General features: G+C 38.9%; 5 protein-coding genes across 7 annotated transcripts in view; 1 reads left to right on the top strand and 4 right to left on the bottom strand.

Moving 5' to 3' along the window:
- The window catches only part of LOC107768621 (pentatricopeptide repeat-containing protein At2g15690, mitochondrial), a 1,798-nt gene extending 1,282 nt beyond the window's left edge, over positions 1-516 (top strand). Inside the window, exon 1 of the mRNA XM_016587740.2 lies at positions 1-516. This exon is cut by the window's left edge and continues 1,282 nt beyond it. Within this exon, the coding sequence (XP_016443226.1) occupies positions 1-350 (350 nt within the window). The 3' untranslated portion in view covers positions 351-516.
- Positions 517-855: 339 nt separating this feature from the next.
- LOC107768622 (mitochondrial carrier protein CoAc2) lies at positions 856-3,529 on the bottom strand. Of its 2 annotated transcripts, none has more exons than XM_016587741.2 (7): positions 3,080-3,529; positions 2,564-2,649; positions 2,266-2,473; positions 1,965-2,091; positions 1,696-1,880; positions 1,485-1,622; positions 856-1,231 (listed from the first exon to the last, which is right to left on the bottom strand). In XM_016587741.2, exons 1-7 carry the CDS (start codon positions 3,245-3,247, stop codon positions 1,094-1,096), a joined length of 1,050 nt encoding a protein of 349 aa, XP_016443227.1. In that variant the 5' UTR covers positions 3,248-3,529; the 3' UTR covers positions 856-1,093. The 2 variants fall into 2 exon arrangements, with proteins under 2 accessions (XP_016443227.1, XP_016443228.1); XM_016587742.2 differs by having other exon boundaries at positions 1,485-1,610; positions 3,080-3,521.
- An 8,551-nt stretch (positions 3,530-12,080) lies between these two features.
- Positions 12,081-14,451, bottom strand: LOC107795066 (thiamine phosphate phosphatase-like protein). The gene is made up of 4 exons (XM_016617632.2): positions 14,172-14,451; positions 13,677-13,798; positions 13,387-13,585; positions 12,081-12,609 (listed from the first exon to the last, which is right to left on the bottom strand). The coding sequence occupies exons 1-4, from the start codon at positions 14,427-14,429 to the stop codon at positions 12,346-12,348; spliced, it is 843 nt and encodes a 280-aa protein (XP_016473118.1). The 5' UTR covers positions 14,430-14,451; the 3' UTR covers positions 12,081-12,345.
- An 18,985-nt stretch (positions 14,452-33,436) lies between these two features.
- On the bottom strand, positions 33,437-37,852 carry LOC107795065 (protein NDL1). Of its 2 annotated transcripts, none has more exons than XM_016617630.2 (11): positions 37,524-37,852; positions 36,024-36,123; positions 35,777-35,874; positions 35,565-35,653; positions 35,291-35,351; positions 35,118-35,204; positions 34,954-35,031; positions 34,805-34,861; positions 34,610-34,665; positions 34,370-34,505; positions 33,437-34,011 (listed from the first exon to the last, which is right to left on the bottom strand). In XM_016617630.2, the coding sequence occupies exons 1-11, from the start codon at positions 37,590-37,592 to the stop codon at positions 33,775-33,777; spliced, it is 1,068 nt and encodes a 355-aa protein (XP_016473116.1). In that variant the 5' UTR covers positions 37,593-37,852; the 3' UTR covers positions 33,437-33,774. The 2 variants fall into 2 exon arrangements, with proteins under 2 accessions (XP_016473116.1, XP_016473117.1); XM_016617631.2 differs by having other exon boundaries at positions 36,020-36,123; positions 37,524-37,830.
- A 26,932-nt stretch (positions 37,853-64,784) lies between these two features.
- On the bottom strand, positions 64,785-70,977 carry LOC107795064 (uncharacterized). The gene is made up of 7 exons (XM_016617628.2): positions 70,582-70,977; positions 70,362-70,494; positions 69,623-69,726; positions 68,464-68,635; positions 68,193-68,333; positions 67,881-68,112; positions 64,785-67,788 (listed from the first exon to the last, which is right to left on the bottom strand). Exons 1-7 carry the CDS (start codon positions 70,647-70,649, stop codon positions 65,168-65,170), a joined length of 3,471 nt encoding a protein of 1,156 aa, XP_016473114.1. The 5' UTR covers positions 70,650-70,977; the 3' UTR covers positions 64,785-65,167.
- Between the last annotated feature and the right edge of the window lie 1,112 nt (positions 70,978-72,089).

Genomic DNA, 72,089 nt, shown 5'->3' on the forward strand with positions numbered 1-72,089 from the left:
GCACAATTCAACACAGGGCAGATGTATATCAGAAATTGAAAGGCTTGAGCGGGCAAATGAGGGATGCAGGTTATGTACCAGACACAAGGTATGTGCTTCATGATATTGATGAGGCGGCTAAGGAGCAAGCGCTGATGTATCATAGTGAGAGATTGGCTATTGCATATGGTTTAATTAGTACTCCGGCAAGAACAACTCTTAGGATCATCAAAAACCTACGGATATGTGGTGACTGTCACAATGCAATTAAGATCATGTCAAAGATTGTTGGGAGAGAGTTGATTGTCAGAGATAACAAGCGGTTTCATCATTTCAGAGACGGTAAATGCTCCTGCAATGACTATTGGTGAAGTCTATTAGTCTAGATTGAAGCTATTACTGCATTTTTACTCTAGAATTTACATGTAAATTTACTTGGTGCAATGCATCTTTGCAATCATGTTTATAGGATGATATCACATTGTACATTAGTTATATGAATATTTTGCAATAGAAAACAATTAAAATTTCCCTGAATTTTCCAGTTCTTGTTATTGGCTACATCTAGAACCATCTTATCAGTTTCTACTATTAACAAGGTCTAATAGACCTCCTTGATGAACAATGGCACATGCAACAAAAGTTGAATATTGAACAATGGCATCTATTAATATTTTATGGACTCAGATTTGCTACAGAAAGAATTTGAGGATTATCGAAGTTTGATATTCGCACTTAGCCGGTCCAGCACATAGAGCTATGCTACTGTTGACTAGTTCATGTCATACTGATGTAGAACTAAAGGAACTGCAAATCACTCCATGATGACACTGAGCAATGGAAAGGAGCAGTCCAAGAAAAGAGTTACCAGTTGTATAACATGATGGGATGAGAGCTTTCATTTACAAGAAATCAAACTTCATCCACACATTTGCAATGTAATTGTGTTTATATACAGAAAGGATCCTACCTAGTTATAGATGCAATGAGCAGCAGTCTCATCTAATTGCTTGATGAGTCAACTACTTATTCAAAGAAAATGTATGCTTGTGTTTTTCTTAAAAGAATGGATGTACAAACTTAGAAGTCCAATTCTGAGCCTGAGAAAATTTTGTTAAGAGTGCAGGGATGATGGTTTACTATTTCTGCGGCTGGTAACAACTTCTACAACAGCTTCATCTCTTGATGGTACTCTCAGGTATGATTTCATCAAATCATAAACAGTAAATCCAATTGCCACGGATGGTACAACCTTAATTTCAGAAAGCACATTGATCAGAGCCAGTAATAGATATTAAAATATAGGAAACGAACAAATTACCCACTTTTGGTTCTAGCAACTGGCATTTTGCCTGGAAAAATAGGCTGAGACCCTTATACTTTCTGTTGAACCTTAACCAATCATAAGTTTCATATGTTTTCACTTCTATACCTTAAAATGTCCAGCATACCCTCCATTCTTACATGTAGAAATTCTGTACTTTAAGGAGTAGATATCGCATTACCTTCACATAATTGAGGCTCAACCCAGAAAATAGTTGCTTCCATCCATGTCTTTGTACAATCATAACAAGAGTATCAAGTGTTCCTTTCATTTCATGGCTGCTGCTAGGTGCGGAGAGTCGTTGTACCTGAAATATTGTCTTCTCTTTGTCATTCCAACAGCAAGTTGATGACAAAAAACACTTGTTTGCCTTTGCAGTCTCAGTATAATACCTGCATCTGCCGTCTCACGACATCTAGGGGATAAGTGAAAGTCTGACCTAGTAGTCCTGCAACAGATCCACATGCTAGTTTTACTGCGATAGACTTCCTGCGCTCCTGAGGGACATGGCTTTTCATTTTCTCATAGAAGTAAAATTTTAGCCCCGCATATGGGAAGATTCCATAGAGTGATGGTGCTGCAAACACAACATGGTTATTAGACTGACAAAACTTGACAAAAAAGGCCTAATCAGAAGTATTGTAAGGCAACGACTTCATACCAACACCACGGTACAGCCCTCTTATTCCAGCTTCCTTATATGTCTTTGAGAAGCAGTCCTGTATCCCTTTGTAAAACTGTTCACCTGTAGCAAGCCCTTGTACATTCAACTTCTGGGATCCAACAACCTAGACGATCATAAGCAAAAAATTGCTCATGGAACAGTAGTACGAATTCAACTCATATCCCTAGGACGAACATAATCCAGCTCAGGAAAAGCTCAATTTGATCAAGTTGCGGATCTCTGGTCAATTGATTTCAGATGAAAGGAAACGAAAGAACATGTCCCCGTATTCTCTTACCTGGTAAGCCAATTTAGTTCGAACTAAATCAAGTGGATAGGTAAAAAGTACAGCAGTCCCACCAGCAAACGATCCTGCTACAAGATCTAGAACTGGACCTCTCCCAACTCCAGGAATACTCTGTATAATCCAGCGGCGGTACTCCTCATAGGCCATGAAATGCAAAGCAGCATAAGGCACAATGCGAACAACACTAGCTCCATTTCCCCTGGAGAAGAGCTCCACCAGCAAAACATGTGAAGCTTAAGATGAAATATATATCTCTCAATTGAGAAAGCAGTAATTGTGGATTCTTCACCTGAAAAAACCGAGAGCTCCTTCTGTCTTAGCAATCTTTGTAAAGGATCCGGACAGCCCCAAACTCCGAAATTCAGCTTGTCTGGTCTACGAAGAAGAAAATTTAAGGATAAGACTTTGATCTTCCGGGATTCATTATATTTTCCACTTTGTAACTGAGTAGCAAGATAAGATTCCTCAAATAGATGTCCACCGTCACTTGAGTAATGTTCAACAAATTCCCGTGAAAGAGAAATTTTGAGCTCTTCCAAGAGCATAACAAAGATCAATTTTTTCTAGTAACACACTTTAGCACTTGTGTCAATAGCACTCAGTGTAATTCGTTCTCTTAAGTTTGTTAATCATTCTCCATGGTCAGTACATCAACCCAAGATTAGCATCATTATCTTGACAAGCCCAATTCAGTAATGCTCCATTAAGCCATTAACGAGAAAGGCCATTTTTTTTTTTTTTTAACTTCCCGCAGGGATAATGAATTTAAGCAGAAAAAGAGAAGAATAAAGAAAGAAGGGAGCACCTGAAATAAGATCTTGATAAGCTCAAGAGGGGCAACAGCAGTCTTAGCAAATCCACCAGCCACACCCCCAGCTATTAATTCTTTTGCAAAGAGGGGCATCCCCTCTAAAACCCCATCCATTAACACAACCCTCTCCTCCTTTTCAGTTTCATCCCTCTGCTTTGCCATTCGAAGAAACTGACTGAAATGGGAGAGAGGACACAAATAATGTGTCTCTCCCCCTCTCTATCAGCACTCTAATTTACAGATCGAAAACGTAAATGGATTCTTTCTAGCTTTCGTAGTAGCTACGAAAACTAGCGGCGACAGTTTCTGGGTCGTTTGGAAAACTAACCAATGACGGAATCTTTGGGGAATTTAGGACGGGTGATGAGAGTTGGGGTCTGTTTATAATATGTACATTGATGTTTCCAGTTATATTAATTTTTGGCCAAACATGGTTGACTATACTTGAATTCAAGGAGCAACCACCCGTGCATTTTTATATTATTGAATTGATGAGAATATACGTCGCGTCGAGGGGGAAAAAAGATGATGTTCGGTTTTGGATTAAATATATATGTATAACTAATTGGAACTTGGTCCAACTTTAGTTTAGTAGTAAGATTTTTTAATATCTAGAAAAAAGAAAAGAAGCATCAAAATTATTGTAGCTCAAGACATGAATAAGTTGCCTGCTGATTTAACTTTAATACCACACAAGTGGATGATTTGTGTGACGTTCAATTTTTCGCGTGCACAGATTATAGAAGATCTGGTTCTTCTATGTGTTCCTTATACTACTGTTGCGGAATAATGAATACAGAAATTAAAGAACACAAGGATTTTTACGTGAAAAATACCTGGCTCAAAAGGTGAAAAAATCACGATCTACTTCACAGTAGGATTTTTCCAAAACTCTTCACTAAATCACTAAGCCAAAAAACTGCATTTACAAAATACTTTTGTAAACCTAGGATTAACTCTAATCACGTTGTGGCACACAGCCTCTAACTGTTGCGACAACTTCAAGTTAACTCTAACTTGAATACTCTAAGTACCTATTACAATTGCCTCTAGATAAAGCTGAAAGGTACAATATGAAAACACCTACTACAATTGAACTAGAATAAGAGACAGACACTTGGAACTGGTTCTTATATCTGGTTCATGTAGCTTCAGGTTCGCACACTTGAATCACACACGAACTGCTTGCAAAATGCCTTGTTATTTTGCTCTCAATTCACGTTTAACTTCTGCTTTTGTGCGTTGCCTGTAGAGTAAGAACATCCTGCAATATATAGAGTTAGTAGATGAAGAAATAACTAGAGTTCTAATGCTACTCTTCCTTGGTGGAAGAGTTCTAGTTAATCTCAACTCCTAACTCCTTCCTTATCTTGGATAATGTTCTCGTTGAGTAAGGAGTTCTTCTCCTTATCAATTATGCAATCTTTTCGATCAGGAGATATCTATTATTATGCCTATCTCCTACATGTGCGTCTCATGTGCTTTGAATCTGCCCGTGTCTATGCCTATCAGTGATGGACCTGGTTCATCCCTGAGTTCCTTTGTCAATCTTCAAAACTATCCTTTACTTGGGCCAACAAATTCCCCTTTTTTTATAATGACAAACTCTGTACTTCCATAAGCTTAGGGCATGTTTCAACTTAGCCCAACATCAACACAATGTTAGAACAATTTTCACTTATCATCAAGGACCAGGTTCATTAGGTTATAAATATCACTGTTCAGAATACACAACACATTTTTCCCCCTTTTGGCATCATCGAAAAGTTGCATAAAAAATGTGTGAAACCCAGATTTTAAAATTTACTCATGGCCACTGGGCTACTTCAAATGCATTCATGGATTAATTATCAATAATCAGGCTAAGAATTTAAACTATCAGAGAAATATAAACATACAGTTAGAGCAAAAACCAGCAGATTTCATTGATAGTTGATATGATTCTTCCACAAAACACAAAAAGAAATAAAAATACTGAAAGCATGAGCAAAACAAGAGATATCTCGAATCCGGGTCACTGAAATTTCGAGACTGGACTAGGAAGTTAAGGCTTGGAAGAACTGGAGGCTTGATTTTTAGCTTGGAGAAGGTGCAACATGTTTTGAAGAATTCCATCATTCTTCTCCTTTTCCTTTGCAAGTTCTGTTCGGAAAGCATCTCTCTCAGATTCTACCTCAGCCAATCGTGTCTTTAGCCTTGTTATCTTAGCATCATTTGCCCCACTCTCATGCACCAAAGCTCTGACCTTGCTATTTATTGGTATCCTTTTAGATGAACCAGGTTCATTGGGATTGACATGGACTTCATAATCACATATGAGCAGGGTGTTAACCCCAAAATAGTCTTTGCTTGTAGCCATCTCCCACTTCTTCAGTGGCACCTTAAAATGAGCAAAAACAACAGTGAGAATGAAGCCATAGGGAATTGCATGGGCTTTGGAGCCATTGATAACCCTATCAAGAAGTTGAATAATAAATTCAGGCCAATTGATCTGCCTCCCACTATCCAGACATTCCATCAAAACCAAGTCCATGAAGTTGGCAATATGCCTCATTTCCTGCCTAGGCAGAACACACTTGTTGATGAATTCAAACAATACCTTGTGGGGGGATTCATTTCACTTTTGTAGACAGCCTTGGGCTCACTTTCTTCTTCATTATCACAGAATTTCCTGGTGATGGTTAGGGCAGTAGGAAGGGTGTCTAGGCTTGGCCATTTCTGCCTTGTGTAATCACTGTACCCTTCAGAAGGTACACGTAGCATGTCACCCAGCTCCTTTGCATTAAAAGAAATATGTACCCCTTTCACCAGGCTGGTGATTCTTCCATCCTTTACCTCAGCATTGGCCATGAATTCAATAATTTCATTCCTTGCTAGTCTTCCATCTATCTGAAGGACCATGTCCTTCCACCTTTGCACCTCTAATTTTTCCAGCAGCATGACCATCTCTTCTTCCTCCAAATCCTTCAGGAGCCTACCCTTCAAGATAGTTTGTTTTCCAAACTTGGCCAGCTTGTACTTGTCACTGTTTGACTCATCCTTCTCTTCTTCACTACATTCTTTTTCTTCAGAAATTTTAACTTGTTTGTTTTTCACTGCAGACCTGGTTCTTTTGGCCAAGGTAGATGGTTCAGCAGACTTGGGTACAGATGTAGACTTCTTAGAAGAAGTCTTGGCTTTCTTGGGCTTAGGGGTCTGAACCTCTACCTCAATAGTCACTTGTTCACCTTGATGGACCAGGTCCATCTCATCCACATAAACAGCCTCAACAAGCTCTACCACTTTTTTTCCCCTTTGTCCATCATTTTCTTCATGCTTTCATCTAAAGCTTTCTGCAACTCCTCCTCACTCTGCTTTAGTTGACTTCTGGTAGCTCTTCCTCGTGAGGGAGGACTCTCCACAGTATCGGAAGGGGCAGCCTTCCTTTTCTTGTTAGCCCTAGTAGTGCCAGAGGTCTTAGCCTTGGAAGTTCTCTTATTCTTGGGATTGTAACTGTCTCCTACTTTCTTCAATAGTTCTGTGAGGGTTTCTTCAATTGATGAACCAGGTTCATCTACATTTTGCCCAAGTTAAACCAGCCCTTCAGCGGCTTCTCCAAACACACTTCCCCATATTTTCTTGATACTTTCCTCCACTTTATCTACTCCACAAATAGTCACTCTACCTGTATCAGGAGTGGGTGAAAAATCAACCACTCTTTTACCCATTCCCATTTCTTCACTACAAGCACCCTCACTCTCTTTCTCTTTTTCCTTTTTATTTTTACCACCTCTCCTTCTGGACTTAGAAGTTTCTACATCCACCACAGATCCAACCAAAATAAACCTATTCTCTAAATTTTCAGCCAACTCAGAAATGACCTCCGTAGTAGTATTTGGGCTAGATATTACCCGTTCAGTATCAGAAGACCCAGTTTCTTCCCCCGTAGTCGCAGACTTGAAGGAGTCGTCAGAGTTCTGGGGTTCTTGGTCTTGGCTAGCTTTCAGTTGTGCGTTTAATTTCTTGGATAACTCAATGCCAACCACGGTCTTACGAGCAAGCATTTTTACTCTTCTTTTCTTAGGCTGAGGAGCGGTTGAAGATGAGGAGCATGGTGGGGGTGTACCAGGGTTATCAGGAGGGTTAGTCATTTGGTGCTTGATTCTAGAAGAAATAAGAGAGATAGATTGAAAATTGAAAGAAAATGGAAAGTTTTTCAGTGGTTTGAGAATTATGAAGAGAGGGCGGAGAAGATGATGATCAACTTAAAGAAATGGGGTACTTAATGGGTAATGGCAGGCTCATCAGAACCAAGGGGGTAATTAGAAGTCTAATCAAACTGAAATGTCAGTTTTGAATAAACGGTGGAGTCTTCCCTAGAATCTAGGTGTTTTAATTTGGTTAGGATTCTCTTGAACGGAACTGGTTCAATTTAATTGGATAAGTTTAAGAGACATTTGGACTAAAGTAGAACTCTTCTCATGATTCAAATATTATTATTTCAAATTGTGTAAAGTGTAGAAAACATACTGTGTATTCTTGATGAACCAGGTTCTTCAGTGAGAATACTTTTGTGTAAGTCTAAATTTGCCAAAATAGAGAAAATATCATTAGAGATTAATGATTCATTTTAATACATGGCACAAGAGTATACTATTGAAAGTATGAGACTAAACAAAAATTAATCTAATTATGTCCACAATTTTCAGATTTTCTAACCAAAAATATATTTTTTTTCAATTTTTTTTGTACTCTGAACTGGTCCTTTTAGGTGATCTTAATCATCCCTAATTCTAACATGTTCCTTTCAAAGTGATCTTTACTTAGGGCTTTTGTGAAGACGTCAGCTATTTGCTTGTCAGTAGCACAAAATTCCATAGTGATCAACCCTTTTCATAGTTATCCCTCAAAAAGTGATGTCTAACATCTATGTGCTTAGTTATCTTGTGATGAACCGGGTTCTTAGTCATACTAATTGCACTAGTGTTATCAAAAAAAAATGGGGATACAACCAACATCAATTTCAAAGTCCATTAATTGTTGTTTGATCTATAACAATTGAGCACAACATGAGGCAACAGCAGCATACTCAGCTTCAGCAGTAGATAATGCCACTGAATTTTACAAGCCTTTTCTTTTGCAGTAAAATTTTTATTCTTTTGACTAGCCTTTTCTTTTGCAGTGCATTCACTTTTATAGTGACCAGTCTTACCACAGTGTGTGCAAATTTTGTTCTCAGAAAGTGTGAGATACTTGCTTTTGGGATCCCATTTAGGTGGCAGATTCCCAAAGCCAATTCCTCTTATATTTCTACTATGATGTTCATGTAGCCATGACAGTACATCAGAGGACCTGTTCCATTTACAAGTTCTGTCTAGTTCATGCTTGACCTTGCCTAGATTCTCTGTCAGAATTCTTACTTACTTATTCTTCGTATACAACTCATCTTTTAGTTTATCTACATTTTCTTCTAGAGTGAGTTGTGTGCAATCAACTGTCTTCTTACTTGTTCCTAATTTTATTTTTAGGTTTTCAGATCTAAGTTCTAGGACATTTGATTCAAGTGCATGAACCTGGTTCTTTAGAGCAGTATTTTTACTTATAGTCTTACTAATCCTAAGTTCCAGGTTTTTACACTTTGCTTTCAAAATCACACATTCCTTAGACAGTTGTTTCTTTTCATTGTTTATATCCTCAGATTCATCAATGAAATCTAGAAGTAACTCAGATAGCCTTTCTTTAGACAAAAACTTAATCTTGTCTTTTAGATGGATTATACTTACTTCAGATTCCTCATCGGATTCTCCAATTGCCATAAGTGCTTGTTCATCTCCATCTTTATCATCTGAGTTCTCATCTGAGCTTTCTCCCCAAGCTGCAACTATAGCCTTTGTTGATCCTTTGTTCTTCTTGGGATGAACATGTTCCTTCTTTCTGTTTCTTCTTTCAGCTTTTTCCTTCTTCCATTCAATTTTTCATTGAGGGCAGTTTTTGATGTGGTGATCAATTTTCCCATACTTGTAGCAGCCCTCATTGGTCTGTTTTTCAGTAACCCTTGGTTTGATGTAGCTTTCATTTCTTGAAGAACTCTTTCCTCTCATTAGGTACTTCTTGAAATCCTTTGTGATCATAGCCATTTCATTTTTCTCTAGATCAGAACCTTCAGTGATTCTGAGTGCCAGGCTCCTTTCCTTCTTGGGTACATCCATCTTCATGGTTTGCCTTCTAAGTTCATAAGCAGTGAGATTTTCAATTAGCTCATCCAACCTAAGAGTGGCAATGTTCTTTGATTCCTGAATGACAGTGATTTTGCTCTCCCAAGTAACTGGCAGAACCCTTGTCAAAATCTTCTCAACTTTGTCTTCTTCAGAAATAATCCTTTCAAGAGACTTAAGTTCATTTGTCAGTGTGGTGAACCTTGTATACATCTCTTGGATGGTTTTCCCTTCCTTCATGGTGAAATTATCATATTGAGAATATAGTAGTTTTCCTCTGGACCTCTTCACTTGAGGTGTTCCTTCATGGGCCACTTGCAAAGTGTCCCAGATTTCCTTAGCAGTGGTACAACTTTGGATTCTACTGTACTCATCTGGACCGAGTCCACAAACAAGCCATTTCTTGGCTTTAGCATTCTTCTCCCATTTTCTCAAGTCGTCAGCAGTGCAGCCAGCTCTTGTTTTTGGCACCTCTTCTCATTCGACATTTATCTTCATGGTAGCCAGTGGACCATCTGTGACAATGTCCCATAGCTCATAGTGCTCTCCTATGATGTGATCTCTCATCCTGTTTTTCCACCAAGAGTAATACTGGCCGTTGAAGAGTGGTGGCCTAGCAGTGGATTGCCATTCCCAGTTTCCAGGTGGTGCACTCATCTTGATCTTCTCCTAAGGTGTTAGCCTCTTCAAGGATAACCTGCTCTGATACCAATTGATGTTTTAACTTCAATACCACACAAGAGGGGATGATTTGTGTGACGTCCAATTTTTCGCGTGCACAGATTATAGAAGGACCTGGTTCTTCTATGTGTTCCTTATACTACTGTTGCGGAATAATAAATACATAAATTAAAGAACACAAGGATTTTTATGTGAAAAATACCTGGCTCAAAAGGTGAAAAAACCACGATCTACTTCACAGTAGGATTTTCCCAAAACTCTTCACTAAATCACTAAGCCAAAAAACTGCATTTACAAAATACTTTTGTAAACCTAGGATTAACTCTAATCCGTTGTGGAAACCAGCCTCTAACTATTGCGACAACTTCAAGTTAACTCTAACTTGAATACTCTGAGTACCTATTACAATTGTCTCTAGATAAAGCTGAAAGGTACAATATGAAAACACCTACTACAATTGAACTAGAATAAAAGACAGACACTTGGAACTGGTTCTTATATCTGGTTCATGTAGCTTCAGGTTCGCACACTTGAATCATACACGAACTGCTTGCAAAATGCCTTGCTGTTTTGCTCTCAATTCACGTTTAACTTCTGCTTTTGTGCGTTGCCTGTAGAGTAAGAACATCCTGCAATATATAGAGTTAGTAGATGAAGAAATAACTAGAGTTCTAATGCTACTCTTCCTTGGTGGAAGAGTTCTAGTTAATCTCAACTCCTAACTCCTTCCTTATCTTGGATAATGTTCTTGTTGAGTAAGGAGTCCTTCTCCTTATCAATTATGCAATCTTTTCGATTAGGAGATATCTATTATTATGCCTATCTCCTACATGTGTGTCTCACATGCTTTGAATCTGCCCGTGTCTATGCCTATCAGTGATGGACCTTGTTCATCCCTGAGTTCCTTTGTCAATCTTCAAAACTATCCTTTACCTCAACCTCACTCAAGAAAACACATAGAGTGAGATGTAGGGATCAGTTTGTCTTGTGCAGGAGATGGAATTTTAACAAAGCACGTGCTTAATATGAAGCAAAGAAGAATCAGGTGCCTCTCCCTGACATCATTCCAGTCAAGTATAGTTGATAATCACATTTTATCCCAAGTAAAGGATAGCTTCGAATATGCCCGTGTCTATGCCTATGAGTGATGGACCTGGTTCATCCCTGAGTTCCTTTGTCAATCTTCAAAACTATCCTTTACTTGGGGCAACATTGCCGATCGCGAATTTTAACGTGACAACACTAATTTGATGCAAGAGTGTTATTATAAATTTAAAGGTGAAACTTGTAGTTTGTAGTAGATAATATTCTCATTGTTTCCCTGAGCAAAAAATGTCGTTTGTCTTCGTACATCGTCCAATAACAAAGGTTACATTAGTTAGAATGTTGAGCAAATAGTGTCTCTTACACAATAGGCGTGAGTTCAAATCTCATTGTTATTATTTCTCCATTCTTTTTTCGTGATCCTTAATGTAATAATAATTTTTTTTTTAAAGAAAGATACTTTTTTAAAAGAAAAAGGATTAGAGCCGGACCCTCGGATAGTCATAGAGCATTCTGGTCTATTTTGGTTTTAATGAATTTTAATTTAAGTTTGCGTTTCTGGAATTTGACTAGATTATTTCCGGAAAAATGTCTAACCAAGTTTCGATTAAATGGATCATGGTTTTAAGTCAAATTCAATGGTTTTTATCTTTTGTGCATTCCTCTCACTCCTTTTTCTTCTCCGACACTTTAACATTCCATTTTCTACCAAACTAAAGCTGTTACAGCGTTTGGTTGGAAAAATAGACTTGAATATTTTTAAATCGAGAGTCGAACTAAAGGTAGGTCAAACATATAGTATGAGTTTTTAATGTTTGACGGCGGGCAGCCAAGTGTTCACATTAATAGGAAAGCGGCTAGAATGGGCTGCAGCTGCTCAACGCTGACCACGAGAAGCAAATAATGCATCTTCCTTGGTACCGAAAACTATGTATATGATGTTGATAATTTAATAAAATTCGGTAAACCGTTATATGCTAGTCAGTAGCAGATGAAGTAAATGAAAGGTAGCTAAATGGTTATCTTCCAGTCTGAAGCGCCAACACCAACTTGAGCCTTTAAGCACAGTGCTTATAGACGAAAACCACCTATTTTATTATAGGTTTTGTTACATTGTGTGCGAAAAGCAGTCGCCTAACCGATCTAAAGCTGGAATATTTGCTACGATTAAGCACAGTATGGCATTTAACCGATAGAGACAAATCTATGAACATGATCGGTAAGTCCTTAGTGCACAATCAGACCGGCTGGCCTCAATAATAGAATTCATTTGGAAATTGGTGCAGGAGAGAGATATACCTTGACAGTTTCAATTGACTGCTTATCAAGAATTTCTATGTTCTATTCCTTGCAGACTTTTTCAACAAGCTTGAGTAGGATGCTTGCTAGTTCTTCCCCATTGCTCCATTCATGACAATCTGCTTTCAAAAGACTTGGATTACTTAGCAAGCGATCCCACAACGGAAAGCCCTTCCTTGGCATAACATGGTCTCCTCTATCAAGCTTCAAGGTTGGGCAGTAATCACCTCTCCCGTCTCCAAGATATATGAATCTTGATTTCCCTTTCTCAGACATGGAAGCTTGGATTTGCTCAATAACAAGACCCTACACAACAGTAATACTGACATTTTAAATAACTGCTACGTGTAGCCAATGCATTACTGGGTCAAAATGGTAAGAGTTACATCAAAACATCGTGGGAAGCCACACAAGTAACGATCAAGATGTGTCATTAGAGAGCAGGGAAACAAAAGACAGAACCAAAAACGCCTGAAAGCTTTGTAGTCATGAACTTGCATTCAAACCTATAAGGTATTATTAAGCAGCCACTTTCACAATTAATTTCACCTTCAAGACAGCTAGTCAAAGTGCACATCATGTCTGCAGCATCAAGGCTGATACAAATTTAATCACTCATAGAGATACAGCCAAGCAGAAAACAATTATGCATTGTATAATCTTTATCAGAATTTGAAGCATAAGTGTTCTTCAATAGCAAGACACATGAAGACCTAAGGTTAAAATGTCTCTGTTCACAGGATCACATGCTAATCGCCGGACACAAAACTATTGATTACACATACACGAATAAACAAATTTGAAGTGAAAACACCATGTACCAATGACAAGAACCAAATAGCAAATCGTGATCACAACATCTACAAGTGCTTAACTGCTATGAAGGTAAAACTCAAAAAAGCAAAAAGTGAAACAAATGCATTCTGCTTGGCACTTGCAAGGTTTTGATGATTGATCTAGATGACTAGATGCTGTTAAAATACATCCAGTATGAATTTACAGGAACCACAACATTACAAACTGAGAATTTGGATCACTAATTGCCTTAAGTTGCGCAGCATGACAGAATTAATGTCAGGATACCTTGCACAAGTTGGGAGGGCATAGATTACAACCATGAAATGAGGCCAAATCATGGTAAGGAAAGATCCTCAGTCTACCTTCTCCATCTACTGTAGTTGGGTTTGTAATGATCTCCGAGAAACATCTGTATAATCCGTGATGTTTCAATATAGTCTCGATGTAAAACTGATTGGCATCGCTAAGTACTTTTAAGTCACATCTGAAATAACCACAACCGCAAATTAGCAAAAGCAACAAGTTTATCGAAGTTTCGATACAATAATCAAAAACGATAATTTAGAAATACATACCCAAGAGCATGAGCTGACTCTATTGCTGAAATTGTCTGAGGATGCAACGGCACATGCTTCAAACATTCAGCTATTTGTTCAACTGTTTTACCTTGAGAATGTAGCTCCTCCATCATCCTATCCTACAAACCAGTCACACTACACAGTTTAAAATACTAATACTTATAATAGAAAATAGTAGTTCCAACCTAGCCAAATGAAAATCTCATTAATCTACCTTAACTATTTACAGCTTGCTTAACCCAAATAGAAAAACAAAATCCTGCTTTCTTCCACATATAGCCTGTTTGGCCAAGCTTAAAAAAAAATGCTTCTTTTTCAAAGTTTAGGTTGATTGTATCGTATCATTTGGTCAGCATATTTTCAAAATACAAGAGAAAAAAATAAAATTAACCATGAAAAGGGGAGCAAAACATAAACAAAGGAAGGAGAAATGACCGATCAAAATAAAATGCAAAGTAATATTGAGATTAAGAGTGAGGGAAAAGCAGTGACCATGAGAGCATTCCAAGGTAAAGCTGGACGGAGCTGGTTGAACAAATGGGTCAGACCCATATTCTCTACGACCCATCTATCGCTATCATCATCAATTAGTGTCCGATCAAAATCGAATATGATCACCATCTTTGCCTCCGCCATGTTCAGTGATTTCCCGGCGATCAAACAAGCGGTTGTAAGCTGCCGGGAACCACTGAATTGTTCTGAAACAGCAACAACTCGGACTCTATGCATCGAGCCGATAGGATGGCCCATAAACAGTTTGGAGTTTTTTACACACTTTTTTTTAACTATTATTTTAAAAAATAACATCATTTATTGTTTATTCCATAAAGAACACTTTTTATTATTATTAATATATTAAAAAATTAAACCCAACATTCATCTTCTTCGCTCCGTTTTTTAAAATGCGATGCATATGTGAATGCCACATAAATTCAAGATGTATTGATTTATACGTCTTTTATACTTTGTATATCAAGTATCACTTTAATTCAAAATATATTTTTATGTATATAATTTTTATATATTTATTTGTGAAGTGTTATCTTATTTTAAGATGTATTTTTAATGTATATTTCAAATATATTTTATATGTAAAGTACCATTTTAATTCAGGATGTATTTTTTTTATATATATTTTTTGTATATTTATATGCCATCTTAATTAAATTTAAGCTATATTATTTTTATGTATATTTTACATGTCTAAGTGTCATCTTAATTGAAGATGTATTTTTTATGTATATTTTATATTTGTTAATTCAATATATATTTTTTATATACATTTTGTATATATTAACGTATATTATTATCGAAGTATGATCTTTATGTTAATAAAGGAAGAAAGAAGGAAGAGAAAAACTTAAGAAAGATAATTAAAAAGAAAACGAATAGAACAAATTTAGAAAATATATTGGTTTCGGCAGAAAATAAAATTAAGAAGATGAAGAAAAAGAAGGAAAGCTAATAGATAAAGAGAAAAAAAAGTATAATTTTTGTACAAAGAATTATTGACTTTTCATTCAAATTGCTTATGTTTAGAGATTAATAATTAATATTCCTATTTTAATGGAACTGTATGCTACAAATATAAATATTTTTCTGTCATAACTGTAATATTGGATTTTATGCTACGAATTTGTTATATTTTTTTTAAATTGTGAAAATGATGTAAAGTTCCCTTAAGTATGTGATAATCCCAGATCTGCCAATTGGATTCCGTGCCGACCCGGAAGTTCTCAAAACAAAATTCCTAGACATCTAGTTGGCTTAAAAAGAGTGGATAGCCATGCACATTTGTTATTCTAGGAACTTCTTTATTTAACACAAATATGTTCCAACTTTCTTTTTAGTTCTGATTATCTAAGTTCAGACAATTCATATCTTTTTCTTTGTTGGTAAATTGAAATTGTTCTTCTTAAGTTCTTTTTAATAACGACATTAGTAAGTTATCTCCTATTGGACTCTTTGTTATTCTATTTTTTAATATCTCTTTTGTTGCTTATTAGATTCCTTTTGTTTAGGATTGTTATTCACATAGATTTCTTTGTATCCTATATTCTCTTTAATTTGTTATATTATTCACAACTTTTATGTACTACACTTGGCTATATAAAGTCAACCTTATAATTTATACAATATAAATTCTTATTCTGCCTTTATCACTCTTTATGGTATCAAGAGCTCTATTGCTCCAACGAGCTTGATCCTAAAAATTTTCTAACCCATCCACTGCGCACACAAATGGCTCTAAGTTCTCCAATTGTTGTCAATGCCGATAACACCTCCGGGTCAAAGACTATTGTCCAGTTCAATCCCGTTGCTCAACTTCCCGTCAAACTTACTGGTAGCCATAACTTTTCACTATGGAAGGCTCAGGTGTCCATGCTTATGCGTGGGCACAAACTCTTTGGTCACCTTGATGGATCGAAATCAACCCCCTCTTACACTATCTCTGCAAATAACCAAGAAGTACCCAATCCTGATTTTCTTGCTAGGTTTCAACAAGATCAGCTCATACAAAATGTTGTCTTGGTATCTGTAGACTCAACAATTGCTAATATAGTTGCTTTTGCTGCAAATGCTAAAATGCCTTGGGATGCACTGCATATTGCTTATGCAAACAAGTCCCAAACGTGTATCTTTAGTCTTCGAAACCGTCTAGCCCGTCTTTCCAAGGACTCTCGCTATATTGTAGATTATCTTCATCAAGTTCGCTCACTATGTGATGAACTTGCCTCTGCTGGATCCCCCGTTTCCAATGAAGAATTGGTTGTCAAGATTCTTACTGGACTTGGATCTGAATTTTGAGACCTTTCTGCTACAATCCGAGCTCGAGATTCAACAATCTCATACGAAGAACTATAAGAAAAGCTCCTTGATCATGAGCTTTTTATTCATCATGAGGAAGCCAAAAGGACTCCTTCTGCTCCAATAACTGCTAATATTGCTCAGGGTACAGCTTCAACTCCTACACATCAGGGATCCAACAACAATCGGCGATCAAATGCACCCAATAACAACAATCTCAATCAATAAAGTCGCAATCAATCATGGCGCAATAATCAGTAGCCCGGGCGCAACAATCAGAAACAACAGCCTCCCAACAACAATATTTACTTCCAACTTTGTGATGGTAGAGGATATGCTACTCGTGTATGTCAGACAAGGTATCATAATCATTTTCAAGCTCGCGCTAATTACGATGTACGCTTCCAAAATCAACCAGCTCCATGGATCGTTGACAGTAGTGCAACATATCATGTTGCCTCGGACACTCAAAGTCTAGCAATTATGCAAGACTACCACGGTTCGGAAGATATAGTCATGGGCAATGGTAATACCATTCCAATCTCTCATACTGGTAATGTGAACATTAATGCATCAAATCACAAATTCCATCTCCAAAATGTTCTCTGCTCTCCAGCCATTAAAAATAATCTACTCTCTGTCTCTAAGTTTTGTCAAGACAATAACACCTCTATTGAATTCTTTTCTCGTTTTTATTTTGTGAAGGATCTGACTACGGGGGCGCCGTTGGTTCGCGGATGGACTAGAAATGGATTGTATGAGTGGCCACCGAGCGATGTTGAAGGTTCTCCCAAATATAATGTTATTGTCCCATACCATATGTGGCATTGACGACTAGTCCACCCTAATCATCGTGCTCTAGATAAAGTTCTACTTGATTTTTCCATTCCAGTTTCTAATTCAAAAATTGGTACTATCTGTAATTCATGTTATTCCAATAAAAGCCACAGGATGCCTTTCTCAAAAACTTCTTTGCACAGTGATAAGAAATTATATTTAATTTATAGTGATTTGTGGGGACCGTCTACGGTATTATCGATTGACAAAAAATGATACTACATTTTATTTGTTGATCAATTTTCAAAATATATGTGGTTGTTCATGCTCAAAGATAAAACAAAATTTTTAAAAATCTTCCAAACCTTACATCCCCTGCTTGAAAGACATTTTCACATAAAAATATTATCTTTGTACCCTGATGGTGGTGGTGAATTTCAAAAATTAGATTCCTATTTAAAAACACATGGAATTGAACACTTAGTGTCGTCCCCATACACACCCCTAACGGGTAGCCTTAGTTGAACGCCGACATCGGTATGTCATTGAGACAGCCCGCACTTTGTTACACCAAGCATCCTTACCTTCAACTTTTTGGAGTTATGCATGTCATCAAGTAGTTTATTTGATCAATAGGATGACTACACCAAATTTACAAAATAAATCACATTTTGAAATCCTATTCTAGAAAGTGCCTAATTATAATTCCATCAAAGTTTTTGGATGCTTATGCTACCCATGGCTTAAACCTTATTTCAGTAATAAACTAGAACCTCGATCTACACCGTGTGTTTATTTAGGATTTTCTAATAATTTTATAGCCATCAGTGTTTGATCCAGTTAATTCTAAAATTTATGTATCTAGGGATGTAGTTTTTCTAGAAGAAAATTTTCCTTTTCAAAATATTTTTTCAGATTTTAGAAGTAAGAATAATGTAGCTTGGGATAATATTTCTATTGAACAACCAACCAAAGAGGATAATAATTCAACTTTAAATTCCTCTTATCAACTTCCACCACCGATGACTACATTGTCCACGCCTCAATGCCCACAAGCAATCTCACCTGCTTCTTATGGTGTCTCTCATCAATCAGGTAATATTCCTTCTCCTTATACTTCGACTCCTACTTCTCCAACTTCCAAACAAGCTCCGCAATAAAAGAGAACTATTTCTCTTCCTTCAATCTTGGCACCTCAAGTTTTGCCCTCACGACCACTTATCACATATCAAATATGAGAAAGACCATCCACTCCTAGCCAAAATCCAGGTCCCACTCTACATCTGTTTCGCCAGCCGCAAATAGCTTCTTCCCCACCTCGACCAGAATCATCGCCGCCTATTTAGTCTGACCCATTAACCCAACCCCAATCAAACCAGCCAGCCACCAAAGTGCACTCAATGATCACTCGATCACAAACTAATAGTCTTAAACCTCGTCAATTTCTCACAACCACTACAACATCTCAAAAAATTTCCACAACCCATAAGCAAGCCAAGTTAATTCCCACTGGAATTCAGCAATGCAAGCCGAATTTGATGCTCTTGTTCGCAACCAGACTTGGGATTTGGTTCCATGTGACTCTTCCAAAAACATAGTGGTAAGTGGCTATTCTGTATTAAGTATAAACCTGACAGTTCTGTTGATAGGTATAAGGCTCGTTTGATTACTGATCTCGTCCAAGTCACATCTCTATTCGAGGTTGTGAAATGGTCGATTGCAATAATAATACCCAACAAGGAGTCGGGATCGAATCCACAGGGAGCTGAGAGGGATTAGTGGTATATATTTGGATAAAGCACGTGAAGTATCTTGGTTGCACTTTCACAAATATGGTTTTATTTTTACTTCTAAAATTACGTTAATGATTAGAATTCTAAAGATATAAAACTAGAGAATATTATTTTTGGATGGTTTTCAAATATATAAAATCCTAGGGGTATGACCTTCACCTAGGTGTTTGCCCAACGTGTTGTAAACTTTAAAGCTTGTTTTGTTGGTAGGGGTGTATTATAGCAATCAACAATCAAATACTCACTCAATACCTCTCAGTAAGAGAATGATTTTGCCCAATTTGGCTTTCTCAAGTCCAAATGGGTATTGAACAAAATAGTTGATAAAATGCTCAAGTCGGGTTTTACTATCTCTAGGTTCAACCCTTTAATTGGGACTATCAATCTCTTGATTTTATCCTAAATTCTTGTTAGCCAAGTTTTTTTCCTAGACTAAGTCTCTCTCAAGTAGAGACCAAGTCAAATAGGCATAAACTAATATTTGCAACCATTAATTATACAATTAAAGGCAAGAACAAGGCTAAATAATAAATACTCAATCATAAACAAGCCATAAATTAAACATCCATTAGGTTCACACACTAGGGTTGGGTCACAACCCTAGCCAAAACTCTAGCTACTCATAATGGGTATAGAGGAAAATAGAGAAGAAAAGATGATAAAACTCATATTGCAAGATTAAAAGATAAAAATCCAATGTTAAATCACCAAAGTAAGTTAAAGTTGCCTAAAGGGGTAAAAACAAATGGCTACAGGACTTTCAATATCCAAAACTTGACCTAATTTCGTAAAAGTAGTCTATTTATACAAAGTTAAAATTTTCGGATAAAATAGCCCTTTCGGAGGTTCTGCGGCCGCACAATTATATGTGCGATCTGCACTTCTCTTCAGATCTTGATAGTAGTTGACTCTGCGGCCGCACAATTCTGGATTGCGGCCGCATCTCTCATGTTCTGCAGTTCGCACAATTCTAGGTGTGGCCGCACTGGCATTTCCTGAGTGCGGTCGCATAGCTATTTCTGCGGCCGCACAATTATTGTGCGGTCCATATTTCTTCTTGATCTTGAAATGAAACTCTCTGAACTTTGGCTCTAACGTAGCTTTTGCGGCCGCACAATAATTGTGCGATCCGCACTTTGCACTGGGGCTTTGTTGATTTTCCTTCACATTCTGCGGCCGCAGATAGAAATCTACGGTCCGCACTTGAGCTTTTGTGACTAATTTTTGTCCTTGTTCAGATCACTCCTCCTTGAGTTGGATTTCATCGTAGTAGCTCATTTTCTAATACTCCTGCAGGTAATCATATTTCATCAGTTTTCGGGAATACAATTAGACACTTTTGGACTAAAACAAAAGCTAAAAGGCGCTAATAAGTAGTCAAAATTTCCACTTGTCAACTCCCCAAACTTAAGCTTTTTCTTATCCTCAAGCAAATAAGGTAATTTCCACCTCCACAAGATAAAAGTTATTCCAGCTAATCTAAGGTGAATCAAACACACATCAATTGGGACCAAAAATTACCCACAACACTTATGAATTATCAACAAAGCAATGATTTGAAGTTTTAAGCACAAATAGTTCTAATGTGACACTAGAGCATCAAGAGCTGACTTTACTTATCAAGGAAGTTCGCTCTTTCATATAGGTCGTTGTGGATTCCAAACTCCTCCTACTTCACTCTCTGTTAGCATATCTCACTTAAGAATGTAGCACTCACTTCAAGAATTTGTGAAAAGTTCGCTCACATCTCTCAAAAGAATATCACAAGTACGGCTCTAAGTACCATATGCTTGCCCCTTGTGTAAATCACCACTAATGTAAGTTCACTCGGCTTGAAATCACGTAGGGCTTTTTCGAAATGTAATGAAGGCTTTTGGACTAAGGTAGGAAATGTTGGAATAGAACGAGTTTATCTTTCCTTAAGCACTCCATTTTTCTTTTTGGCCCATGCTTTGCCGACTCTTTGAGTCATTTTCTTTTTCCTTAGGGGAACTAGAATGACTTAACATCACTCTTTCTTGGTCAAGATATTCGTTTTCTCCTTCTTTATTTTCTCCATGCTTTGTATTTTTGCTTTTCTTTGAATCCCTTCAACTCTTCAACTTATTCACTTTCTTTTTGTATTTTTTTTGTTCTTTCTTTCTTTTTATTTGCCTTTCCTTTTCTTCATTTCTTTTCTCTTTTTGTACCTTGATACCACTTTTAAATTTTTCGTCTCTCCCCCAAACTTATGTTTTAGCCAATTGTTTCTCAAGAGTGTTAAGGAAAGCTCGGGTGCCAAGAGAGGATCACTACAAAACGGGTAAAGGATTGTAATATGGTTATCAAATGAGAAAGGTTTTAGGCTCAAAAAGGTTGACTAGGGTTAACAACATTGGTGGGTCATGAAAAATTTCAAAACGGGTCAAGGAGAGCATACAATCACTTCTCAAGCAAAACTTAGAATTTCGCCTAGAAACACATTCGGGGCAAGTTCTAGACCATTCGCACGGGTACTTGGACTTGAAACAAAATATCTCACCTCTCACACAGCTGGATTGTTCAAGAGGATAGAGTCGAGGGCCCACCACAACCATATTCGAGATTGAAAATTACTAATGATTCAACTAAATCACTCGATGATTGCTTAAGTCAACACAAGAGTCAAAAGTTCACTAACTAGAGTTATTTCTTTTCAAGAACTTATTTTTAATCATAAGTATGTAGTTAAGTGTGTTGGTACCAACTGAAGCATGCTTGACTCTTCTAGTTCGACTCAATTAGGTCCTCTTATTCATTATTACTACTGTTCTTACCTAAACATCAAAAACAGACTCAATCCTTTAAGAAGATTGTCACACCATCCATCGTTGGGAAGAGTCACCTGGTTCACACGAAAATTACCTTTGGAAAGAATTATGGCATTAAGAAAACCAAAGGTTTATTGATCACTTAAACATGAAAAGAAACTACTAAATTAAAAAGAAGCTATTAAAGTAAATAAGAAGCTATTAGACTAAACATTAACTACTGAGAAAACAAAATAAAGAAGCTATGAAGTAAATTGCTGAAAGCATAAATGAATATACAAACTGAGAAAGGGAAAGAGAATATATTCATCAATAGAGAGAGAAGAATATGTACATAATGAAAGTAAAAATAAAAAGAGAATGTTATCAGTTATTACAGGCCAATGTCAAATGTCAAATCAAAATAGACTCCACCCCCTAAATAAAAATAAGCATTGTCCTCAATGCTTAACAAAATAAAAACAAGGAAAGGAAAGAGTAGAGAGGACTCCCTATGTAGTCTCAGTGTCCATAGAAGCATCACCCCCCTCAGGCTCCTCCAACTGGATCTCATCATCCTCTGCTCGAGGAGTAGCTGGATTGGTGAACATCTGTAGCACCGCCTTAGCAGTGTGGGCAGCGAGGTCTGGCTCCTCAGACAGGCCAGCCGGTGTCACTGGTGCTGATGGGTCTACTGGTACTGATGGATTTGTCTCCATCAGTAAGTCAAATGGAAGATCTCCAGAGGCTGCTATCTTGGTCACCTCTCCTTTTAATTTGTCAACTGATTTCCTCGAAGCCTGAGATTTCCTCATCTTCTTCACCTGCTTCCCAAGATCCTCAATTGCTACCCCATGTGCCACCAAGGTGTCCATGATGGCCTTCTGATTATCTAATATTTTCTTCAAAGTTTCCTCCACTGACGGAGGAATCTGGGGTGCTAGGGTAGAAGTCTGAGCTGCAACAACACTGGATAGGTCAGACAGCTTTGCAGTAGCTGTATGCATCTAGTTGTTGAGACTCACCAGTGTCTGGGAGACTTGCAGCGTAGAGATCGGATAAGTAGAGGAGGAAGGCACTGATACTGATGGCCCTGAAGATGGAGGTGGAGGTATGGCATTTGTATCGGTGGAAGGCCCCGCTGCTGTGGAAGGCATGGCTACTGTAGAAGGCATGGCAGATGAATCTGCAACTACCATCGAAGGCTCATCAGACTGGCCTACGGTAGTAGTCGACTTACCCTTGTTCTTCGGGTTCCTTGGGTCCTTCAGAGAGTACCAGGAGAAGGGCTTCTTAGCCCTAACCTTCGTATCAAAGCTCTTGGGCTCCACCCCCGCATCCGTGAGATACTCCGTGATAGTGTTGGGATGCGGATAGGAGCTTTTACCCTGCCTGACAACCAGAGACATGAAGGCACCCATATTGATTGGGTACCCGGCCATGATGGAAGCAACTAGGATTGCCCGAGGGATTGGGAGATTGCTTCAAAGTTGAGGGTATTCCACTGAAAGGGAACCCCTGCTATGATCTATGGTGGTGGTGGTCCAGGAGCTGATAGTATCTCAGCTAGCCAAGGGTGAGTTGCATCACCCATTGCGAACTTCTCTAAATACTGCACCGACTCCATATCCTCAAGCCCCAAATAAGTGTTCAGGGTGCTCTGATCAAATCGTACTTTCAGGTTCCTCACCTTAGTCCCCTTCTTGATATGCGCCACATTAGCGTAGAACTCCCGGACTAAGTGCTCCTTGGTATCTACTACACTTTACGTGAACCATTTATACTCTTTTCTTTCCCGAAATTGTCTTAACACATTTGGGGTTGTATCTATCCAGATCTTTTAACACAAACTGCCGCTCAAGAGTGAGCGATCTCTGCGGCCACCACTCTCGGAACTTGTTGAATGCAGTCAGGCTCACAAACCTATCTTCCCAAACTTTCTTCTTCTTTGACCTCTCCAGGCCTGCAACTCTGGTATCACCCCCCGACCGTCATCCGGAATATCATCATCATCAATTATGACTAGTGCGGCGGGGGCATGAGTAGATGAGGGTTTTGAACCCTGATTGTCATCATTCGAACCCTCAGAAGTGCTTGCTGAGGTGGAAGGCTCATTTCGGAGCTGGTATCTCCCTGGAAATTGTTGTGGCTGAGATTGGGCATCAGGTCGTTCTTTCACAGAGTGGCCCTCTGATGCCTCCCTAGACGGGATGTATGAACTTGACTCAGAGGGCTCTGCAACCCTACCTCGCCCTACAGTCTCCTTTTTAAATATCACTTTTTGCAAGGAGAGTGGTAGGGTACCCCTGCCTTGGGAGGGTTCACCCCTCCATTTGGATGTATCACCCCGTCCCCGTGATCTAACCATTGTCTGCAATACATAGCAATAAGAATCAGTTATATTTCAAATCCAAAATATCAGACAGTTGTAGCCAAACAGTATTAAGGTTAGGGGAAGTGCGGTCCGCACATTTTTGGGTGCGGCCGCAGATGGGCTTGTGCGGACCACACAATTTTGAAAGTGCGGCCTTACTGATGATTCTGCGGTCTGCAAAATTTTAAGTGCAACCGCACAGTTAAAGTACGGTCCGCACAATTTTGAGTATGGCCACACAATTGCAAGCTCCAAAATAATAACTCTCTAATGTCAGAGAATTGATCGATCTGCGGCCGCACACATTTTTTTGCGACCGTGGTTAAATTTCTACGAACCGCACAATTTTTAGTGCGGACCACACAATTTTGAGTGTGGTACGCATAATCATTGCACAATATTTGCCCTAGCCTAATGATCTATGGACCGCACAATTCCTTATGCGTCCGCACAATTAAAAAACAAACGGTAGTCACTTAGGGGTTTTCAATTCATTGGCAATTTAGCCATGATACATAGTTTACCCATCCCCCAAATTAGCAAATAGGAAGTTACCCATACAATTTTTAAGCTCACATGATGATTAATTTTGACATTAGGGCTAAAAATAACTAAACTAATTTTGAACAAAATTAAGCAAATTGAAAAATTTAATAATGAATTGAACATACCAGTAATGTAGTGATGCAAGGAAGAATCAAAGATGATGAAATGAGAGTGAGATGCTTGAATCAATTGGGTGCACTGTGTTTGCCCTAGTGTCAAATGTTCAGAGTTCGTAAAGTTTGAACAGTGGTGAGGAGGAACTATTTATAGTTAGCCGGTCAGGGCAAGGACTCAAGAGCTGAGTACGGCCGCACAATTTTGTTTGCGGTCCGTACTCCTTTACCTGTTACAAATTACCCTTTTGATGATCTGCGGTCTGCACATTTTTTAGTGCGGCCGCAGATGTTTGTGTGGCCTCACTTTGGCCATTTCTCTGACATGGACAACTTCAGAGAGTTTGCAATTTCTGATCTCTTGTTGTGTGGCCGCAACAAGAATTATGCGGCCGCAAATCCCATTTTGTTGTGGCCTTCAAAATTGTGCGGTCCGCACTTTTTTTACACTTAGCCACTTTTTCTGAGCACAGTTCCTGCAAAGCACACTCATTCCTACAACACACTTAAAAACCAGTTAGCATAAAACAAGACCTATCTAAAGAAGATGAATAAGGAAAAGAAAAAGAAACATGGGTTGCCTCCCAAGAAGCGCCTGATTTAACGTCGCGGCACGATGCATATTACCATCAATCACTTAAATGAATCACTGCCACTACGTGTCCATCACCAAATCAAATGGCCAAGGACAATGCCTTCCTGAACCATGAAATGACATTTCTCCCAATTTAACACCAAGTTCGTCTCTTCACATCTTGCCAAGACCTTGTCCAAATTTTTCAAGCAATCATCAAAAGAATTCCTGAGCACCGAAAAGTCATCCTTAAAGACTTCAAGGAAATTCTCCACCATGTCCGTGAAGATAGCCATCATACACCTTTGAAAAGTCGTCGGTGCATTGCATAACCCAAATGGCATCCGCGAGAATGCGAAAGTACCATAAGGACATGTGAAAGTAGTCTTCTCTTGATCCTCCAGAGCAATAAGAACTTGATTGTAGCCGGAATACCCATCAAGGAAACAATAGAAAGCACGGTCGGCCAACCTATCAAGTATTTGATCTAGGAAGGGAAGTAGGAAATGATCCTTCCTTGTGAATTTGTTGAGCTTGTGATAGTCCATACATACTCTCCACTCGGTCACCGTTCTTGTAGGAATCAACTCGTTCTTGTCATTGGTAACCACCGTCGTGCCCCCTTTCTTTGGGACACATTGCACCGGAGAGTTCCACGAACTATCAGAAATGGGGTAAACAACCCCTGCATCTAACCACTTGATGATCTCCTTTTTGACCACCTCTTGCATATCTTTATTTAGCCTCCTTTGATGTTCAATGGAGGGTTTGGAATCTTCCTCTAAATTAATATTGTGCGTGCAAAATGCGGGGCTTATTCCCCAAATATCCACCAATGTCCATCCAATAGCTTCCTTCCTCTTTCGTAGCACCGCCAATGTGGAGTCTACCTGCAGGTTAGTCAAACAAGAGGAAAGAATAACCGATAAAGTAGAACAAGGGCCAAGGAATTCATACCTGATATGCGGAGGCAATGACTTCAACTCCAAAGTGGGAGGCTTCTCGATTGAGGGCTTTGTAGGAGGTTTCTTCCAATTTTCAAGATCCAATGACAATTTGCGGGGTTCATAAGGGTACGACCCCATTCCTTGCAATGAGTTCACGTATTTCACATAGCCATCTGTCTCGTCATCATCAAGGTTAATAAAAATGGCCTCCAAAGTATCATCAACATTCTTCATGGCACTAGTATCATCAATAATCACATCGGTCACCAAGTCCACAAACGAACACACTTCATTGCTATTCGGTTACCTCATAGATTTGCACACGTGGAACACCGCCTTTTCATCACCCACCCATAAAGTGAGTTCATCAGCTTCCACATCAATAAGAGCCTTCCTCGTAGCAAGGAAAGGTCTACCCAGAATAATCGGCACCTCATAGTCCACTTCACAATCAACAATCACAAAATTCGCCGGGAGAATGAATTTATCAACACGAACCAACACATCATCAATGATACCCAATGGTCTCTTCATGGTACGATCCGCCATTTGTAATATCATAGATGTGGGTCTTGGTTGCCTAATTCCCAAAGTCTTAAAAATCAAATAGGGCATCAAATTGATACTTGCCCCAAGATCACAAAGAGCTTTAGCAAAGTCGGCACTTCCAATGGTACAAGGGATTATGAAAGCGCTGGGATCTTCTAATTTAGTAGCCATTGAGTGCACAATTGCACTCACCAGATGAGTCATCTTTATAGTTTCACAATTCATCGACCGCTTCTTTGTCACCAAGTCCTTCATGAACTTTGCATAACCGGGCATTTGCTCCAAAGCCTCTACCAATGGAACATTAATAGATAGACTCTTCATCATGTCAATGAAAGTTTTGAATTGATTCTCGCCATTTTGCTTGGCAAGCCTTTGAGGATATGGAGGAGGAGGCCTTGGCATTGATGCCTTAGCCTTTGGCACTACCAGTTCCGGTATGTCAACAATGTGCTCCCTAGACGGGTTCACTTCCTCTTGAGTCTCCTCCACATTGTCATCAATATCAATTCTTACTTCATCCTTTTCTTGCACCAAATTGTTCGGGATCTCATCTTCTTGTACCAATTGCTCATCATCCACAATTTTCCTTTGACTTGAGGTGTGTGCATCCCTACCTTTTCCACTCCTTGTAGTAACAGCCATGGCATATCCCGTGTTATTCCCACCCTTTGGGTTCACCACCGTGTCACTTGGTAGTGACCCCTTAGGACGACTGTTTAAAGCTTGCGAGATTTTCCCCAATTGAACTTCCAAATTGTGAATTGAAGTGTTGTGAGAGGCTAGTTGGGCATTGGGTCGGCATTCTTCTCCATCATTTGTTTGAACATGTTCTCAATTCGTCCCATCTCACTGTTGAAAGAGCTTAGACCATTGGAAGGATAAGAAGGCGGGTTGTTCGGTTGTTGATACATCGGGGGCCTTTGAAAGCCCGACCCCTGATTTCCTTGGTTATTCTTCCACCCCCCTTGGTTGTTGCCTTCCCAATATTCTTGACTATTGCCACTCCAATTGCCTTGGTTATTTTGACCATTCCAATTTCCTTGATTGTTTTTATTATTCCAATTCTCTTGGTTGTTTTTATTGTTCCAATTCCCTTGGTTGTTTTGATTGTTCCAATTCCCCTGATTACCATAAGGTCGCCATTGTTATTGATTCGGGCCTTGAGAGTTGTTTCTTTGCCCTTGGAAGTTGTTCACATATTGTACTTCCTCCTCTTGGTCATTGTAAGATTCATCTTGATCAAACCCACTATCTTCTTGGACATAATGTTCCGCACGGTTTTGCACTTGAGGACCCTTTTGCCTTCTCCTATTTACCATCATATTAACTCCCTCCATTGCATTGACTTGCTTAGGACCTTGCACTTGCTGAAGTTGAGCCTTGGATAATTGATTCATTATGGTGGTCAACTCGGCAATTGCTTGCCCATGATCATGCAATTCTTTATGTAGGTGAATCACGTTTGGATCACCTTGAGGAATATTTGCTCTACTTTTCCATGCCGATGAAGTATCCACCATTTCATGTAAGATCTCACAGGCTTCCACATATGGCGTTGTCATGAAATTTCCACCGACAAGTTGGTTGACCACGCATTGATTGGTAGTATTGATCCCCCTGTAGAAAGTTTGTTGAATCATAGCCTCCGTCATATCATTATTTGGGCACTCTTTCACCATAGTTCGGTACCTCTCCCATATTTTATGCAACTGCTCATTGGGTTCTTGTTTGAATGCTAGAATCTCGTCTCTAAGAGTAGCCATATGCCCGGGAGAAAAGAACTTAAAAATAAATTTCTCCGCCAATTCATCCCATGTATGGATGGAATGGTTTGGCAACCTTTCTAACCAATCCAAGGCTTTTCCCCGTAGAGAGAAAGGAAATAGCCTTAACCTTAAATCATCCTCGGAGACGTTTGTCTGTTTACTCCCCCAGCAAGTGTCCACAAACCCTTTCAACTATTTGTACGCATTTTGATTCGGAGCCTTGGTGAAGAATCCTCGTTGCTCTAGCAATGTGAGCATAAAATTTATGATTTGAAAGTTGCCCGCCCTAGTGTGGGGCGGGACTATGGCACTTGCATACCCTTCATTCGGCAACACCTTGTGTAGAGCCGCTCTTGGTGGATTTGGGGGTGGAATGGGAACGTTGTCTTGAGGCGGTCGTCCTCGTCTATTTGCTTGAGGTTAAAGAGGAACCTCTTCAACTTGGTCATCTTTCACTTCCACATCCCCCAAAGGCATGTTTCTGAGAGGATCATTACTGTTGAGTGCTATTGTTCACCTACAATTATTTCACCAAAAAGATTAGTAACACGGAAGGAAAAGAAGACAATTCATACACAAAACCAAATATATAACTAAATCCGTTTTTATGCTCCCCGGCAACGGCGCCAAAAATTGATCTCGTCTAAGTCACGCCTCTATTTGGGGTTGTGAAAAGGTCGATAATAATAATAATATCCAACAAGGAGTCGGGATCGAATCCACAGGGAGCTGAGATGGTATTAGTGGTATATATTTGGATAAAGCACGTGAAGTATCTTGGTTGCACTTCCACAAATATGGTTTTATTTTTACTTTTAAAAGTACGTTAAGGATTACAATTCTAAAGATATAAAACTAGAGAATAATATTTTTGGATGGTTTTCAAATATATAAAAAGTCCTAGGGGTATGACCTTCACCTAAGTGTTTGCCTAACGGGTTATAAACTTTAAAGTTTGTTTTGTTGGTCGGAGTGTATTATAGCAATCAACACTCAAATACTCACTCAATACCTCTCGGTAAAAGAGTGATTTTTCCCAATTTGGCTTTCTCAAGTCCAAATTGGTATTGAACAATACATTTAATACGGGTTTTACTATCTCTAGGTTCAACCCTTTAATTGGGACTATCAATCTCTTGATTTTATCCCAAATTCTTGTTAGCCAAGTTTTCCTAGACTAAGTATCTCTTTCTCAAGTAGAGACCAAGTCAAATAGGCATAAACTAATATTTTCAACCATTAATTCTACAATTAAAGGCAAGAACAAGGCTAAATAATAAACACCCAACCATAAACAAGCCATAAATCAAATACCCATTAGGTTCACACACTAAGGTTGGGTCACAACCCTAGCCAAAACTCTAGCTATTCATAATGGGTATAGAGGAAAATAGAGAAGAAAAGATGATAAAACTTATATTGCAATATTAAAAGATAAAAATCCAATGTTAAATCACCAAAGTAAGCTAAAGCTGCCTAAAGGGGTAAAGAAAAACGGCTACAGGACTTTCAATATTCAAAACTTGACCTAATTTCGTGAAAGTAGTCTATTTATACAAAGCTGGAATTTTTGGACAAAATTGCTCTTTCAGAGGTTCTGCGGCCACACAATTATATGTGCGGTCCGCACTTCTCTTCAGATCTTGACAGGAGTTGACTCTGCAGACGCACAATTCTGGATTGCGGCCGCATCTCTCATGTTCTGCTATTCGCACAATTCTGGTCTGCGGCCTCACAATTATTGTACGGTCCGCATTTCTTCTTGATCTTGAAATGAAACTCTCTGAACTTTGGCTCTTACGTAGCTTCTGCGGCCGCACAATAATTGTGCGGTCCGCACTATGCACTGGGGCTCTGTTGATTTTTCTTCACATTCTGCGGCCACAAATAGAAATCTGCGGTCTGTACTTGAGCTTCTGTGCCTGTTTTTTGTCCTTATTCAGATCACTCCTCTTTGAGTTGGATTTCATCGTAGTGGCTCATTTTTCAATACTCCTGCAGGTGAGAATATTTCATCTATTTTTGGGAATACAATTAGACACTTTTGGACTAAAACGAAAGCTAAAAGGCACTAATAAGTAGTCAAAATTCCCACTTATCAGTTGCCAAGAGATTTACTCAGCGTCCCGGACTTGATTACCATTTCACCTTTACGCAAATAGTCAAGCCTACTACTGTACGTCTTGTACTAACTATAGCCACTAAACTTAATTGGCCTGTATATCAGCTGGATATTAACAATTCTTTCTTGCAAGGTAATCTTGATGAAGAAGTGTATATGCGGTAGCCACCAGAATTTGAAAGTTCTTAGAATCCTACCCATGTATGTCGTCTTCAAAAGGTAATTTACGGCCTCAAGCAGGCTCCTCGTGCTTGGTATACTTAACGCAAAAACTATCTGTTTACTTTGGGTTTTGTTAAATCCCGATTTGATTCCTCGCTCTTCATTTTGCATAAATGGATTCACTATGTACATTTTGGCCTATGTTGATGATACTTTAGTGACTGGTAACCACCAACGAGGTGTTCATTATAACATTGAGGCTCTCTCAAAACGTTTTTCACTGAAGGATTTAGGACCCCTTCATTACTTTCTTAGTGTTAAGGTAATTCGTTCATCTACTGGTCTCTTGCTCTCTCAACAGAAGTACACTATGGATCTACTGCATGAGGTTGCTATGGATAATTGCAAAGGTGTTTCTACACCCATGACATCTATTGTTGTTTTTGACCCCTCACCTGATGATCATCTAGTTGATGGTTCTTTTTACCGACGCATTATTGGTAAGCTTCATTACCTTTCTTTCACTCGTCCCGATATAGCTTATGATGTCAGCAAGTTGTCACAAGCTATGCATCAACCGCTTATGTCACATTGGGTTGCTCTTAAGCGGCTTCTCTGCTATCTCAGTTCCACTACTTTCAATGTTGTACACATTGCCAAGGAGAGTGACCGTAGACTGCTTTCTTACTCTGATTCAGACTGGGCGGGAGATCCTCATGATCGCACCTCCACCATTGGTTATGTTATCTATCTTGGTCGTTCTCCTATTTTATGGTCTTTGAAGAAGCAACGTTCAGTTTTTCGTTCTTCTACAGAGGCTGAATATCGGGCAGTTGCAGCTGCTGCTTCCGAGACTAATTGGCTCACCCATCTTCTTCAAGAGCTTTAGTTTCCTTTAATTGTTGTTCCGAGAGCTCTCTGTGACAATGTCAACACCACTTATATTTGTGCCAATCCTATTTTCCATAGCCGCATGAAGCATGTCGCTATCGACTGCCACTTTGTCCGTGAGCAGGTTGAGCACAAACAACTTGAAGTTACCCATTTACATGTTGCGGATCAAGTTGCGGATCTTCTTTCAAAGCCTCTTCCACAAGCAGTTTTCAATAAATATTTTTCCAAGTTAGGCGTCGTAGACCTCGATGCCAACTTGCGGGGGCGTAATAACGGCAGTAGCAAGTTATCTCCTTCTGTGTAGGACTCTTTGTTATTCTGTTTTTTAATATCTCTTTTGGTGCTAATCAGATTTCTTTTGTTTGGGATTTTTATTCACATAGGTTTCTCTGTATCCTAAATTCTCTCTAATTTGTTACATTATTCACAACTTTTATGTATTACACTTGTCTATATAAAGCTAACCTTATAATCAATACAACGTAAGTTCTTCTTCTGCCTTTAACACTCTTTACTTTTCATTTTACAACTTACACAAAGTAATATTTTTTTTTGGGTCATGCATTAGTAGTAAGATACAGCCATACAGGTCGTAACTCAAAACATGATAAGAAAAGGTTAAGAATCCTTGTTGTCATGAATATCATTGTGATACACATCTAAAAAATAATTTTTTGTGCATGTGAGTGAGTAGCGAGCTACATTTTTATTCCATATTTTTCAAGATCTAATAAACGTAGCGAATTTGATATTTTTTTTGGTAATTAAAGAATTTTATTTACCAATTGTAATATGTACAGCTAAAAAAAAAAATTCAAAGTGGCAAGAGTTGGACATGAAGCCCCAACTCTGCAGCAAAGAGACAATCTATCCGCTATTAGCTCCTGAACTACTCACCCTCCTTAAGGATAAAAACTAAGTTCTTCTAGTTTCCTTTGCAACTGCGGCATCCTCGCACTCCTGTAGTGAATTTCTTGAATAACTTGCCTTATCAGTGCACTTGCAGGCCTGCTCCTTTGCTGAAATAGTCTCAAGTTTCGTTCATGCCAAATACAATACACACCACATGCCAAAGTTATTCTATAGACAATTGCCCCAGTCGATCTACTTTTTCTATTCTTCACAGCCCAATCAAGCAACAACTTATCCCAAATAGCAGCAGAATACTGACAGTTGAAGAAGACATGATCTACAGCCTTTTATAGATAGCATTAGTTTATTTGTTTAATTTAAAGGGAGAGACAACAGACATAGAAAAGAAAGCGCGAGAGGTGAAGTTTAAATCCACACTAATTGTGTGTGAGACTCTCACATATACCATTATCCAATAGGCGAATCGAATCCTTAATTTACTTTAACATTATGTCTTTTTTATATTTTGGCTTTTCAAAAGGAGTATAATCTCCTGTAAACTTAAACCATAATCTTCAAAGTCCTTATTACTTTCTTAAATACAGTTCCATTCAAAATTTGCCACATCAATTGAAGATGGTGGGAGTAATTTCTAATTTTCAGCCTTGGCCGAAGGGTGAAGTCAGAAGTGGGATAGGGAGGATATACATTTATGAATTTAAAATCTACAATAATTTATACCGACCAGCTCAATTGCTGTCTTATTCACCATTTGTCATGTTCATAAATAAACGTCTCTTTTCCGGTTTACAAATACAACTGAAAGTGGGAACATGTTTAATGACCTTTCTCTGCCTACAAATGAATGAATCCCTCCCTATGTCCATTAAAGAATTTCAACTTCCTATCTACACCTCATACATGTATATATACCTACCCTTCTCACCTTCCAATTACAACAATCCCCAGAAACAAAAACCCCAACATAAACAATTAAACTTATAGGGACTTTCAATATACACAAGTTAAATTGAACTGAATCCAGCATTATCGGCGTGTACCCGTGACCCTGGATTCAATCCGGGTCTTGATAGGTTTCAGTTTTAAGCCCATGCTCTCTGGAGAGAGAAGCTCGGGGGCGATACAAGACGGAGTTAGAGGACTCCTTGGGCTGCCACTAAGCTGGTTTGGTCTGTAGAGTCCATATCCCATGAGGAAATACTCCATTGGTATCAACATTGCATGTGGCTGCTCTTCTGTAACCATAGATCCACACGCCTGTACCTGCAATTTCAATCACAACCCCATATCTTTCGTGAACAACACCATTCCTTTATTAATTGAGCATTTACTCAAAAGTACAATTACACATAGGATCTACAACTCTACACAAGATCCAATGCCTAATGCCAAGTTGCCAACTAATACATCAACATTTAAAATAGTATAGCATTAAATAAGTACACATAACTTCAATCAGGATACTTCTGCAGCTTTTTATGAACGTGCACACATCATTTTATTCAGGTATACTACAAACAGCTTCTTGCCCAACCGGCCTAACCCTATATAACTTTTAGCCTGAAAAGGAATAGCACTATATGGAAATAGTGTGTTGTTACACATTAAACTGAAATCATACCTCCACTAAGGCACTGAATCTTCTGTCCAACTTTGCGGTCATGTGGAGAGCATCAGAATGGAAAGGAGAACTATCCCCGACAAATATGAGAGTTCGACATTGTAGCTTTTTCAATCCTTGTGTGATATCAGGTCTCCTGCTCATTCACAAAACCAAGCTTAGCGAGGTCTAATTTTGTGACTATTCAAAAGCAACACATTGCTATCTATATTTTATATGCAGTGAGATCAAGCTTCCTACCCGTCAATAGCTTGAAGAAACCGTAAAATGTTTATGCTCTGCCTCTCATCTAGCAACTGAAAATATATTAAAGAAAAACAAATACAAGAGTTAGACAAAAATTAATATCTGCAAAGCAATAATCTAACAAAAAAGTAGAAGAAGAATCAAATTGACTAACTTCTGCAAACTAACTACCAGAGAAAAGGCACTTACTCTTCTGCATGCTTGAGCTATATCTGATTCTGGAACTTCTGCGCTGCCACGGACCTCCTGATACATTTAAAGCAACCTCCTTATTCATTCTGATCAGTCGGAAAAAACAATAGACATGAAGGGGAAAAAAAATGGGACACAACAGGTACCTTGCTGAAGTAACGGTATAGTAAAAAGTCTTTCAGCAGACCACACATTCCATAGAAGTAAAGTAAATTCGACATGACCTGCGGATTAACAATTATCTCAAATTCCATAGAGCATATTTTCTTCTCACTTGAGAAAAACGTAAAAGAAAAATATGAAATGGTACCTTATTATAAAACCATTCACTCCAAGAAGGTGCTCTGCATAGAGGGGAAACAAGAATCAAACCAAGAACACGCTCCCTATGTTTTATCTGCAATTTAAAATACATGTTAGTGAAATATATGATTGTACCACTAAGAGGAGTATCACATAGGCATTTTTCAGGAAGAAACTTACTGCAAATAATGTGAGTATATAAGCACCAGCTGTTACTCCCATACACATTACTGACCGCAGCCTGAAAACAGCAAGAATATGTAGCTTAAAAAATTTTCCTCTTTTTTTTCCTGGATGATTCATTGCTTATACAGAAGTTATCAAGAAACGGCTCACAAAAAGCAGAAATAGATTTCAAAGTTCAAACAAGTTACTAAAAGAAAGGAAACAGCTTTTGCAGTCTTTGTATAATCATGATTAAAACATATAGAGTAAATAAAGCTCGAGAAATTACCCAAAATAGTTAAGAACCTCAACTATCTGATCAGCCAAATCATCTACTGAAGGTGCAGGATCCTCTGGACAAATTGATGCAGCTCCCAACTGCAAGAACTCTTGTCGTGTGAGATATGGAGATAAGTTGAATCGATTTTAACAGAACTTGATAATAGAGCCAAAACCCCAATAAGATTGCATGAAAGAAATCAAGCTGGCTAATTCATGGACCTCATGCCCCGGAGGACTTATGTGGTAAATGCAAAAGTAATGGAGCAGCAATGAAGCTGCTTCCGGACAGAAGAATAATCCCTGGAAACATGACATATCTGCAAAATGCATGTTTGAAAGCAAAACAGCATAAGCCCACGGGCAAAGATCAACAAACAAGCAATGATATATAAACGACCCCAAAGCACATGAATAGAATACTGAAAATGGTAGATATGGAACTCAAGAACGCAAACTACTCACTTACGATTTAGAGCTAAATCTGGATAAGTTATCAGTGCTGGCTTCTCTTGGTCTCCATAAACTATAACAGACACAGGGCCGCAGCCAGTCCGTACGACATGCTCCTGAATAGAGTTTCTTTGGGTAAGTTCAATCAATCAAGATAACAGATATCCATAGACATCCATTATCTACAGAATACTAATTTCTCCAAGTTTATAGTTAGCAGGAAAAGCTCTATTAATCAGTATGATTTTGTAAACCAGAATGAATTTGGTTTAGTGCAATTTAAATCACTTTCTAATACAATATCACTCACCTCGAGTAAAAGACACTGTCGTCCTCCCCCACCCCCAAGCTTTCTATCCTATTTTTTAAATAATTTCCCCCTTAACCATGTGGAATGAGTGTAACTATGTGATCGGCTCACTACACATTAAACTATAACGCCAAATAAGGAAAAAAAGATTTTGAATTATTACCAGCTCTTTAAAGGAGATAAGAAGAAAAGAGCGGAATCAAAAGACAACAGCAAAGAAGAGAAAAATTGACTCATATGTTACGCAATATGAGTCGTTAAATAAAATAATAAAATGGATAGACAAAGTAAAAGGCAAGCTGTGTTTGAAAGTGACTGGAGTCACAAATGTCACAAGAAGATGATAGGTAAGTCTCAACCAATAGTGTACAAGAAGAAGTTATATAAAAAAAAAAAAAAAAAAAAAAAAGATACAATCTAACACTCACATAAAACCCAAAAAAACCACTAAATGAATTAACGTCAACATTACTCAAAAACACTCCATTTGATCTCCAACAGAGGAATGAAATTATAAGCAATCAATACAGCTAAACAGTCAGAAAAAAAGCTAATTGGCAATTGTAGAATGTGTCTGCAACATTTAAGACAAGAAAGGAGATGAAACACCATTCAAAATCCAATTTTTTTGCGTTCTTCTGTAACCAAGGAAATGATAATGGCTCTAAAACTTTTATTTGAGGAATTCAATTACTCACGTCCCTTCATCACCAATACAAACTATTCAGCCCTCAGTGGCTAACCGAATAGGGGAAAAAAAAGAAGGGGAAAATGGAAAAACAAAAAATAATTGATGCGTTTTATGAGCCTGCTAAGAAATAAATGCAGCGGTCAAACAAAAATTTTCACGGCAGAGAATAGAGAATCTCCACCAGTGACGGATACTTCAAGCTTTAAGCTTCTTGTACCAGAAACATTGCACATTTTCTATCAACGGATCAAAATCCAATAATCTACATTAAACAACATTTAAAAAAGTTGTCTTTGCAAAAATTAAATGGAAAATTGCACATATGAAAAGCCAAAATGCATTATCAATGCCCAGAAATGATTTCAAAGAAGAAAAACAGCACAATAAATTAGCCAATGTATCACGTATTAGGCAACCCCATTTTCCTTTATTTACCAATACACATACAACATCCATAGAAACAGACAGATATGTCGTAGGAGTCAAAAGGGTAAAAATGAAGAAAAAGATCAAACCTTTCCGCCGAGATAAATGGTCTCAACGTCGATGGCAACAGAATCGGTACTTGAATTAGAGTCTGCCATTACATTCAGCTTATCTGTGTTTGAAGGTTAAAAGAAAAACCAAAGAAGCCTCACTTTCCTTGAACTCTTTCTCTCTTTCAACGCATATATATTAATGTAAAAATGGGTATTCCTTATACAACAAGCGATTCTTTCTCTCTTCAATCCTTTTCTTCTCAGCTCCTCTTTTGCTCTCTCTCTCTCTCTCTCTCTCTCTCTCTCTCTCTCCTCTCTCCACTTTCCTTATTTTGGTTTCCCCATATTTATTTATCCGACGGTTCATTTTTATTTCTGAAGATTTTCAATCAGTGGCTTAACTTAACCTCCACCGACGCCTCTCAGGCCTTAACCATTGACTCTGGTCATATTGTAACCGCAGTTTACGACCGACAGCTTGGCATTACCAAATTCCTTTCCCTAGATATGCGCATATGCCACCTTATTGCGAACTTCTTCATATTACGTCGTTGTGCTATTTTTTTTGGATTTTTTGGTAATGTTTTTGTTTTCATATACTCCATTCACTTTTACTTGGCATGTATATTAAAAAATAGATTTTTATTTCTATTTGTCACTTTACGCATATAAAAAAAAAGATAATTTTTTTTTCTTGTTATACCCACAGTATTTATTACTCATTTCAAATTATTTTCTCAAATTCAATAAAATATGCATCAATTAATATGTATATCATGGTAAATTATGCACTTCATTTATTATTTTTTAAGGAACGTGAAAAGTCAAAACGTGCCAAGTAAAAGTATACAGTGGGAGTATTAATTTCATGACACATAACAATAGGAGAGGTTCTACAATTTCTAAAGTTCTACAACTTCAAACTCTCGCTTGATACCACAATAACTGTCATTTTCCTTTCTCGAGGTTAAAGTTGTAAGTCTAATTGCTCCAATTTCACACGTTATTATAGAATAATTTTCTTTTTTACTTCATGGAAATTATAAATTTAATCGAGGGAAAGTAACACATGAAATTGTAATTGGACCCAATAACCTTAGTTTGTAGATTTTAAACTTTTTTCGCGTGAACTGGTTTAGTTTTACTTAATAACGTGTAAAACTACAGTTACGGCGGCCAAAACTGTAGCTTTTAGTCGTTTGTATGAGGAACTTGAGGGCCGAGGTGGGGATAAGAGGTTGTTCAGGTTAGCCAAAGCGCGAGAAAGGAAGGCACATGACTTGGACCAAGTAAAGTGCATCAAGGACGAAGAAGGTAGAGTTTTGTTGGATGAGGGGCTTATCCGTCGGAGATGGCAGACCTACTTCAATAGTCTCTTGAACGAGGAGGGGGACAGGAGCATTGTACTTGGTGATTTGGAACTATCCGGGAGTCGTTGTGACTTTGGGTATTATAGGCGGATTAGAGTTGATGAAGTTGAGGGGGCTATGCGTAAGATAAGAAGGGGCAAAGCGACCGGACCGGATGAAATCCCGATGGAGTTTTGGAAGAGTACGGGTAAGAAAGGCTTGGAGTGACTCACCAGAATATTTAATGTCATTTTTAGAACGAAGAAGATGCTCGAAGAGTGGAGGTGGAGCATGATGGTTCCTGTATACAAGAACAAGAGTATCCAGAATTGCAATAATTATCGGGGTATCAAGCTGCTTAGCCATACTATGAAAGTCTGGGAGAGAGTGGTAGAGCTAAGGATGAGGAGGAGTGTGTCTATTTTCGAGAACCAGTTTGGGTTTATGTCGGGGCATTCGACTGCATAAGCCATCCACCTTGTTAGGAGATTGATGAAACAATATAGGGAGAGAGAAAAAAACTTGCATATGGTGTTCATCAACTTAGAAAAGGCGTACGATAAAGTTCCGAGGAAGGTTTTGTGGAGATGTTTGGAAGTTAGAGGTATACTTGTTGCCTACGTTAGGTTGATTAAGGACATGTATGATGGAGTAAAGACCCGAGTGAGGATGATGGGTGGGGACTCGGACGATTTTTCAGTTATGATGGGGTTGCATCAGGGGTCGGCACTCAGCCCTTTTTTGTTTGTTCTGGTGATGGATGTACTGACGCGCCACATCCAAGGGGAGGTGTCGTGGTGCATGTTATTTGCAGATGATATTATATTGATTGATGAGATGCGAGATGGTGTAAATGCGCAATTAGAGGTATGGAGGCAGACCTTGGAATCTAAAGGTTTCAAGTTGAGCAGGACCAAGATAGAATACTTGGAGTGTAAGTTCAGTGGCGAGACTCAAGGAGGGGAATGAGAGGTGAAGCTGGACTCGCAGATCATCCCTAGGAGAGGGAGTTTTAAGTACATTGAGTCTATTATTCAGGGGGGCAAGGAGATTAATGAAGATGTCAAACATCGTACTGGGGAGGGATGGATGAAATGGAGACTCGCTTCTGGTATTTTGTGTGACAATAAGGTGCCACCGAAACTTAAGGGTAAGTTTTACAGAGTGGTGGTCAGACCAACGATGTTGTATGGGGCTGAGTGTTGGCCAGTCAAGATCGCTCATGTCCAGAAGATGAAGATAGCAGAGATGAGGATGTTGAGATGGATGTGCAGGCACACTAGGTTAGATAGGATCAAAAATGAGGTTATTCGCGACAAAGTGGGTGTGGCCCCTATTGAGGACAAGATGTGGGAAACGCGGCTTAGGTGATTTGGTCATGTGAGGAGGAGGAGAACAGATGCTCCGGTGAGGAGGTGTGAGAAGTTGACATTAGAGGTCCTACGGAGAGGTAGAGGTAGGCCAAAGAAGAGGTGGGCAGAGGTGATTAGGCAAGACATGGTGCAGCTTCAGCTGACCGAGGGCATGACCCTTGATAGGAAGGTATGGAGGTCGAGGATTAGGGTAGTAGAGTAGGTAGTCTAGAGTGTTCATAACAATAGTATGGGCACGCAGTCTCGCTTTCTGTTGGTAGTAAGTTTCTGTTATCTTCTTTCATTGTTAACCACCTTACTATCTTGTTGTTTTATCCTGCTTTTATATGGCTTTTTGGTACTGTCCCTTCTTACCTATATTTTCATTAATATGGTTCTTATACTTTTCGGAGCTGAGGGTCTATTGGTAGGGGTAAGGTTTGCGTACACACTACCCTCTCTAGATCCCACGGTATGGGATATTACTGGGTATGTTGTTGTTGTTAGTTTTACTTAATAAAATGTGCGATTCTGAATTATTTAGATCTCGACTTATAAAATATTCTTTTACGGTCATTTATTTTTCTCTTAATAGGTTTGAATCACTTAAATAGTCAACAAACAATAAAACAACAACATACCTAGTGTAGTCCCATAAGCGGGGTCTGAGGTAGAGTGTACCGTAATCCTTACTCATGCCTTTAAGAAGGCAGAGATGTTTGTTTCCGATAGACCCTCGGCTCAAGAGAGATAAATGGAAAGGAAATAACAAGCAAACCAATTCTGACACCGCAAGTGAAAATACTAACAAAACTAACACTAAGGAATGCAAATAGAAAACCAAAACAAATGCAGTAACAAGTAACAACATAAGACTATAGATACAAAAATACACAAAAGACACTAAGGCCTCATTTGTTTGTACTTAATGGAGGTCTGAATCTTAATCATTCAGATCTCAGACATTAAGTGCGTTTATTTTCAAAGTCTGAATCTTAATTATTCAAATCTTAATCGTTAAGTGTGTTTATTTTTTTTTTTACTTCACAACCACTTAATGGGTCCGAATAGGTCTGTATCATTAAGATCTATAACAGAGACTTAATTTCATTAAGATGCTATCATCCATATTCATTATTAACTGCCGCCACCGCCTACCATTATCAACTACCACTATGCCACCCACCACCACCATCATCCTCAATCATAGCCGCCACCATTGTCGACTACCACTACCCATCATCCCCACCACTCCCACACCATCATTAACGATAACCAACACTCATCCACCTCAATTGCCATAACTAACCACCCCATCACCATCAACAAACATAGCTGGCACTGCCCATCATTATAAACTACCACCACCCATCACCATCTTCCTCAATCACAACTACTACCACTACCATCCTCAATCATAATAGCTACCACTACCAATCACCACTAGCCACTACCCTAAACTACCACCAACCACCGCTTTTAGTCGGCATTCACAAGCACTACCGTTAGCCATCACCACCAGCAACTATCATAATTTAAAAAGCTATATATTTTAGTGATGTAATATTAGATTAATTAGTATTTTATTTGAATTTTATGTTTATTAATTTTCAAATAAGTGTAAATTTTATACATTCAGATGTTAAAAATCAAACTGTCTTAATTATTTAGTATTCAGATCTTAATACACATCTTGACATTCAGATGTGTATTCAGATTCGGATGTCTTAATCTTAATACAAATTTTGATATTCAGACGTGTATTCAGATCCAGACGTCTTAATCTTAAAAAAAACAACAAATGAGGCCTAAGTGATGTATCAAAGCCACTACTACAAATACAGGCAATGCTCGGCTAGCTAACCCTTAAACTTTATACTCAACCTCCACACCTTCCTATCCATGATTATGTCCTCAGTAAGCTAGAGCGACGTCATATCTCACCTAATCACCTCTCGCCAATACTTCTTCGGCCTACTTCCACCTCTATGTTGGCCCTCCAGTGCAACCTCTCACACCTGCTCACTGGTGCATATGTGCCTATCCTCTTCACATGGCCGAACCATCTAAGCCTCGCCTCCCGCATCTTATTCTCTACTAGAGACACACTCACTTTGTCCCGGATAACTTAATTTCTAATTCTATATAACCTAGTATGCCCGCACATCCATCTCAGTATCCTCATTTCAGCCACCTTCATCTTCTGAACATGGGAGTTCTTGATTGGCCAACACTCTGCTCCATACAGCATAGTTGGTCTGACCACCGCTCTATAAAACTTTTCTTTAAGTTTTGGTAGCACATTCTTATCACACAGAATACCAGGAGCGAGCCTTCATTTAATCATCCGATACGGTGTGTGAGATCCTCGTCGATCTCCACATTCCCTTATATATTACAAAATACAATCACGAGCCTCTAGCGAGCAACCACAAATACCAACCATCACTACCAACAATCACTTTCAACGCCAGCCACTAGTACAACTACCTCCATTACCAGCTGGTACTAACAATCACATCCACCATCAACCTCCATAATATATGCACCATTATCGTTAGCCATTTTCATCAAACCTCTCTCACCACCATGGCCAACCATTTCTACCACCAGTATTCACTACTAACCAGTTATACCATCCGCCTTCACTATCACCCACCACCAAGGTCTAACTCCACATCAGCAACTACCACACAGTGATCACTTACGGCCATCAACTACCATTGCACAAACACCAACTACCATTATACAATTACCACAATATATAATAGCCCACTCCACAAATGCATAATCGTATATGCTACTGATCACGCCGAACTATGCCTTATAAAAAGAACTAAGCGGTCGTTGTAAATATAATCTGGTTTACAAGTCCGGAGTCGAATCCCACACGGAATTAACCTACTAATCACAACTGCTAGTTTCACAAGAATTCAAGTAATCAACTTCCAGAAATATTGAATAATGAGTTGAGTGTTTACTAACTAAAAGCAAAGTAATTAAAAAGTTGTAATTTTATAACTAACAAAGCAAATGTTGTAGACAAGATTGGAAAGGTCTTGGGTTACGATTTCCTCTCTTATCGGAATCCTTCCTGCTATGTCTCCCATAAATTCGCCAAGATACTCTCTACCGATCGTGAGCACTTTAGGTGTCATAATTATCTTCTGAACAAATACAAGAATTTACTAGACGTATTCTTCCGAACTACGCTAGCTGGCATTAGTTTATCGCTCACTAAGATCGCACCAAGGTTTTGTTATTCCTAATTCCACCTTTAAACCCTCCGTATTGATTCCTCATATACGTTAGGAGTGATGTTGTTCAACAACTACCTAAATATATTCCCCTTTTCAAGTAATACATACTAAATATGCATAGTCAATTAGGGGCCTTCAATCAACCACAATAATCACGTAATTGAACAAGTAGAGAAAATTCAATGGCAAACTTATATTAAACGCAACAAATATTCATCCTCCAAGAGGTTCCATCAAACCCTAAAATAAAGAGTTTAGATACTCATAATTGTTTTCACAACTACAATATAAGAATTCATCACCAATAATAGAAAAGGGAAGAAGAAAGATAAAAACTCATTTCCGAATCCTCCGTCTTGCTCCTTGCTTGTTCTTGCCTTCAAAGATGTTGTGTAACCCTTAAAAAGTCATTCTTTGATGTATTTATATCACTTAGGGTTGCTAAGGGGCAGAATGTTTCAATCCCACTTTGGATGGGAAAAGCTGGAATCAGTGTCTGCCTTCGCGCGTCGCGTGCTAATGGACGGGGATTCAACTTTTGAAATTCTTCCATTTCGCGAAGCGATCCGTGCCTTTTCTTCACTTCGCTATTTTGTGCCTTCACTTTTCTCCTTTTTGCGTCTGTTTTCGTGCCACGCACGAGAATAGACGAGCTCCCAATCCTTCCATTTTTCTCCTTTTTTGCAATAATTTGATATCTTTTGCTCCATTATCATTCAAGCTCACTCCTACAAATAAGAAATACGTAATGAGTATAATTCACTTCAAAACTCATGTAATATCTCACAACTCACACGACAAATGAGATGAAAATACACTCAAAATCATGCACTTTTGGCCATTTATCACCACCCACACTTAGACTTTTGCTCGTCCTCGAGAGAATAAAATTAAGCGCATAGGCAAGAAATACATTTCAAAACATACTCGAGCATCACACCAATGTCAATGGTTTATATCAACGCTTAGAGCCTAGCATAAGCACTATTCATACTTTTCCTCAAGCTTTACGTCATGCCAAGACTAATTAAAATAATTGTGTGACTCTCTCTAACATCCTAGTCTCAAAATTTGACTCCAATACATCCCAAACTAAGACTCGCTTCTTGTGCCAACTAAAAAAAATGGCTTTTACCAATCTTTTGCAAATCATGTGTCCTCACCAACAAACCAAAGATAGAAAGTAGTCCACACACTCAAACATAAGTTTAAGTATATTTTTAGGACTTCTCCAATCGAAAGAATTCGCTCACACTCACAAAAACAACTCATATGCCACCCAAGTTCGTACCATAGGCTTTCCCGTAGCGTAAGACTTGACTAATTTAAGTTCGCATAGACTCGAATCTTCATAGTTTGTAATGTAGGCTAAGGGACGGGTAGGATAAATTTGGAAAACAATAGTGACTATCCCTCCTAAGAACTTTAATACACTACACTTTATTTTCAAACACCTTCTCATCACGACCAAGTCAATGTCATGCCACGAACCCATACACGATTAGGCCCTTCTTCTTTAAGCATTTCATCACGTCGATGCTCACTAACCCGGATCAATACCTGGGAGGTGTACTTCTAAATATTTTTTTTCCCTTTTTTTCTTTTATTTTTTACACTCCCCTTAATTTTTGGTGTTTCCAGCTAGTAATTCATTTAAACACAAAGCGCCTTCTCGGGCTTCCTATGGTTCCACACAAAAGCTACTCGGTCTCTCTCTTTACTCTTATAGTGACTTAAGTGCTTTCGGAGGCAAAGGGTGAACAAGATTTGATTAAGAACAAGGGGAATTTAGCTTGTAATGTGGGTGCCAAGGAAAATGTCTACATGCTCAAAAGGGTTGACTATGGATAATATTAGCACTGGTGGACAAAAGTGGCTCAATGGTCAATCTAAAAAATGCATATATCATCTCCTAGCCTAACCATATTTACTCATTTCGTTTCGACTCACACATGGAGCAAGTTCTAGACTAGCTCGGGATGGCACAGAGTACAACTCAAACTTCTCACCTCGCACAATGCACATGACCTACTTAAGACTGCTCAGACCTAGCTCTCAAGTTAAAGCAGCTAAGCACAGTCATCATAAAACCAAACCATATAGGAAGTACATAACAAGAGTCAAAAGATGAGCCCAAGAATCGGAGTAAAGTCACATATATTCTCAAGGCACATACTCACAAGAATTATGAGGAAAGTACTAAACACAAATGCTCCAGGTCTAAGACCCGATATAAAATATGTCATGAAGCACAATACTCAATCTCTTCCCATTCCAATATCAGTTCAAAACAAATAAAGGGAAAAAAATCTTTTTGTATTTTTTTTTAGACTTTAAACCCTTAAGAAAACTGTCTAGGCAATCCATCGTTGGGCAAAGTCCACAAATTCTTTTACAAAGTTTGAGAAAGAAAAACTACCTAAGACTACCCGGTTCAAGAAATGGCATCCTCGGGAAAGAACCGTGGTTTAAAGAAAACCCAGGATTATGCCAATAAAAAGCTAACTACAATTATACAATTACAATGGCCTTGAGTGTGATCATAATAAATGTATCAATAGCAATTAAACACATGCCACAAAAATCAAATTCTGACACCCCCACCCCACACTTAAGAGAGTGAACTGTCCCCGGTTGCATAATATCACAGAAGCAAACAATAAATAATCAATAGTAGAGTGGGTGTCAGAAACTCCTTCATCATATCTCAGGCTGCGGGGAGGACCGGCAGCAAACCTCGGTTCGCAATGCTGATGGATCCTCCAATGCGACACCAGATGTGTCGACTGCTGCTATCATCTCACCCTCCCTAGTCGGAACAGCATCCCAACAGCCACCTCTCGAACCTCTATCGACTCCTCAGTAGCAGTTCCATCGGTATTACTCAAAGTAGACAACTCTGCATCCCCTGGCTCCTCAAAGTCTGTCTGGACTCCAATGCGTCGTACATGTCTCTATCCACTGATCTCTAGTCTCCTGTACGGCTAGCAAAGCACGGTCTCGTGCCTCTAAATCTTCTCGCAACTGCTGAAGTGCGCCCTCCATATCGGTGATGCGCTCACCATGGCCCTTATTCTTTATAGTCATTTCCGCTGGGTCCTGAACAGAGAAAATATCATGCAATGCCAACTCTGTGCCTCCACATATCTCATCATCCTTCTCAGTCAACTTTTATTTGGCAAGTAACGCATTCAAAGTATGCACAAAGTAGAGCGTTCACATCATGTTCTTTCTGGTCTTCGCCATTTGACTTCGCAAGATAGCTCCAATGTTCACTCCAATACCTGTCATCAGAGCATATACCAAGAACACTCGCTCCCAAATCATAACAGACTTATGCGTTGCTGGCTTGAATCTTTTGCAGACCCAATTCAACCATATTCGAGCCTCCTTGTTCATGTATATCGTTGCCAACCCATCGGTCTCTATCCAATCGGCTCGTCCAGATCACCTACACAAGATCGCAATTATGTGGTCCAAATTCGGCCTTTGCTTTCTCCTCCAGTACTCTGATTCGGACTGTGAAGGCATGCGGTAGTACTTATTTATTGCCATGGAGGAGATATCAACATGAGTCCCACGAACCCAAACAATGTCATTACCCCTGTCAGGGTCCCAGATTGCATACAATTCACGCACGAGAGTCAAATTTGCCTCGCCCTTTGGCCCTTGAGCAAAGCATGTCCACCCATTCTGCTCTATTACTCACAAAATATAACTTGACTTGGTAGCCCCAAAATTCAACGGTCGTTCAAATAGTATCAGATTGATTTGCTTCATCTTTATAAGCTTCCATTTGTTCCACGCACTTTCACTCACAAACTTCGTTTCCCACACGGCCGTAGCACCTAGAACACTCCGCTCCCCTTTACCTTCGGGCAATGGAATTGCTGCCTCCTCCTCATCAGATGAGTCATGTTCATATTCTGACTCGACAACTTTTTTCGCCTTTCCCTTTCCCTTCACCTCAACTACTTTCCGCTTCTTAGCCGGTGGTGGCTTTGAAGCCCCCTCTATAATTTGTACCGGAACCTCTCTTGGACTAGACGACCGTGATTGATGCGCCCTTTGCTTTATTTTTGCAGGCCGTTCAGTGCTCATATTGGTGGCCTCAGTGTCCACCTCGAAAGTTCCATTCTTTTCCTTATCATGCCTAGCCTTTGTTCGCACCTTTGTATCACCCTTCTCAGCTATATTCTTGTCAGTTGGTGGTTTCTTTGTGGGTGGCTTACGACTACCACCTGCTCCATGGCTTCTAGTTGGTGTATTATAGATGGCCAATTCACCTGCAACGATACGAAATGCAGATTAGTATAATGTGTAACATTGTGTCATAGCGGTATACATTGCACCCCACACTTAGCCCGAAAGAGTAAGTGTGCAACCAGGGTACAAGTGTCTACTGCAACTTAATGACATTGATATAAGGTTACTTAGCATCATTGAAAATCAAGTGGGTAGGACGACGCACACGTGGTAAATGAGTCGTACCTAAGTTGGCCGCAGGTTGACATTTGTTCTAAAACGAATGCAATTTAAGTGAAAAAACCCCAAACGACTACCCCACACTCAAGATATGTTCATATTACCAAAATAATGAGTCTTGCTACTCAGACTTTGCAAAACCTATCAAAATTCTAATTCGGGCAATTTTTCGAACATCTTATATGCATAATATTTACCATCATGTTTCAATGCAAGTAACATGTGTTTTGCCCTCCCAATTTGAGTGAGGTGGTGGGAATTGTAGTTTCCCACCTCACTATTCACAACAACCAACAAAATCTTGAGCAACTATGTTCGAAAATTCAAAAGTCAATTATTCTACCAAAATAAACCATAACAAGCAAGAAGGAGAAAAATAAAAACAAAAAATAAACCTAAGGGAAACAAGGGGGGTCTGTTACTTACCAGGTCGTCTGAGGGATTTGGGGGGGGGGGGTTCTTGGTGCAAGAGGGAGAGGTAGAACGGGGCGTGAGGTTTGGGAATGGAGAGGACGGGGGATTTGAAGGGGACTGTTACGTGAGGGAGATAGAATTGGGGTTGGGGGTGTTGAAACTAATATACCTGGGAACAAAAATTAGCTGCAGAGAAGAAGAAAAAAAAATTAAATACATAAACAATTCGCAAAGTGGGGCGCGCCATGCCCCCACTTTACTGTTTTTTGGTTAATTTGCTGGCCTGGACCGCGTCTGCCTTTGCGCGAGGCGCGGATTTAGACGAGCCCAGTGCTGGCCATTTTTTCAGCTTTTCAAATTTAGCAACTTTCGGCCTTTGTCATGATTTCTTCACCCCGAGTTATTCCAATTCACACAATCTTATTCCTGCAACATTCATAAACATGCCAATACTTCCACAATTCAAAATCAAACACGAAAAATAAAGAAAAACACAAAAATTAGGTTGCATCCCAACAAGCGTTTGATTTAACGTCGCAGCACGACAAATTACAACAAAACCATGGGTTGCCTCCCAAGAAGCGCCTGATTTAACATCACGGCATGACTCGGGCTATCCCTTATCAATGATCTTTCAAGTACAAGGTCGAGATCACTTTATCTTCCTCAATCATGCCTTGATAATATTTTAGTCTTTGCCCATTAACTTTGAACTTGCGGCAGCCATCTTCTGATATAATCTCGACTGCTTCAGTTGAATGCATCTCTACCACACGAAATTGGCCTGACCATCTTGACTTCAACTTGACCGTAAACAACTTCAATCTCGAATTATATAGCAATACCATATCTCAAGGTTTAAAACTCCGCTCAAGAATATTTTTGTCGTACATCATCTTCATTCTCTCCTTGTATAGTCTTGTGCTCTCAAAAGCAAGGTAGCGGAACTCATCAAGCTCATGCAACTATGTGACTCAACTTGTACCCGCAACTTACATATCGAGATTCAGCTGCTTCAATGCCCACAAAGCTCTATGCTCCAACTCTACGGGTAAGTGAAACGCCTTCCCAAATATCAATTTATACGGCGACATGCCAATTGGAGTTTTGAAAGCAGTACGATAGGCCCAGAGTGAATCATCTAACATTCTCGCCCAATCTGTTCTTGTAGCATTCACGATATTTGTCAAAATGCTCTTTATCTCTCTGTTCGAAACTTCCACTTGCCCACTCGTTTGTGGGTGATATGGGGTGACAACCTTGTGGCGCACACCATATTTTTCTCACAACTTTGCGAAGGCTCAGTTGGAGAAGTGAATGCCTCCATCACTGATTATTTCCCTTGGAGTGCCAAATCGGATGAATATATTCTTTCTCAAAAAACCAATGACCCCCTTTGTATCATTTGTAGGGAGCGCCACAACCTCCACCCATTTTGACACATATTCCATAGCTACGAGTATGTACTTGTTGCCATATGAGCTGACAAAAGGCCCCATGAAATCAATTACCCATACATCAAACACCTCCACCTCCTGAATTGGGTTCATGGACATCTCATGTCGGCGGGTAACATTCCTGGTCCGTTGGCATTCATCACAACCCTTCACCCAGAAGTGTGCATCTTTGAACAATGTCGGCCAGTAGAAGCCCGACTCCAACACTTTCGCAGCTGTCCTTACTCCCCCGAAATGGCCACCATATGGGGATGCGTGACAAGCCTGTAAAATAGAAGATTGGTTTGTCTCAGGGATACATCTCTGGATCATGTTATCAACACAAATCTTGAATAGATAAGGATCATCCAAAAATTACATGCGACAATCACGGAAGACCTTTTTCTTTTGTACAGAGGATAGGTCATAGGGGATAATACCGCTCGCCAGGTAGTTTACAATATCTACATACCATAGCACTACCTCAAAGCTTGTGACCAACACTTGTTCATTCGGGAAAGTTTCCACGATCTCTTCTACCTCAACCTTCTTCTCCGCTCCTTCCAACAACAACAACAACAACCCAGTAAAATCCTACTAATGGGGTCTGGGGAGGGTAGTATGTATGCAGACCTTACCCCTACCCTGAAGGAGTAGAGAGGTTATTTCCGAAAGACCATCGGCTCAAGAAAACAAAAAGACTAAAGGAGACAATATTAGTATCACCACATAAATCATAGAAAAAATAGGAACAACATGAAACCCAGAAGAAAGATGCCAAGCAAAAGCGATAGCTAGTAAATAGGTCCTGCACTAAAAAGTGAAATAGTAAGACACCACATTACCACTAGCTATCTTAAACACAAACCCTAACAGACTGGTCTCATAATGGTATGAAGTAAGGAAAGATTCAACTACCTGCTAACCTACAACCCTAATACTTGACCTCCACATCTTCCTATCAAGTGTCATGTCCTCAGAAATCTGAAGCCTCGCCATATCTTGCCTGATCACCTCTCCCCAATACTTCTTAGGCCGCTCTCTACCTCTTCTCGTGGCCTCCACTACCAGCCGCTCACATCTCCTTATCGGAGAATCTGAGCTTCTCCTCTGAACATGCCCGAACCATCTAAGCCTCGCTTTTCGCCTCTTATCATCAATGGGAGCCACGTGTACCTTCTCCTGAATATCATCATTCATAATCTTATCCATCATGGGTTGCCCGCACATCCACCTCAACATTCTCATTTCTGCTAATTTCATCCTCTGGATATGTGAGTTCTTAACAGGCCAACACTCAGCCCTACACATCATGGCCGGTCTAACCACCGCTTTATAGAATTTACCTTTGAGTACTGATGGCACTCTCTTATCACACATGACTCCAGATGCTAACCTCCACTTCATCCATCCTACCCCAATACGGTGAGTGACATCCTCGTCGATCTCTTCTCCCCCCTCGATAACTGACCCAAGGTACTTAAAGTTGCCTCTACTTGGGATGACCTGTGATTCAAGCCTTACATCCACGTCCACTTCCCCAGGCTCAACACTGAACTTACACTCCAGGTATTCCGTCTTCGTCCTGCTTAGCTTGAAACCCTTAAACTCAAGAGCTTATCTCCAAACCTCAAGCCTCTAGTTAACACCGGCTCGTGACTCATCAATCAAAACTATATCATCGGCGAATAGCATGCACCATGGCATATCTCTTTGAATATGGTGTGTTAACGCGTCCATCACCAGGGCGAACAAGAACGGACTGAGCACAGAACCTTGGTGTAACCCCATTACAACCGGAAAATAATCGGAGTCGCCTCCTACTATCCTAACCCGAGTCTTTGCCCCATCATACATGTCCTTAATCGCCATAATGTAAGGAACCAACACACATTTTGCCTCCAAGCATCTCCAGAGAACTTCTCTAGGAAACTTGTCATACGCTTTCTCTAGGTCAATAAACACCATGTGCAGATCCTTCTTCCTTTCTCTGTACAGTTCAACCAACCTCCTAACAAGGTGTATAGCTTTTTTAGTAGAACGAACCTGTATTAACCCGAACTGGTTATTGGATACAGACACTGTCATCCTCACCCTCGCTTCAACCACCATCTCTCACACTTTCATGGTATGACTCAATAATTTGATACCCCTATAATTGTTACAAATCTAGATATCGCCTTTGTTCTTATACAATGGAACAGCCGTACTCTACCTCCACTCATCTGGCATCCTCTTCACCTTAAAAATAATATTAAACAACCCAGTCAACCACTCCAAACTTGCTCTCCCCACACACTTCCAAAATTCTACAGGAATCTCGTTTGGCCCGGTTGCTCTGCCCTTACTCATCTTACGCATAGCTCTCATGACCTCCTCAACCTTGATACGCCTGCAGTACCTAAATTCACGGTGACTCATAGAATGGCCCAATTTGCCTAGCAAAATATCTTGATCCCCATCTTCATTCAGAAGTTTATGAAAGTAAGTCTGCCATCTCCTCTTAATTTGGGCATCTTCCATCAATACTCTACCATCTTCGTCCTTGATGCATCTCACTTGGTCCAAATCCCGAGCCTTCCTCTCTCTCAACTTGGCCAGCCGGAATAACTTCTTGTCCCCGCCTTTTCCCCCCAGTTCCTCGTACATACGACCATACGCCGCGGTCTTAGCTTCCGTGACCGCTAGCTTAGCTTCCTTCCTAGCTACCTTATAACTCTCCACGCATGCTCGCCTCTCTTCCTCACCTATGCTCCTCACTAAATTCAGGTACGCTGCCTTCTTCGCTTCCACTTTACCTTAGACCACTTTATTCCACCACCAGTCTTCTCTGTGCCTACCAGAGACGCCCGTCGAGACCCCTAACACCTCTCTCACAACCTCCCTTATACAATATGATGTTACTGACCACATAGTGCTCACGTCACCACTATTTCTAAAAGCTCCCATAGCCGACAACTGCCCCTCCAACTCATAGGATTTATCCTTAGTTAAGGCTCCCCACCTGATTCTTGGTCTTCCTCAAGCAGACCTTTTCCTCCTCTTTAACGTAATACCAACGTCCATCACCAAGAGCCTATATTTCGTCGTGAGTATCTCGCCCGGAATCACCTTACAATCCTTGCACAACCCTCTGTCACACCTCCTGAGGAGGAGATAGTCAATTTGAGTCTTTGCCACCGCATTTTGAAAAGTAACCAAATGCTCCTCCCTCTTCGGAAAACTAGAATTCGCAATCACCAACCCAAAAGCCTTAGCGAAGTTCAACAGCGAGGTACCTCCTCCGTTTCTCTCCCCAAAACCAAAGCCTCCATGCACCTCACCATAACCGCCAGCGGTCGACCCAATATGACCATTGAAATCCCCTCCTATGAACAGCTTATCAGCAGGCGGAACCTGGCGCACAATCTCATCTAACCCCTCCCAGAAGCGTCGTTTAACCTCCACATCTAGGCCTGCATGCGGCGCATAAGCGCAAACGACGTTTAGGGTGAACTCTCCAACCACCAACTTAATAATCATCAATCTATCATTCACTCGTCTAACCTCAACCACAGACTCTCTAAATTCCCTATCCACCAAGATACATACTCCATTCTTACCTTTCTGGACTCCTGAGTACCAAAGTTTATACTTGTCTACGTCATTCGCCCTCGACCCTACCCACCTTGTCTCCTGGACACAAGTTATATTGACACTCCTCTTCTGAAGGATCTTCGCCAACTCTATAGACTTACCTGTCAATATACCTACGTTCCATGACCAAATTCTCAACCTATAGACACCTTTGTTCCCTTTACCTCCCTTGCCTCCCGCCCTACCCCTGCCCTACCTCACGCCTCACCCCCCACTCTCCCCGAGGACATGACCTCACTCGACCATCCCAGACCACATCCACTCTACCTACGACAGACTAAGGGGAATCACTAACACACCGGAGTCAACAGACCAAACTAAAAGAAGACAAGTTGCAACTACAGACACACTAATACGATGGATAAAATAATACGAACTACAATGAAAATAATTTAACTAACACAACAAAGTGAAACAGAAAAACGGGAGGTACCAACTCCCGCGAGTAGAACCTGGGAATTGTCTTGGTATATACGACGATGTTGCGACCACCTAGCACGTTCGTGTCCAACTCCCGCTGCCCCTTGCTGACACTCGTCCGGGTTGTTCTTTAATGTTTGCACACGCACGTCCCGTTCGCCGCTAATAGCCACAAGCCCTAACCTAAAATACACACAAAACACTACGAAGCCAAATGAGGGAATGGTTGCCACCGCTACCACTGGTGAGGCCCCACCCGTAGCAAAGAAGCGTAACAAAGGTTGAAATAAAACCTTAAGATGATTTAAAAACAATCAATAATGAATAAAAACCTAAATTTTACAATATTTCATGAATCCAATAGTAAAAATAACCAAACCCAATTTAAATCAGCCAAAATCAAGTTGAATAAAATGAAATAAAGGCTGAATTGATTGAAAATCAGTCAATAATGTCGATGAAATAAAAGATGAATTGATTAAACATGAAACAAATAACCTCAAATCAAATATAAGCACCGAAAGCAGTAAATGTTGCGAAAAATTTCCACTAAGAAGAGAAAAATGTTGATTTTAACACTACTTTTTTCGAATTATAGATACAAATCAACCAAACTCTAATACGATTAGCTAGTTCACTATAAATCAAACACAATAATGAATATATGAGTGATGAAATATTAAGAATAACCTGTAAAAAGCTTTTGAAAGAGGGATCTAATGAGGAGAGAACGAGCAAAAGGGTGTTCAGATCTTGATTACAAAGAGGTAAAAAAGGTTGTAGAAAATGCAAGAAAGATTAAGAGAAGAAGAAAACCGATTTCAAAATACAAAGCAAGAATTTTATCCAGCTCAAGAAACTTAAAGGGTACTCACAATGGACTAAGTAACTCCAAAACATTCAAAAAGTAATAAAAAATAAAAATACCCAGATGCCAAATTAGCTAAGATGATACAAATATTTTCATCTATACATTCAAAACAGAGGAATTAAAATCTTACAAGTATATTATTGCACTATTAAGCTGATCCAAAAGAAGAGAAGAAGGAGAAAAGATACAGAAAAATGGAGGAGGACTTACCTGAATCCGGTGAGAGGTCGCCGGATTTACGCCGGCATGACAGTGGTCTCACGACGGGGGTAAAGAGACGTTAGAGAGACAAAGGGGGTAAAGAGACATTAGAGAGAAAGAGATGTTATAGAGAGACTAATGTTAAAATAAAACTTAAGTTCTTCTCCGCTCCTTCCAACCTGGACAAATGATCGGCTACTTGGTTCTCCGTTCCCTTTTGGTCACGGATTTCCAAGTCGAATTCTTGTAGTAGCAGCGCACATCGAATCGGGCGCAGCTTTGAATCCTTCTTCTCAATTAGGTACCTGAGGGCAACATGGTCAGTATAAACAATTACCTTCAAGCCTATCAGGTATGACCTGAATTTGTCAAATGCGAACACCACTGCTAACATCTCCTTATCGGTCACTGTGTAGTTTAGTTGGGCACCACTCAGGGTTCTACTTGCATAGTATATTGGGTGCATGACCTTCTCCTTTCGCTTCCCCAGAACTGCTCCCACAACATAATCGCTTACATCGCATATCAGCTTAAATGGTTGCTCCCAGTCGGGTGCAACTATGACAGGTGCAGACACCATCCTCTTATTTAATTCCTTAAAAGCTACCATGTAGTCATCAGAAAATACAAATGGGTGATCTTTTTCAAGCAATTTACACAAAGGGTTAGCAATCTTGGAAACATCTTTTATAAACCGCCTGTAGAAACTAGCGTGGCCAAGGAAACTTCTTATTGCCTTGACGGAAGTGGGTGGTGGCAACTTTTCCATTACATCAACCTTTGCACGATCCACCTCAATGCCCTTACTTGATACTAGGTTCCCCAAGACTATACCTTCATGTACCATAAAATGTCACTTTTCCCAGTTCAGCACCAGATTAGTCTCCATACATCACTTCAGCACTCATTTCGGATTCCTAAGGCAGTCATCGAACGAGTTTCCCACCACTGATAAATCATCCATGAAGACTTCCATTATGTCATCTACCATACCTGTGAAGATGGCCATCATGCACCTTTGGCATGTGGCAGGTGTATTGCCTAGGCCAAACAACATTCTCCGGAAAGCGTAGATGCCATATGGACAAGTGGATGACATTTTCTCTCTATCCGCATGGGGCAATAGAGATCTGATTATACCCCGAGTATCCATCCAAAAAGCAAAAGTGGGACCTATCTGCCAATCTATCTAGCATTTGATCAATGAATGGCAGGGGAAAATGGTCTTTTCGGGTGGCCTTGTTCAATCTTCTGTAATCCATACAAATTCGCCATCCTGTGACTGTTCTTGTTGAGATCAACTCGTTGTTATCGTTTTGCACCACAGTCATTCCACCTTTCTTTGGCACACACTGAACTGGGCTAACCCAGTTGTTGTCGGAGATGGGGAAAATGATTCCCGCATCTAACCACTTAATCACCTCCCTTTTCACGACTTCTTTCATGTTGGGGTTCAGCCTTCTTTGATGTTCTCTAGAAGGTTTGTGTCCATCTTCCAGTAAAATCTTATGCATACAGAAGGCCGAGCTGATACCCTTAATATCTATAATGATCTAACCAATTGTAGTCTTGCACTCTATTAACACATGCAAAAGTTGTTCTGCTTACACATCTAACAAACCAGATGAGATAATAACAGGTAGAGTCGAGTTAGGTCCCAAGAAAGCATACCTGAGGGGAGATGGTAGCGGTTTCAGTTTCAACTGTGGTGGCTCTTCGATCGATGGCTTAGCTGGATGAGTCTTTCTTTCTTCTAAGTGTAAAGACTCAAATTCGAGCTCTCTTTTCCAGTACCCTTGGCCTTTAAGAGCCAACACCCACTCCGCCAAGTCTTCACCATTTACCTCTTCTAAGTTCATGAGGCAGGCCGCAAGAGGGTCTTTTGCATTAAGTGCTTCATCATTTTCCTCCATGATCACATCCATAGCTTCTATCAAAGAGCAATTTGCAAACTCACTGGGTCGCCGCCTAGACTTTTGCACATTAAATGTTATTTATTCGTTATTTAGCCTCATTTTCAGCTCCCCAGTTTCACAATCAATCAGAGCTCTTCTTGTGGCCAATAACGGCCTTCCCAAAATTATGGGAATCTCCTCATCAACATGGCAGTCCAGAATGACAAAATCTGCGGGAAACACAAACTTTTCCACTTGCACAAGTACATTGTCAAATATACCGGATGGCCTTTTCACCATTCGGTCAGCTAGCTGTAGTAACATGGATGTGGGTTTTGCTCTTCCAATGCTTGACTTTTTATAGATAGCCAATGACATCAGATTTATGCTCGCCCCCAAGTCACACAATGCTTTGGTGAATGCATAGCTACCTATGGTGCATGGAATTGTGAAGCTTCCAGGGTCGAATAGCTTCTCAACTATAGGTCTTGTCACAACAGCACTACATGTCTGATTCAATGTCACAGTTGCCAAGTCTTGAAAGTTTAACTTGTGCGACATCAAGTCCTTCATCATTTTTGCATAACCGGGCATCTCCCTCAAAGCATCAATTAAAGGAATGCTTACCTGAATTTACTACAATATTTTCATGAATTTTTTGTACTGCTCATCCTTCTGATATTTAGCCAACCTCTGTGGGAAGGGTGTTGGAGGTCGCTTCCTTACTATGACTTGAGTTACATCCTGCTCGGGCACATTTTCTAATGCCGTCTCTTGCACTTTCTCAGTCTCCTTTATAACCTCTTTTTCTTTGTTTGCTTCCTCTTGTGCATGTTGTACCGTTACCTCTGTTAACCCTGTTGAATTATCCACCTCAATTAGTACTGGCACAAGTATCTCAGTTGGTCGGCTTTCGCGAGAAATTTATTGCTCTAGATCAAGATCTCTATCATTTCTTAGACTCACCGACATAAGCTGCTTTGGGCCCTGCTCTTTCGGGCTAACATGTGTGTCCGTAGGTAATGTCCCTTGGGGGCGATTATTCAGCGCCATCGATATCTGCCCTAATTAAATCTCAATGCCTTTTAGCACTGAGTCGTGTGCTTCAACCTTCTCTTGCATTTTTCCATTGGACCCAATCAGTTGTTGCAGCATTCATTTAATTTCAGACGACCCATCATCTTGTATCACTATCTGTTGTTGTTGAGGCTGGCGATAAGCTAGTTGCTGATTTTGCTGATTATATCCATGTTGCCTTTGGTAAGGCACAACTTGACCCTGTGGTAGCATAGCTCCAGGATTGTTGCTATTATTGTACTGCTGCTGTGCTGGTCTATACTGTTGGTTCTGGTGCCCCCAATTTTGACCACCTTGCCTCTGTCCTCCATAGTTGCCCACATAGTTCATATTTACCTGATAGTTCTGGTTGTCACTTTCACCACTCCACGAGCACACATATAGTTGGTTAATACTTGGTGTACATAACCCCCCATTAGTCGTGTCAACTATGTGTACCTGCTTCTGGCCTGATTCGTCAATCTTCTTGGTAAAGATACTCATTTGCGTCATCAGAGTGGGCATATTCTCGGCTATGAAGTTGTTTGGGTCCAAAGCTACTGAGTGAACTATATGGGTGATTGTAGTATCTCTTGTCATCCATACTGAGATTTGAGCCATTCTATCTAGTAGGACTTTACACTATCTAAATGATTTGCTCAAAAATGTTCCACCTGCTGAAGCATCAACGTTGGCCTTCAAGCTATCTGCCAATCCCATGTAAAACCATTGTACCAACATCTGATCTGGAATGCCATGATGTGGACACTTAACCAGCATCTCATTGAACCTCTCCCACGTTTCTTGTAGTGTTTCGGCTAGTTTCTTCCCGAAGCTCAATATCTCATCAACTTGATTCGCAGTCTTATTGGGTGGGTAGAACTTGTTCAAAAACTGCTTGACTAATTCCTCCCAAGTGGTGATGGAGTTTATGGGAAGCGAACTGAGCCAAGTCTGAGCTTCTCCAGTCACTGAGAATGGAAACAATAACAGTCTAATTGCTTTTGGTGTCACATTCGGATGCTTTTAAGTGACACAACTTGATAAAAAGTTTTTCAGATGCTGTTGTGGATCTTCAATGTAAAACCCGTAGAACAGTTCCTTGTTTTGCAGCAGATGTAGCATGTTATTTGTGATTTGAAATGACTCCGCTTGTATCTGAGGGACTGCAATTGCGGTTGTCATATTTTCAGTCATGGTATGCCCAATCATACAAGGCCGCTTCCGGCACAAGAGGTGCCACACCCCGATTGTTCGGGCCATTCCCATTGTTTCGGTTGTTTTGGTCGTCTATGACGTCCCCATGTCTAGTTCAATCTGGTATGTCAGGTTTTATTGTCGTTTATCCTTCTTGTTCGAATGATTTAATGCCTTGAAAACTTTCTCAGGATCTGATAATGCTTCAAATAATTCACCAGTTCTTGAGGAGTTTCTAGGCATGCACCTGTAACACCCAAGACTACAAACGTTAGAATTTCAATATATTCAGTTTAAATTGAAGAAAATTGACTACACTAAGAATTTTTGCACTTCTTTTAACTGCAATTAATAACACTATTAATTCCCCGGCAACGGCGCCAAAATTTGATCACGGCCAACTAAGCCTTATAAAAAGGACAAAGCGGTCGCTGCAAATATAATCCGATTTACAAGTCCGGAGTCGAATCCCACAGGGAATTAACCTACTAATCACAACTGCTAGTTTCGCAAGAATTCAAGTAATCAACTTCCAAAAATATTGAATAATGAGTTGAGTGTTTACTAACTAAAAGTAAAGTAATTAAAAAGTTATAATTTTATTACTAACAAAGCAAATGTTGTAGACAATATTGGAAAGGTCTAGGGTTACGATTTCCCCTCTTATCGAAATCCTCCCTGCTACGTCTCCTATAAATTCGTCTAGCTACTCTCTACCGACCGTGAGCACTTTAGGTGTCATAATTCTCTTTCGAGCAAATATAACAATTTACTAGACGTATTCTTCCGAACTACGCTAACTTGCACTAGTTTACCGCTCACTAAGATCGCACCAAGGTTTCGTTATTCCTAATCCCACCTTTAAAACCTCCGTATTGATTCCTCATATACGTTAGGAGTGATGTTGTTCAACAACTACCTAAATATATTCCCCTTTTCAAGTAATACATACTAAATAGGCATAGTCAATTGAGGGGCCTTCAATCAACCACAATAATCACGTAGTTGAACAAGTAGAGAAAATTCAATGACAAACTTATATTAAACGCAACAAAAATTCATCCTCCAAGAGGTTCCATCAAACCCTAGAATAAAGAGTTTAGCTACTCATAATTGTTTTCACAACTACAATATAAGAATTCATCACCAATAATAGAAAAGGAAAGAAGAAAGATAAAAACTCGTTTCCGAATCTTCCGTCTTGCTCCATGCTTGTTCTTGCCTTCAAAGATGTTGTGTTACCCTTAAAAAGTCATTCTTTGATGTATTTATATCACTTAGAGTTGCTAAGGGGCGAAATTTTTCAATCCCACTTCGGATGGGAAAAGCTAGAATCCGCGTCTGCCTTCGCGCGCCGCGCGCCAATGGACACAGATTCAACTTTTGAAATTCTTCCATTTTGTGAGGCGATCCATGCCTTTGCTTCACTTCGCTGTTTTGTGCCTTCACTTTTCTCCTTTTTCGCGTCCATTTTCGTGCCACGTACGAGAATATAGACGAGCTCCCAATCCTTCCATTTTTCTCCTTTTTTTTGCAATAATTTGATATATTTTGCTCCATTATCATTCAAGCTCACTCCTACAAATAAGAATTACGTAATGAGTATAATTCACTTCAAATCTCATGTAATCTCCCGCAACTCACACGATAAATGAGATAAAAATACACTCAAAATCATGCACTTTTTGCCATTTATCAGCTACCATCGTCAATGACAATCACCTCTAACTGCTACCGTCGCTAACTTTTAGAAACGTGATTAATCAAGCAAACAGTTTTTATAGCACGATATAAATTAAGATTTTCTATAATATTTATTGATATAATATTTAGTTATTATTTTAAAAAAAAATTCTATACATTTAGTTTTTTCTGAAAAATAAATTATGAATATTCAGATGTTGAAAAAGAATATTTTTAGTTATACAGTGACCAAATTTAAAGATAATATTTTAATAGTCAGATATTTATTAAAATTTAAATATTTTAATTTTAATAAAATTGTTCCGACGGTCTAACCCTTACATCACTGCACAAGAATATAATCCTAAACAAAAAAGATAAAATTGTTCACTCGATATTGAAAGTGTTATTTGACTTTCATTTGGTAAGATTTTGAAGTATTGCAATCTGTAATTACAAATGTAAACACAAAATCATCTTTCACCGTGATTGATGTCAAATAAAATAGAGCACTTTCAGAAATCATCATGAGATTCTAATGCCATTTTTCAACGAGTTTATGTTGTACCTTTTCCAGCTATTACATCTCTTATCTAACCTCTTTTTTTTATGGAGTATATATATAACGAAAAAACTTCGACTGTTTCATATTTTCTTTGTTTGTTTGTTAATTTTTCTAATTCAACTTCTCCGGTATTATTAATCATTTTAATAAACTGAATTTATTGTAAAAAATGTGACATTAAAAAAAAACCAAAAGTAGTTATTTACTTTTTTTTAAATCACCTTTACTGCTCCCTTCCTTTTCTTTGTTTTGCAATTTATCTGGGCTCCTCCACCCAAAAAGGCAAACAGATATTGTAATTTTGTTCTGTCATAATTAGATTTGTGGGGTAAATACGGGTTAATTGGTTTTATGACTATTTATAAATTTATTTTTAGTTTTATGATCCTATTTTTTTTTTACACAAAAAAAATTTATTTTTACACATAATATAATCGTCTTGTACACATATAAGATCTAAAAAAATTATTTTTTTAATTTTAAAATTATAAAGAAATATGATATACCAATAGCACAGATAAATACAGCCATATAGGTAAGGTAAGTAAAGAACAGAGGGCCCACGTGTGGTTTTGACTGACGAAGATGTTCCAATTCCAATAACTAAGATGTTTATATTCTACCTGGAGCAGGTCCCACCATTAGATTTTTTATTTTTTATTTTATGAAGTTGCTTTTGAAATATTTATAATGGATGTAGTAACATGGCCTTAGAAGCTAAAATACAGTAGTTATGGCTTGACCATCTTCTTTACTCCATTAATCAATCATTTGTTCACCGAATAAAAGTTTGACTAATCATTTCTTCATTCTTCAGTGGACAATCATATCTTTTTTTAGCTGTCTTTTTCTCTTTTTTTTTTTTTCCTTCTTCTTATTTAAATTGGACTTTGATATTCAAAATAAACTCATTTTAATTGATTTTCTTCCCTGATTTGCATTATATTTTGCTACTTTAAGCAAAGGTAACAATATTCTATTTGCTTGATTGTCATCCAAGCTAGAACACAACATCACATTACTCGACTGTCAATGATAATAATATTTATAAATGGTTTTTGAGAATTTCATTAATATTGTAGTTATTCTCAATGACCTCCATGATACAAGAATAATAAATACCGATTTAACAAAAGTTTGAATAAATTTAATATCTTTTTGGAATAGTCATGAATAGATTTATTTTGTGCTCGGAAGAATACATTGCATTAGTTTCTTGTAGGATACAATGACTCTATCATGGCTATATACTTATATCCTGTAACATTTCAGACTTTAGATAAAGTATCACATCGTCAAAACACAAGGGGGATGTTAGTTATATAAGTTAACAAGTCTAAGACCCTAGTGACACGTTTTAAATCCGTGAGGGCCTAGGCCCAGAACGGACAATATCACTAGCGAGCTGGGTATTACCTATCCAATTATTTACTATTCAATATATGAGTTTTTGTTTGCTTTCATATCTATGTGATAGATGTGCTGTTGGTTGTACTAGAACCACTTTACCAGCCGAATAAGGGGAAGGCATGTGACTCATTACCTGTATTTTTCATTGTCATGGGGTGTACGAATATGTTATTAATTTACTTCACTTTTTCTTTCTTCTTCTAAACTATGATCATTATTTAAAGGTGCCTGCATACCATGATAGTACCAAAGAGAGAATCCAAAAATATACTTTCCAAAATTAAGAATCTAAAATAATCAGTGGACAAAAAGAGGCAATAATGGGACTGATTAGCTTTGTTTTTCTACTAGTCTCATATTTTTGTTTCTTTGCTTCTTGTTTTAGAGTGGCATTAACTTACCGAACAAGATTATTTTGTCTGCTAGATGCCATTCATCAAGATGTAGCAAATGAATAATCATCTCATATCAATAGACGAATAGATCTATATACTAATCAATCAATTAAATATGCTTAATGTTGTAAAATGATATTTAAAGAGTAAAATTGAAGATGCAGACAAGAACTATAGAGAGGAGAGAGCTTTTCTATTTCTTCAAGTGTGCAAGGTTATCATGGGGTAAAAAGTACCTTATTTATGGAATATAAAATACATGTCATGTTACAAAAATACATTCCAAAGATTACAAGTATAAAGTGATGACTTAACTAGTATATGTATTTCAGTTGAGCTGTGCATACATTATTATCTTCATATAATATTGTTGATATCTCCTTTTTCAAAGAAATGGCACACATGTATTGGAATATATATCACTGATCTCAACCAAATATATTCATGATTTGCTTCATAAATTATTATTATTTCCACATGATTTGAAGAAGTGGTAACTATTGTTTGTTAGGTTGAACATCATGATATAGTTGCATCCCCCCTCCCCTCCCAAATGTAAATAAATAATTTGTTTTAAATCGCACTTTGTATGGGTAAGACAAATATTCCGTATTTGCATTACTAATCAAGTTATGATTTTTATTTCATTTGGAAAAAGAAAATCCACATCAATGGTTCTTGGGAAGGTATCTGAAGATGCGTCTTCGTGTTAGGAAAGAATTAAATCTTGCTAATAAGCTTACAAAGAAGGTTATAAAATGTATGTATAACCTGATTTTGCTATTACATTAATGTCAAGTCACATATATGTTATTTACATCATCATTCCTGCCCATTCAAATTTTCCGTATCTATTTGTACATTAATCTTGAAGTTTGGTTAATGTCACGATCTAAAATTTCATCGGAACAGACGCCTAACATTGCTTACTTGGCAAGCCAACATCCAATATTCAAAAATAAACTTCAATAACAGTAAGAAATAGTCTCAAAAGCGGAATAACATAAATAACTGAAGCCAATTAGCGATACAACTGAAAAACCATCCATAAAACATGTATTAGTACATGCTGATTTTGTAAAATTTTTTGGACAGATTCCTATTGGCCTAATTTATCATAGGTCCATAGGAAACGGCCCACTGACTAATACTTATTGCTTCACCATGGCTTTCGGGTTAATTTTATAGCATTTCGTGGTCATGCAACACGAATTTGTGATTATATCCATTTTTTTGTGTGTATTAATACATGCTGATTTTGTACAAAAAAAATTGAAAGACTTTGATTGACCTGAAATTTTGTAGGTCCATAGGAAATGGCCTAATGACCGATACTCATTGTTTCGTCATAACTTTCGGGTTCATTTTTTTATGGGTAGGTCATGCAACACTAATTTTAATCGTATCCATTTTTTTGTATGTATAAGAAGGTATAAATAAGAAATACAAAAAAATAACGTTATGCTAGGCTGGGGCCTGTGTAGCATGGGCACTTCCTCACTATCCTATTCATAAATGAAACATTCTGGGCTTGTTACCACGGCTTTTAATTTGGATAAGTTTAGTAAATAATGAATCAACTATAAAACAGAAAAACATACCTGTCTGGAGTACAACGCAAGTCATTTTCAGATGAATATCGTTAAGTTACAACGAAAAAATTTGAGTCGTCTACACAGTATAACTTCAAGTTTTCATATAAACCAAACTTATTGTTACATCAAATGAATGAAGGAATTATTTGCAAACTATAAACAAATCACCCGAGCCCTCGGGGCTCCAAACCAAACATCCAAACAAGTCTAATAATATCATAAGAACTCGCTCGCGCGATCGAAACATAAAAATAACATCTAGTGCTACGAATCAGACATCAAACACATGAATTTCAAAAGAAAAACTCAAGAACTTCGAGAATTGCAACCAAGCCTCTGAATCCTATCAAACTAACTCTTAATGACACCAAATACTATATTGTATCAGAATCTCTTAGGTAGAAACATACTGTAAGAAACTTGTCTCCATTTTGACGTACACAAAGCTAAAACACAATCTTCACTTGGGATTCATTCGAAGCGACTGCAGTTTGGCAGCTATATCATCATAATCAGGCAGCTTTGGATGTACATGACTAGCTTTATTCATACTATCCTTTCTGGAAAATTTGTCCCCACTCGAGGCTGGTGCCTTTAGAGCATCACTGCTACCTGATGCTGCTGCCATTTGGGCGGAGCTTGATGGTTGTTCCACCCTTGACTTCCGACTCCCTTCCTGCGATGTGATCTTGGGCTGTGAATTAGGCCTTGAAACTGTGGGTCTAATGCTGGGCTGCTCCGAACTCTTCCTTTTATCTGATGGGGCTTCATGTATCTCACCACGGTAAAAATTCTTGGTCAGTCTCTGCGGTACTTGTGTATCAGCAACATAAGAACTCATGACAGGTTTCTGGGGTTCCTGTACTTTAGCACTGAATGAGTTCCTGCTGGGTTTTCTGTCTAAACCCGAGTCGGAATTAACAGCTGGCTCATAGCTCATTTTAAACTTAGAGGAAAAGTTTGTATCTAAGCTGGAGGAAGAGGCTTTAGTCCTACGAGAGAATCCACTACCCAATTGACTTCTACCCGCAAGAGATTGCTCTTTAGGACCAACCTCGGAATCACTGCTATCAGAATCAAAATATGTAGTTGAACCTCGTAAGGCCGCATGTTTTGTATTAACTTTTCTTCCTGTTTTTTGTCTGTAATTTGAAGTCTCTTGTGAAAAATCCTCATCAGAACTGTCAGTATCTGAATCAGAATCAGAATGGGTGCCTTCCAATCTTGAGCTTGACTTCTCGTCTCTTTTCATCCTCACTCCTACACCAACGGAACTCTTAGGGGGGGCAACAGCTTGTGACCTCAACGCGGGACTTTCCTGAGCTTTCTCTACTGAAGATGGAACATTATTTAACTGGCTCCTTATGTAAGGTGGAGGGATATGACCTTTATGCTTAAGGCCACCTGTTAACTTCCCAAATGTCAATTCCTTTTCGAACCCAGAAACTGAAGAAGCTAAACTACCATCATCTGTCTGTGTCCCAGGCAAAGCTGGGGCACTGCCGTCATCCTTTCTATCTTGGGATTTTTTATGCTTATGCTCATCTTCTGAAGAACTGAGTGAGTCACTTTTATCACCTTTAACTTGTCTTTGCACTCCTCCGGACACCATTTTGTCGGACAAGGAGTGTGACCATTTCTTCCCATCAGTTCCTGAAACATTTTCCATATAGGAGGATCTTGGCGAGTCATGATTCCATGCATGTTCATAGGAAATATTTTGAATATCTTTTGACCTCCCAATCGGGGAGCGGACCATCTCGCTGTCACTTTCGGAATTCATACCATCAGAATCATCAAAGGTTGGCACAACATTCTCCGGTCGTGAATTGTTACCAGAGGCAACCAAATTTTCAGATAATTGCGGAGAGTGCTTTTCCACAGAGATTTCTGATGACAAAGGAGACTTCTCCTGTGATTTGTCATAGTGAAAGCTCCACAAGTTTTTATTTGCGGAGTCGTAAGTAGGTGATTTCCTTTCTGGTGATGGAAAATAAAGTTTGGCCTGCTGGTCATCATATACAGGATCTGAGTCAAACTTAATATGATCATCTTCTGAACCAGAATCATCAAAAGCAACAGAGGCAGAATCATGAGAATTCTTATTAACGGTTTCACTGGGAACATGACCTTGGTAAACACCAGTATACGGATCACTAGTCGCATCATATCCAAAACTTCGGTGACTAGAATGAGGAATATTTTGACCAAAATCTGAAGTGCTTAAATAAGAATCAGAAGAATTGATTTTGGGATCTTTTGTAGTAGTTTTTTCTCCAAAATAATTGACGTTCTCAGTTGAATCATTCTCAAAGTTACTCATCGAATCAGATTCAGTTCTCCCAGATGGTTTCCTCATAATCATTTTGTCTCTACTGTCCTCTTTTGATAAGCTTTTCTGCATATACCTATCACCTTCTTCAAGGCTAGAGAATGAATTATCATTATTAATTGAGCCTATGGAACCCGAGGAGACTTGTGACCCAGGCCTATCCGAAGTGCCGTGACTTTCATTGTGATGTCTTGTTACTCTAGCCAGATTATCATGTTGCAAACCATCCGTCCTTTCATGCTGAAACCTTGAATTTCTATCAGGTGAAGAGCTGAACACTGGATCTTTAGGAAAATGTTCATGGATGCTTGATGTACCATACTTTCCTGGTTCTCCAACTACTGAAGTACCATGATTATCATCATGAAATTGTCTTCTCGCTCTAGACAGATCTTCGTGTTGCAAACTATCGATCCTTTCATTCTGAAACCTAGGATTTCTATCAGGTAAAGAGCTGGTTGCTGAATCTTTGTGAAACTGTTCATGGGAACTTGTATCGTACATTCCTGGTCCTCTGCCTCCTGACGACTGTACTTCAGACCTCTGAGATTCTGAGGAATATTGCCTTGTAAACCTTGAAAGTTCTGCAGCAGCTCTGGCGGCTACGCTTGCACGTTCTGCAGACTCAGCCGCTGCTTGAGCAGCAGAGGTAGCATCCTTAAATTCCATGTTCCAATTCTGCCTGCCAACAGAAAAATTACCATCTGCAGGAAATGATTGCTCTGCTTCCATCCCTTCATCTCTAAACCCTAAGAGCCATGAACAACCATAATTAACATAATTTTGCAGTTGGAGAACCAAACTGTACAGGTTGTATTCCTAGCATATGAATGATACTAACCTGAAGGACCAACTCCATGATGATAATTAGAAGATGGTGCTATGCCTCTGCCACCACCATGTGCAGAGACAAAGTTTTGGGTCCTCGGTGAGGATCTCGCATTCTGCTCTGGGATATTTGGAGATGCATTAGGTCTCTTACCGTGATCAAGTGGAGTTCTCACATCTGAAGCTTCGGAATGAAGAAGGTCTTCATGGATGTTACCGGCCTTCTGTAAACTACCAGATCCATTCTGGACAATTTTGACCAGTGAAGTCAGTAAACGCATAATAACTTGCTCCATCTTAGTCATCAATGGAAAAAGTATCATACCAGCAAGTCATTTGGAGGCACTGACTCCGCCTCCTCTACTGATTTAGGATCCCATTGAACACCATATTCCACAGCAATTGATCCCAAGATTCTGATTTTGGTCTGCCCATCAGGTGCCTTGGCAGATAACTTCTCAACCAACTAAAGTACAACAGTCAAAAGACAATAATTAAGAGCACTATGTTACTGAATTTGAGAAATATAAATAGTTCATTATCTTCATACTAAAAGTCAAATTTTCAACTGTTGACTGGGGATACTGCAAATTTACCATGCGGCTAACTCCACAATCAGGACGGAGCTCAACTGCTGCACTGATAAATTCTTTTCCGTACTTTGCGGTAAAATGCTTCCGCACATCTAGAAGTTCTGGTATGTCTCCACACCTTGGTGAAGCAAACACTACACTGGTAATTGCTTCCTTCAAGTCAATGGGGCAATTTCTGTTCATCACAGACAATAGCATATGAAAACCCTTTAAAGGTATCACACTGAATCATTAGCCATGAGTTAATCCCGGGAATCAGAATGCATTTCTTTATTTTCCACTGCCAAAGCTGATATTCCAAGTAAAATAGCAGAAAGACCCTCAATTTGGATTAGTAAAAAGATGGGAACCAGGAAAATAAATCAAACAGTAAAGTACATAAAAATAGTGATGGAAAGGATATATTCTTCAACAGGGAGGAGTAAATGTGAAAAAAGAAAAAGGAATTCCCTTCACAAAGGTTCTTGCAAAAACTGTTGAATGGACTTTACAAACTTTGGCTAGTTTAAGGGACAGAATAATACTTTACTGCAGCTTCCAACAGCTAATAGTCTTGTCTGAGACAAAGGGGGCTCAGCTCAAAATCTCACACCGAAGAGATGTTTTTCAGATATTAAATGATCAAGATATGCACAGCTATAAATATCTTATCAGGTCATGATTCTATGGCTGACATCACCATCATCACTACAATCCACATAGTAAATCCAAAACACCAGAGAAGCAATCACACAAAGAGCATGACTAAAATATAAGTAAGATAACAAATTCCTATATGTCTAAGAAGAAGCTAGCGATAGAGTAGAGTTCACAGTGGAATGTCCTCTCCCTGTTGTGGTTTAGATCAAAGCAGGGCAGGGAGAGCAGTACCTCAGGATAAAGACAGTTAACAGATTACTATATTGAGACTAACAATTGGACTAGACAAGGAAAGTTAAGTCATGCGACTACCTAGCAAAATGAGGAGTCGGAGCAACATTATTTTATCTTTTTCTTGGGTTTGAGTTCATCAGAGGAGGAGTTATAGGCCAGCTACAAGCAAATCACATCTAACTGCAAGTGTAACGCGAGATTTCATATAAACATGGTGCTGTGTCATGCACATATCTCACGCGGATAGAGACTAACATCTAAAGAAACATCATCCACAAAACCAACTTACTTTTGTGACTCAATAATAGGCAAGCGTGCCACAATCAGTTCGCAGTAAATCTCAATAAGATCATATGCTGCCATCATCTTCTCCTCCCTAACTACATGCTCCACCTAAAATTAAAGTATGAGATAGATGAGATATTATTCTCAAAAGCCAAATCTGAGATACACACACGCACACACATACACATGGTTAACTTATCAACCACAGCTATAGAACTTAACAGGAATTGCAATTAGATTCAAGAATATAACTTAAGCTAGCAGAAGTAAAGTTTTTCTGATGTGAAGGTACAGCTTGAATTATCCCAGACGAGCATGCATATTCCATGCTATGGCACACAGTCAAAAGATGCATCATTTGGCTGCTACCCTAGTGCCAAGACTGCACCTCATTTCTGATATGGCACTAATTATCAAGCATTGTGATAGCTAAAGCAGAATCCTACTGATCCCAAGGCCAGCTATTCACTAAGTGCATCAAATGCATGGTATCCACAGGGCGAACTATTTGAATGTCCGCTTGCAAGTATCTAATCATCCAATGCGCCTTTCTAAGTTTCATGATTGGATCAAGATCATATCACGAAATTTTTATACAAAGTTAGTCTTATCTGACAACCAAATTCAATCACTAGAACATCAAAGCAAAGAACATAATTACATGTAATTAAGTAGGCAAAAACTCATTTTTTTACCTCATTGACAGAGAAGAATTACACGGCATATAGAAGAGTATGACTTACACGAATTCGGGCAGTCCGGTCCTGGCCAGAATCGAGCAACTGCGCCACTTCTCTTTTCATCTGCTTCACTGCCACTTCCTTCTTGTTCTTCAACAATTTCAACCTTGATGACGCTAGCTTTAACGACGTCTTACTGCATCAAATTTCACAAAGATCAATATGAATACGCCTACCACATAAATTCAAATCAACCAACAGCGATGGAGTTGACCGAAATTACCATTTGGCGGAATTGAAGCTCTTGGTGAGCATTTCTTTTGAACTTCTTAAAAAATTCGACTTCTTCATTGTTTTTATCTATGTGTTTTCAAGGTCCACAATCAAATCCAGAATTGAAGCAGCAACTTTGATAATAAGAAAAAATGGAAACTTTTGCGATTGCTATCACTGCGCGATTGAATGGATCGATGGAAATTAGGGTATTTGGGAAACTGCAGATAGTGGATGGGAATTTAATGGAAAAGCTTTAAAGAATAATAATGAGGAGATTCAAGGAAGGATCTGATTCGGTTAACGAAGCAAGACTTGACTTTAACGAAAACGAGGATTGGGTTGAGGAAATAACCATGAAATTGACCCCCGCAAAATTAAATTGAAATGTCTATAAGGACGTTTCTGTGCAGATCATTACATCTGATTACTAATAATTGTGGTTATTTAGACTTTTTCTAACTTATTACTAGGTCAATTCCGTGATTAAGATATCATTTCACCATAGTTTGCAAGTTCTTTTTCCTTTTTCCTTTTTTTTTTGTGCCTCAAAGGACAGTAATATAGGAGTACTATATATTACTTGTGTTGTGTTTCATCGAATATGGAGTTTAAGAACCAAAAAAAATAAATTAAAACTGAGTTTGTCGAATTCACTATTTACTTTTCCTAGTTTCTTATAACAGTGGATTTATAGCAGAATTTTGCAATAAGCCCCTACTTATTTATTCTAGCTATGGATGAGTTAACTAATGTATGTCGTTTGCTTATGATATTGTGTTAATTGATAAAACTAGCAAGGGGTAAAAGCTTGAGCAATGGAGAAAACACCTTAGAAAGTAAGGACACATGTATATTAAATAGAACAGCTATAAGATCGGCTATATTATCCACAAGATGATTGTTGTAGAAATGTGAATACTAAGATAGATGTGCGGCACACAAGATTAGATAAGATTAAAAATCATCACATTCGCGAAAGGTGCAAGTAGCACACATTGAGAATAAAATGAGGAAAGCTCGCTTAAGATGATTTGATCATGTCCTGCGTCATAATGAAAGAGAAAAATTTATATATGATACCTACTAGATAAGAATTATTATTATTATTATTATTATTATTATTATTATTATTATTATTATTATTATTGTATAAATATCCTTTATCAAAATTTCTAGTTTTACCACTATTACATGGATAATTCCAATCAAAGCTAAGCATGTGCACACCAAAGATCGCCAGCAAAGGGACCAAATTATATAAAATTGATTATTTAAGTATTTAGATAAGAATAAGGTACAATGAAATTCTTTTAAAGTAAAAATTGTCCAGCAAAATAGATGAGAACATGTTACGTGCATTCCTCTATTTTCAAAATTTGCCTAGTCACCTTGGCTTTCCCATTACTATAATTCTTGCCATGTTACTGTGTCAACGGCGATTTTCTCTTTTTTTGAATAATGAGAACCTACTTCTTCCTTAAAGAAGCTTCCATTTGAAAGCCACCAAATTGAAGT

Source organism: Nicotiana tabacum, chromosome 2 (assembly GCF_000715075.1).
Source record: "Nicotiana tabacum cultivar K326 chromosome 2, ASM71507v2, whole genome shotgun sequence".
Classification (NCBI taxonomy): Eukaryota; Viridiplantae; Streptophyta; class Magnoliopsida; order Solanales; family Solanaceae; genus Nicotiana; species Nicotiana tabacum.

Excerpts from the sequence above, each read along its gene's own strand:
- LOC107768622 (XM_016587741.2), bottom strand. The coding sequence starts at position 3,247 with ATGGCAAAGCAGAGGGATGAAACTGAAAAGGAGGAGAGGGTTGTGTTA. Across the intron at positions 2,650-3,079 it reads TTATCAAGATCTTATTTCAG|ACCAGACAAGCTGAATTTCG; the intron begins GTGCTCCCTTCT and ends TCTTCTTCGTAG. Across the intron at positions 1,881-1,964 it reads AGGGCTGTACCGTGGTGTTG|CACCATCACTCTATGGAATC; the intron begins GTATGAAGTCGT and ends TTGTGTTTGCAG.
- LOC107795066 (XM_016617632.2), bottom strand. The coding sequence starts at position 14,429 with ATGGGCCATCCTATCGGCTCGATGCATAGAGTCCGAGTTGTTGCTGTT. Across the intron at positions 13,586-13,676 it reads GAGTCAGCTCATGCTCTTGG|ATGTGACTTAAAAGTACTTA; the intron begins GTATGTATTTCT and ends TGGTTATTTCAG. Across the intron at positions 12,610-13,386 it reads GCCCTCCCAACTTGTGCAAG|GGTCTTGTTATTGAGCAAAT; the intron begins GTATCCTGACAT and ends ACTGTTGTGTAG.
- LOC107795065 (XM_016617630.2), bottom strand. The coding sequence starts at position 37,592 with ATGGCAGACTCTAATTCAAGTACCGATTCTGTTGCCATCGACGTTGAG. Across the intron at positions 35,352-35,564 it reads GAGGTTCTTAACTATTTTGG|GCTGCGGTCAGTAATGTGTA; the intron begins GTAATTTCTCGA and ends TGCTGTTTTCAG. Across the intron at positions 34,506-34,609 it reads TTTCTTCAAGCTATTGACGG|GAGACCTGATATCACACAAG; the intron begins GTAGGAAGCTTG and ends GTGAATGAGCAG.
- LOC107795064 (XM_016617628.2), bottom strand. The coding sequence starts at position 70,649 with ATGAAGAAGTCGAATTTTTTAAGAAGTTCAAAAGAAATGCTCACCAAG. Across the intron at positions 70,495-70,581 it reads AGCTTCAATTCCGCCAAATG|TAAGACGTCGTTAAAGCTAG; the intron begins GTAATTTCGGTC and ends AATTTGATGCAG. Across the intron at positions 68,334-68,463 it reads ATTGTGGAGTTAGCCGCATG|TTGGTTGAGAAGTTATCTGC; the intron begins GTAAATTTGCAG and ends GTTGTACTTTAG.